Here is a 72089-nt window from a genome sequence, read left to right as displayed (position 1 = left end):
CTGATGTCCAGCTCTTTGAGACTTTTCCTGTCCTCCATGGCTAGTTTATTTTCCTCCAGGGCTCTCTGGGCTACGGGGGCCTCCATCTTGAGTTTGGCCAGCTGCAGTCTAAGCTCTCTCTCAGCCTTCCTATCCTCCAATTCCTCAGGGGACAGGCCTTGGGAAGGCATAGTCCTCTCTGGGTTGACAGGGAGCAACCAACTGGTCTATCCATTGTCCTGCACATTTGAAGGCTGTTGCAGCTCAGGCCCTCCTACTCCTCCAAATCCAGCTTCCAATCCTTCTCTGGGGCTGTGTCTAGCAACTGCAGGGTCTCCTCATACTCACTGAGGGCCTTCTGGAGCTCCTCCTTTTTGGAGCTTCTTTGTGGTGGAAGCCCCCTCTCCTTGCAGAATCCTCACAGCTCAGATGCAGTGCAGCTCTCAAGGTTGATGAGCCCACACTCCATGATTTCAGACAGTCACAGGCACAGACAGACAGATAGAATGGGAGTGAGTTTGGGAAAAAGAAAAATAGCCAATCAAGCACATTTTAAAAGGGGTTGAACCTCCTATTTTTCTTTGGGATTTTAATGGAACACTAATCATGTGATGGTACTGCAAACCTATAAACACTGGATTCTATCACTGATCACCAATGTGAGGAATTGGGATGTGAGCCTTCCTTAAACAACAACCACAATCGCTGTCAGTATGGTACACCAAAAGTCACTAAATTAACCTGTGCTTAACCCTCTGGTAGCTTGGCACAAAAGCAGTCAGGCTTAACTTAGGGGCAAGGTGTAAAGAATATAAGAAGCACTTAAACAGTAATAAAGTGCAACCAAAGTATAAGAAAAAGCCCACATCAATTTACAAAAATAGAGTACATGTTTATAAATTATTTGACACTAAGACAACACAAATCCAATCAGTAGAACCAGAGTTAGGAATTTGTAAAGTTAAAAGAGTACAATATCACCTAAAAGATCAATGTGCCAACTGTGGACATCTAGTCATGTGAAAACAGGGCAAAGTCCAAAGTTATGGCTGTCTACAATAAAGTGCAGGTTGGATACACCATTGGACCCTGACTCCACTTACCTTCAAAATTAGAAGAAATGTTGGTGACAAATGTCTGAGAAGTTAAGACTTAAGTGGAGCAAAACAGCCAGCAGTGTTCAAGGAGGAGGCATCCTCATTATAGAGTTACTGGATGAAGTCAAAGTGAAGAGTTCGACATTTGGGTTTACTACCTTTTTTATCGGAAGTGGAAAGTTTCCCCATGGACAAACCTTCAGGCTGCTCCATTGTTGTGCAGGGCCTTGTTGGAGTGGGTTAGCAGTTTAAATTGGCACCTTTTTTGGACAGGGAGCCAGTGGAGTGCTCTGAGGTGGGGAGTGATGTGGACTCTTCTGTGAAGGTCGAGGATGAGCCTGGCTGCAGTGTCTTGGTTGTTTTGCAGTCTGCCCAGTGTTTACGAGGTGATGCCCACATAGAGGGAGTTTTCGTAGTCCAGGTGGCTGCTGATGAGGGATTGGGTGATGGTGCATCTGGCATTGATCAGGAGCCATTTAAATATTTTCAGGCGCATGCAGGGTGAGAAAGCAGGCTGAGGAGACAATGTTTATCTGCTTCTTCATGGTGATCTTTCTGGCATGGTGAGGTTTCTGGCATGGTTTGTGGGAGAGGGCGTGGGGCTCAGTTCTACTGGCCACCAGGAGTCGTCCCATGGAGACGTGTGGCTCTCAAAGATGAGTACCTTGTTTTTGTCCTTTTCGAGATTTAGGCATTTGTTTTGCATCCAGCTGGCTATACTAGTTATGCACCTGCGGTAATTGGTTTTAGAATTAGTGGGATTTGGGGATAAGGAGAGGATGAACTGAGTGTCCTCAGCATATGATAAGATTTTCCTACTATAGGATTTGACCAGAGTGGCTGGGGGGACATGTATGTGTTGAAAATGGTTGAACTCAGTGAGGTTCCTAGGGGAAAGCAGCAGATGATATTAATTGGGCCTGAGGTGTAAGGAGGGAGCTGGACACTGTGGGTTCTTCTGGTGAGGACAAACGCATTTAATTTACGGGCATTTCCTTGGATTCCCACCTGATGGAGTCCATGTAGGAGGGTGAAGTGTGACACGGTGTTGAAGGCAGCAAGAGTTCGAGGAGGCTCAGGGCTGCTGTCTCTCCCTGGTCTAAGAGATATTGCATGTCATTGGTGGCTTCAATTAAGGTGGTTTCTGTTCTGAGATTATTGCAGAATCCTGATTGGGACTTATCCAGGAGGTTTTTGATCTCTAGGTGGTTGAAGAGTTGCCTTTTTATGGCTTTCTCCAGGACCTTACTTGGGAGCGGGAGAAAGGTGATGGGCCCGTAGTTTTTGAGTTCTTCTAGGTGAGCAGTAGTTTTTTTTTTAGCAGAGGTTTTACTTCTGCATGTTTCGATCCTGCTGGAAAGGAGGCAGAGGTGAAGGATGAGTTGGGGATCGTGGTGAGTTCCTTACTGATGGAGTTGCCCCCCACGTGAACATGTGGTAGGGCAGGGGTCTCTGGGTACTCCCGAGTGGATGAAGCTTGTGATGGCAACAATAGTTTGCATTGTTAGTTGATCCCACAAAGTGAATATAGTGCTTGAGGTAGAGTCATTGCTGTTGAGGAGTTCATCAAAGTTGTCCCTGGTTGGTTGCCGGTCAAAGTGTTTGCAGATAATGGAAATTGTGTTGTGGAAGGAGTATGTGAGGGTTTGATGGACATGTTTGATGAACTGTCAACTATTCTTTTCATCATGGGATGCACAGTTCAAGTTTTATTTTTGCTGAGCCAATGAATGTTAATAATGATGGAAACACTGACAGAATATCAATGATGTGAAGCTCTTTCATTCTATCTTGGAGGAGAATTGTTTGTCAAACTTCAACATCCTCAAGTAAGACCTGCGTTTCAGTGCTTGAGCTGTTTATAATATCTCATCTTGAACATGCTCCCAGAACAAGAAGCTGTACTTCCTGTTAATTGCTGGATAGTAACTCTACTAATCAGAGAGCAGAGAGCATAATCAGTGCAATGCAGTTACCCATCATCAAAGCTGCTGTGTATGAGTCTTTATCTATGTCGACATGTACTGACAAGCATGGGACCAACAATGTCACAGTCTTGGACATCTTCTTTGAAAACTTCAGTGTTGTTTCAAGAAGTGCTTTACATGGTACTGCTGGTCCACCTCGATGCCATATTCACCTATGATTTAAACATTTTCAATCTTCCATTGCATTCTAGCTTCATCTCATCAACGGTTGACGACTACTTTTAACACTGCATTTAGCTTACATGTTTCTGAGTTTATGACTTTTCCTGTTTAAAAGAGGGACTTGGAAAACACTATTGTCTCTGTGTATTCCCTCTTCAATACTGCAAATTAAAACATTTCCATCTATTTTCATAATTATAAAACTCAGTAAAACAAGAGAAAAACAGTCAGAGGTTTCTGCTGTTTTTCGGTATAGCTGTCTGAAGCCTGCTTACTGCATATCCATGTTGTTAAAATAAATTCAACAAAAACAATGAACCATTTGGCAAAATATCCCAAATCAAACAATCAATCAGTATTCATTTTTATAGCACACCACTGTCACCCTAGGGATATGTGGGCGCTGTGGGTGTGATGTCTCAGTCGAAAAGCCAGATCTTGAAATTCTTTCTAAAGTCAGCCAGGAAGGGTGCTGTTTGGAGATGGAGGGGCTGGTCGTTCCAGGTCTTGGTGGTGATGTAGGAGAAGGAATGCCCCCCGCTGCGACGGATACGGGGAATGTGCGCTCGATGAGTGAGGTTGAGGGAAGTTCAATTGATGTAGTGGATGTAAGCCGGTACTTGCTCATGTAGAAATTTTCAGGTATGCGTGAGTATCTTGAACTGGCATCTCTTCTGGATGGGGATCTAAAGGAGGTTTCTGAAGTGGGGGCTGATGTGGGTCTGTTTGAAGAGTCCAGGATGAAATTGGCTACAGTATTGTGTATGGTTGGCGTGTTCTGAGGAGCTGGGGGGAGATGACTCGAAGAGAGCATTAGTGCAGTTGAGGCGGCTGGTGATGAGAGCCTAAGTGACGGTCTCTCTGGTGTTAAATGGGATCCATCTGGAGATTCTGTAGAGCATGCGAAGTGTAGGGAAGCAGGAGGAGGCAATTGCGTTGACATGTCTTTTCATGGTCCGTTTGCTGTAAATTTTGATGCCTAGCTTGCTTAAGTTGTGTGTGTGGTCTGTGGGTGTGGGTCAATATTTTTTGAGTTAGCTGGTGTCAGCGGACAGTTTGTTTAAGATGGGTCTGACCTCTTCATGTTTCTATATGCTCGTTAAAATGGCTGTGGAGATAGAGGTTTTGATGATGCTGATGAGTTCAGTGCTGAATGGGTTGGTTCTGAGTTTGTAGAAGTGGTGGTGGTAGGTGTTGGTGGGTGTCCCAGAGTGGATGGATGACATGATGGCCGTGGTGGTCTGAGTGAACCCAACAAACCAATCCAACATGATGAATAACCCTACCAGACAGAAACATAGAAGAAAAAACACCCCACGAAGTCTGAAAAATCTAAGGAAATTAAAAATAAAAGGAATGGATTAGTAGAAACCACAGAAATTTCCTTTAAAAAAACACACACTCTCCAGCGCTCCAATCAATACAATCAGTTCCATGAACCTGTAAAAAAATACAAAATCCACCCACAGAAAACACTACATTCAAACAAAATATTAATATATATTGCAATACAATTATGCACAATACAAAATGTAACACAACATCATATAAAATAGTCCTTAAATATTAATAAATAGTACCAAGGCCTAAAGCAAAACAGTATCTTTCAACGTAATAAAAAATAAACATAAAACACCCAAACACTTAAAAACTACATTTTAACTATTATTAACTAATCATATCTATAAATCTCTGTCGGACCTGGCCCTCTTTGTAGGGTCACTCCCAAACATTTTGTCTTTACCCTCTACGTTTTTGCTGAATTAGGTTTTTTTAGCCTTGAGATTTTACCATTCCTAAACTAGAGCTTGTGCTCTCTCATTTAAAAATACTAAGATTTCCTTACACTTTATTGGCATATTTAATTTACTTATATGCCCCTAGTAGAGTTGTATATCACTTTCCCAGGGCCTGTAAATAAAATGCTATTAGTGGGCCTGCGAAGCAAAACCAATGGGGACGATGAACGGAGTGTTGAACATTGCAAGCACTCACCCTAAGTCAACTGATCTGGGTTTAATCCATCATCATTCTTTAGCTCACTCCGCCACCCCAGTTCAGACATGGCCATATGCAAATCAGTCTGACCCTGTGTCTCATGGGAACAGTCCAGCCCGAACTGCCAAGCCATGTCTTCCCTGAACCATAAACAAGCATCCTAGGACTGCTTTCAGGCTAATCAGTCATCATCAGGCAGGCTAGCTTGAATCCAATGACAAAGTGAGCAAGGGATCCACATCTTGGCATACCCTGCCAACTTAGGGCGAACAAAGCGAAAACCAAAGGGGATGATGGACGGAGTGTTAAACATTGCAAGCACTCAGCCCCAATCAATTGATCTGGGTTTAATCCAGTATTATTCTTTAGCTCACTCCGCCACCCTAGTTCAGACATGGCCAGATGCAAATCAGTCTGACCCTGTGCCTCATTGGAACAGTCCAGTCCGAACTGCCAAGCCATGTCTTCCCTGGACCGGAAACAAGCATCCTATGACCGGTTTCTGGCTAATTACCCATCATAAGCCAGGCTAGCTTGAATCCAGTGGCAAAGTGAGTAAGGGACCCACGTCTGGTCATACCCTGCCAACTAGTAGGCCTGCAATACATCTTGTGCCACCCACTTAAGTAGCCCCATACAACATGTCCCAGGCCTGCCATTGCAGACTGAATGCAGTTTTAAACTGCCAATTCGACTTGGCAATGTAATCCCCTTGCCTTGCCCTAAACTTGTATTTTATTTCATACCAGTCACCCCTAAGGTATGCCCTAGGAACCCCATAGGGCAGGGTGCATTGTAATTGAAGGTTTGGACATGTACTTTTCAGTTTTACATCTTCTGGTAGTGAAAAGCACTTAAATTCTTTTTGCACTACTATGATGCCTACCTGCCCCTTAGGCTAACAGTAGGTTGCCTTATTACATTTAATAAGTGCTAACTTTTGATTTGTATCTATGAAATTGTAGTTAAAAATCCTCTTAAATGATAAAGTCGAATTTTAAGTTGCAATTTTGAAAATGCAGCTTTTAAAAATGTTGTATTTTAATACCCTCTTCTGCTTGGTGCCCTCAGCCTGTCCCAGGTCAATTGACGGTGTAGTTGGCAAATAGACTTTGTGATGTCCTCCTATACAGTCACACAATAGAGGGATTTGGTGTGCCTGAATTGGCCATCTGGTGGCAGGTTGGGGAGACATAGCTCGGCACACCCCCTCTTGTACTCGAAAAGGCTGTGCTCTGCATTCACATACAGCGTTTGGCACCACCGAATTATTTCTGCAGCCAGAATGAAGACAGGACAGTGGAGTCAGGAAATTCCAAGCACTTCAAAGGGAAACCTGTATCTACTTCTTGTACATCCAAGAAGGCACAAGGTATAAAATAGGACCCTCAGACCTATTCTTCAGTTCATTTTTTGGACCTACATAAGAACTCTCAGTGGACTGATTGCTTCGTTGGCTTGCTGGGTACTCCACAAGACGGCTTTGCCGCACCTGGAATCACTGCTTTCCTGCCTAGAGCCTGCCATGAACCCTCAGAGGCCTGCCCTACTGATTGAGCCCTGCTTCACCACCTGAATCCAGGACTATCAGAGTGACTCCAAGGGCTAGTTTGAATCGACCAGACTATTGGTGGTGGTGCTAAAAGTGACCATATAGCCAAAATCCCAAACTCTGCAAACCAAGAGAAGACCAGGAACGCCCTGCTCGTCAATCCGCCCGAGGTGCATTGTATGTCGGCACAACACATGGTAGCTCCTGCAATGTTCTTACCCACAGAGCAAATCCTGTGTAGCAGTGCTTCATCAATGGGTTATCCGGCCTCCTGGAACTACATCCTCTTGCCTTATTCTGCTAGAGATTTTTGACTTTCATAAAAGTGACTATGTCTGAATGTAAAATTCTTCACAGTGACTTTGTTCAGTGGCTCCCCAATGACACGGCTCCCTTCTCAGACACTACCTATATCCATGCCCTGCTGAACTTTACCTTCTCAGAACATTTTCTTCAAAATTTCTTTTGAGTTCAAAGTAAGCACTGACCTAGTAAAATCCAGTTTTTGTATCCGACCCACTCTCCATAACGGTTGGCGACATTTTTTTTTCTTTGACCCAGTCTCGCATGACTACATGTCCATGGTTGGTACTATGATCTTTTAGGTGCTCATTTTTTGTAAAAACTTGAAAAACTTCATAATTTTGGTTCTACAGATTAGATTTCTTTTGGTTTGGTGTCAAATAATGCATTATATATTACTTTGTTATTTTAAGTTGGAGTGAGATTTTCCTTGTGTTGGGTTGTCATTTTATTTCTGTTTGAGGCGCTGCATAAATACTTAACATATTGCCCCTAAGTTAAGCCTGACTGCTTTAATGCCATGCTACCTGAGGGTTAAGTACAAGTTAATTTGGGATTCGCTATTTACTTCACCCTGACGAGGATTATGATTGCTGTTTGAGTAAGTTCTCATCCCCTTCAACCAGTAACCCAATTTCCTGCAACTCCCTACCCCCGAAACCCTGCAGAAACATTTAAAATGTTACAGAATTGATATGAATGTTAAAATGTTTATATGCATATGTAATTAATAATTGTGTTAACAAAATAATAATTAATACTACCAAACTTTAAAACACCGTAAAAATAATGGAAAGTTGAAAATATTTAAATAAACATTGGAAAAAAGTATGACAATTTGTATTTAAATGTAATAATATACAAAATTATTAATGTGAAGTACAAAAAAGTTTGCTTTATGCATAATTGATACGTATAAATTCAATAAGTATGTTAGAAAATTGTAAATCTGTCTTATGTATTGTTTTTTTAATAAAAAAGAAATACATTGTTAATTTATATTAAAAAAATTGAAATAAAATATTAAAAACAAACTACAATGTAAACCACATTAAGGAAAGTATTGGGCACTAAATGGGTGACAGTAATTAATCCCACTCAATATAAATCACTTTAGGGAAAATGTTGGACACTAAAATGTATGATTTACCATTCCTACTCCAACCAAAACCACTTTCAGGGAACTTTTGTACACTAAATGCGTGACATTTAATATTCCTACTCCAATGTCAAGCACTATGAAGAAAATGTTCAACACTAAAGGGGTGACATTTACTATTCCCACTATAATATAATCTACTGTGGGAGAGTGTTTTACACTAAAAGGTATTATGTACCCTTCTCACCCCAATCCAACCCATTTTCAGTGACATTTTCTATACTAAATGGGTGACATTTACTAGTCTTACTCCAATGCCAAGCACTCTGAAGAATGCTTTGGACACTAAATTGTTAACATTATCTATTCCCCCTCCAATCTAAACTTGGCATTCTAGTTAAAGAACAAGTGCAACAAAAGTTTAATAACAAGTATATGAAATGAGAGGGGTACTATAATTACCAGTCTGTCATGAACCTGATATGTCCGACACTCCATGGACTGAAGCCGGCTCTATATTTCTTGCCCACCCCGGAAGTCAGGCCGAAGGGAGGAACCAAGGGCTGATGCACAAGGCTGCAAAATGAGAAGAGAGAGCGGCATTTTGGCTGGCAAACGCGAGGAGAAAGAGGCGAAGCGGACAAAGGAGCAGCAACAGGAAAACCAGAAGAAGCAACAACCAGCAAGTCGGCTCCAGAGAAATCTGAGGATGCAGGGAAGGTGCTGAATAAACCGTCAGCGTCTGAAGAAACTGTTAGGAGACAAGAAGGAGAAGCGAAGTCTCCTGTCTGCCAGCTGTCTCCAGAGCCCCACCACGTCTCCGGAGGGGCATGGCTTCACCAGGTGCGTGTGCTGCTCTTAGTTCAGAGCAAAGGTAAACCAAATAGTGGGAAGTAGGGAGGGCAGGGGGACAAGAAGACCTCAAAACAAAAGAAATAAACATGAGCAACCAAGAATGATAGAAGGGGGAATATTTGTTAAAAGGTGTGAAAAGGCATAATTGGACCCTAGATCCTGAAGGTTTTTTTTTCTTTTTTTCCTTCCTACACTTTCTTTTTATTTCTGATGAAACTACCATTTCCGCTAGGGGATAGGTGTAGCTTCTAAGAAAAAAATTATGGAAAATATTTCTACTTTCTTTTTTTTCTCTTCTCCCCCCCCACCCCAATAACAATCACCTTTCCCAAGAAAGTACACGAAGAGGACACCCCACTAATCCATAATATGACACTTAAACTGCAAGGGACAGATTCTTATCTGCGTCTTTTCTTTTGTCAAGGGTACCGGCGGGCAGGAACTCTGAAGGACCTACAAAGAAAGAAGACGTCATTAACCTCAAGCGTGGGATCTATTTTTCTTCATATACATTCTTATAATTTGCCACTTGAAAATAAAACATAGAGAAAACAATATATCCTCTGAGTATTTATTGGACCCTCAGTACTACTATCAGTGACACAGTCACTCGCCAATTCTTGCAGTCCTCCACCAATTTTATTCTAGCCTGTATAAGGAAAATTGTCAGGCAACCTTGGACCATTATCTTCAGGATATGAAGCTTAACCAATAAAGTAGCATACAGACAGTTAACCTGGATGTTCCAATAATGGGTGAAGAGTTTGCAACAGCTATCTACCGATTGGCTATAGATAAAGCGGCTGGTCCGGATGCCATTCCGATGGAATTTTACAAACAGTTTTAAAATATCAGTGGTCCCCTGTTTTTGGAACTTGTCAAATCCCCATCTTTTGTCGATTCTCTACCACCCACATGGGGTGAGACATATATTGCTATCTTTGTTACGAAGTGTAAAGATCCTTTGAACTATGGTTCATATTGTCCTATATCTTGAATTCACGAATACTGACCAACTGTCTAGACGTGATTATAAGATTACTAGTTGATTCCATCCAACATGGGTTTATTGCCTTGCGTGACTCCACCGCTCATTTTAACCTTGCCATACTCGCTCTTAATGTGATGGCTAAATTGCAAATGCCAGCTGGGATGATACTATTGGGCCATGAAAAAGCATTCAACAGGGACTCTTGGCAAAGTTTGTGGATAGCTATGTCTGGGATGATGTTTGGCCCAGGATTCATTTCACGAAGTCAGAGTGGTCTAAATAGTTGTGGTATAAGGCAAGGATGCCCTCTTTCCCCCCTTTTTTTGCTCTGTACTTGGATCCAGACATTCAAGCACTTAAAAAATCTGTCTCCATTTCACCCCTGAGATTGCATAACTGGGAGGGCAGACTTCTTACATACTCTGATGACATTGTGATTCTAACTTTGTCTCCCCAGAAAGCTCTCACAGCAATGGAGGAAGCAACAATACTGTCTGGCCAAAATTCAGGGTGAAGGTTAAATGCAGAAAAGACCGAAATTGTCACCAATAATATATCTCATGAGGGAAGATGCTTGATGCTTGACCTCAGCTAAATATCTAGACGTTCATATCTCTTTTTGTATAGAAGCTACCATTGTTCTTAATTATTAATCCCTATATCAGGATTCTTTGTCTATATTTAGGAAATGGGACAGATTACATCTCAGGCTAATTGGAAGATGCAACATTGTTAAAATGGTCATCCTTTTGCGCTATCTATACTTGTTCTGGTACATTCCCTTGAATTTGTTCAATCGTTTTTTTAAAAGGATTCAAAGCAGCTGGCAGCAATTCTTGTGGCAATATAAGAAGCCTCGCTGTGCCATAAGGTATTTACAACTTCCTTGCAGTGAGGATGATCTAGCACTTCCGAACATCTGGATTTATTTTTTAATCATCATTTATTTCAAGACTTTCCGTAGGTCAGGGCAAATCTATGAGACTTCCTGGCAGGTTTATTAACTGATTACCACAACTTTCCATAGATGGTTAAACTGAATAAGGGGTTGCTTGGCACAGCCTATTTTAAACATACTAGGTTCAAGACTCTTTCACTGTATCATATGATCTGACAGAATATGTGGTCTATCTGCCATATTGGGGTGTTACATCAATTTTACTTCTCTTGGCGATAATCCTAATCTCCTGAGGCCACGTCAGGACAACAAATAGTTCTATACTGCAACAGAGCATTCGGCATGGCCAGCAGACTTTTAAGTTTACACATCAGGTATGACCCCAGAATAATCTTAATGGACCATGGGCCTAATATACCATCAGAAAACGTTGGGTTTTTCTTTGCCATAACCATGACAAGACCGGCAAACGCTCATGCTTGGCTTTCAATTGAGGCTCTGGATATTATGTCCTGGTGGCAGGAGCTTGTGTTTCTCTGCAGACTAGAGCCCAGTATCTTTGAAATGCACCTAGGTGTAACAGGGTAACAACGATTTGGGAGTGAGTCAGACAGGGTTTCTTTAATATCACACCTGGTTATGCTTTGGGAGCATGATAGGGATATAATGGATCAGTTTTGCTAATGCTTTTTAGTTTCATATGCGTACGTTTAATTCTGGATGCAATGTATTTGCATGGTGATGAAATTGCAGAATTTAAATAATATGAGGACATTTTTCTATATTATACATGTTGATTATTGTATTTGCTATAAACTTTTCCAATTAATTAAAAAAAATACATTTTGTATTTAATATAAAAAAAAATCAAAAATATTAATGTAAAGTACAAAAAGGTTAGGTTTATGCATAATCGATACATATAAATTCAATAAGTATGTTAAAAAAATAAACATTGGAAAAAACAGTGTTATGTATGTTTTTCAAAATTTTTAAAAGAAAGATATTGGTAATGAATATAAAATATTAAAAGCAAACTAAAATGTAAACCACATTAAGGAACGTCTTGGACACTAAGGGGGTGGCATTTCCAATTCCCACTCCAATATAAACTACTCCAATCTAAACCACTTTCTGGGAACTTTTCTATACTACACTACATTTGATATTCCGACTCCAATTTTAAGCACTTTGAAGAAAGTGTTCAACATTAAAGGGGTACATTTACTATTCCTACTGCAATCTAAACTACACTGGGGAAATTGTTTTGACACTAAAAAGATATTATCTACCCTCCCACTCTAACCTAAACTACTTTCAGGGAAAGTTTCCGCACTAAGGGGGTATTTACAAGCCCAATGCGCCGCTGGTGCGTCACTTTTAATATGGGAAAAAGTGACGTACCAGAGGCGCGAGAGGCTTGTAAATAAGCCCTAAATCGGTGCCATTTACTGTTCTTACTCCAATGTCAAGCATTACGAAGAATACTTTGGACACCAAAGTGGTGACATTAACTATTGCCATTCCAATCTAAACCTACTTGAAGAATCTCTTTGACACTAAAGGAGTGTTATTTACTATTCCCACATCAAACAAAACCACTTTGATAGACGCTCTCATCACTAAATGGATGACATTTACTATACCCACTCCACTTTAAACCACTTTAAAGAAAGTGTTGGGCCCTAAAGAGGTAACGTTTACAATTCCTACTCCAATATAAACTACTTTGGGAAGAAAAAAGGTTGTCATGTACTATTCACACTCCAATCTAGACCACTTTTAGGAAAGCTTTAGACGCTAACATATTGACGTTTACTAATCCCACTCTAATCTAAACTTATTTGATAAAACTGATGGATACCAAAGGGGTGACATTTACTATTTTCACTTTGATTAATTTTTTCAACACTAAGAAGATTACATTAATTATGCCCACTTCAATTTAAACCACTTTGATATAAGTGTTGGGCCATAAAGGGGTAACATTTACTATTCCCATTCCAATGTAAACCAGTTTGGGAAAAATGTTAGACACTAACCAGGTATTCCGACCCCAATCTAAACTATATTCCCACCCCAATCTAAACTACTTCAGGGAACTTTTCCATACTAAATGAGTGACATTTCCTATTCCTACTCAAATGTCAAGGACGTTGGGGAAGTGTTGGACATTAAAAAGGTATTGTGTACCCTCTTCACTCCAACCTAAGTCACTTTCAGGGAACATTTCTACAGTAAATGGGTGACAGTCACAATTCTTACTCCAGTGTCAAGGATTTTGCAGAAACTCTGGACACTAAAGAAGTGACATTAACTATTCCCACTCCAATCAAAACCTATTTGATGAAACATTTAGACACTAAAGGGGTGTTATTTACAATCTTCAAATCAAACAAAACCATTCTGATAGTAGTTTCACCACTAAATAGGTGAATTTGCAATAACCAATGCACTTTAAATCCCTTTAAAGACACTCTTGGTCCCTAAAGGGATTACATTTACTATTCCCATTCCAATCTAAACCTCTTTAGGAAAAATGTTGGACATTAACAAGTTGTCATGTACTATTCCTACTTCAATCTAAACAATTTTAGGGCAGTCTGGGAGACTAAAGGGGTGACATTTGCTGTTTTCACTTCAATGTAAACCCGTTAGAAGAAAGTGTCAGACATTAAAAGGTTGACATTACCTTTTCCCACTCCAATCTAAACCTCTTTGAGGACCATGTAGGACACTAAAGGAGTGACATTTTCTATTCACACTCCAAACTAACCTACTTTGATAGACATTTTCAACACTAGGTAGATGATGTTTACTATACCCACCCCATTGAAACCACTTTAAAGACATTGTTGAATCCTAAAGGGGTGACATTTACTATTCTCACTCCAATCTAAACTTCTTTGGGGATAGTGTTGTACACTAAGAAGATATTCCCACTTCAATCTAAACCACTTTCTGGAAAGTTTTTTACTCTAAAGGGATGATATTTACTATTCCCCCCTGTAGTCTAATTCACTTTGAAGGAAGTTTTGTACACAAAAGGGGTACAATCTACCATTCCCCTTCCATTCAAAACCACGCAGGGGAAAATATTAGATACTAAAAGGTGTCATGTACTATTCTTACTCCAATCTAAACCACCCCAAAGATGTTTTAAACACTAAAAGGTACCATTTACTATTCCTGCTTTAATCTAAAAAACTTTGAAGAAACTGTTGGAGACAAAAGGGGTAACATATACTATTCCCACACCGATTGAAATCTCTTTGAGAGAAATGTTGGACACTAAAGATGTGTCATTTACTATTCCCACTTTAATCTAAACCACTTTAAGGGAAGTTTTTGACACTAAAGGGGTGACATTTTAAAGCACTAACCACCCTTTGGGAAGGCCACGATCCGGCACCTTGGATTGAGGCTGGCCTGATTGTTTTGCTTGGATGCCAAAGCTACTGAGTGCAGAGGCAGACAACAACCTTCTACAAACAAAACAACACACCTGTTGTTACACTAAAGAATGTGGGTGCTATGACTTCTAAGAAACTCGTAAAAGCTTTTTTGATGCTGAGCAGTTTATAAAGGAGGGTAGAAAAGAGCGATTTGAGAAAAGAGACTGACTTTGTCTTTACATGCAGGGAAAATCTGAAAAACTTACAATGTAGCAATTGTTTTCACTATTCTGTCTTTTAATCATTTTCATTACCACTGTGTTGTTCATTTGTATAGTTATAACTATACATATTTTATGCAGTAGGACATATTCCTAGTGTGTAATCTTGAGTGCGTTTAATCATGGTGAAAAGAGGTTTGGGTCTTACTAACAATAAATAATCCTGTGAATATCACAAGACTGATCGTTACCCAGAATGCACCATCCTCATCTAACACTCAGATGGGTTGTGGGCTATACTCCACCATGTTCACTGTCTTTAGTAAGTTGGCATTGAGTCTGCATTTTTTCCAGAGGTTTAGAAAATCTAATCTCAGCCCATATTTTGCTTAGAATAGCAAACAATATATCATGTCCACTAATATATGTGTACTAATATGTCTACTTTGGAGCTAGTGTGTTAATCTGTCCAGTTTTAATTTGTGTGCTAATCAACCAGTCCCTAGGCTTGAATGCTACCCAATCTACCACTGGGACTATGTCTAAAGCTTATCCTTTGTTGATCTCGTGCGGTACTGTCCATTTCTGAGTCCGATAGCTACAATGCCGACTTAGTTTGTAAATTAATTTGATTAGTGCCAAAATCATTAAATCTAAGTGTCAGATCCTTCCTCGTCCTGAGTGCTTTTGCCTACTTCCGTGATTGTGCCAGCTGCCTACCCAGAGCCTACTTGCCATGTGAGAAACAAAAGATGACCAATGACAGTGTGATTGTACTGCAGAATATCAACAACAGTAATATGGCAATACAAAAATATTGTTTCAAATATTGTCATTCTCAATATCAATGCTAAAACATATTGAAGAACAAAATATATATAAATGTAGGATCAACCTCCTATCCACCTTTTGGGAACACTCCAAAATATAGAAGTGTAACATATAGAGCACCTTAAATTTCACAAAATGTGTAAACATATATACATGTTTTGTATTAAATCAAAATTAAATTGATTGGAAACATATAAAAAATTATACAAAGGACAAAGACCACTTTTTTCACCTAAATTAGCTTTGTCCATATATGTAAACTGACAAAGAATGCATAAAAAACAGACATATGACAATCACATTCTCATGAAAACTGTTCTATCAGAGCAACCAACCAATCAATAAAGAATTATAGGTAGAAGAAGCAAAAGCCATTTCTTTTATTTGCACCCTGAGACGACAGATGCATGTCACACTGTCTGACAATGAAAGAACAATGACTTGAAAAGAGTTATTACAACTGTTATAAGACATTTTAAAATCATTGAAGTAAATGAATTACACACAAATTAAACAAAAAAAAATACATTGAATACATTTTCTTTCTCCTTTTCATTAGTCTACATTAGAAACAAGTGAATGTTTTCCAAAGAATAAAGAATAGGGGACCCCACCATTCAAAGCTCCATATCTAAGTAAGATAACTACTGGCAAATGGAACCAATTTATTATTTTGAAATCAATTTTAGATCCTAATATTTCTAGTGAGGTCACTTTGGTTGCCTCACAAAATCACAAACCCTTTTACCTGACTACACCTACAATAGAAAACATAATAGCAATAAATGTAGCCATTAGAAGGATACAAAATATTACTCAAATGGTTTCTACAGAAGGGCCACCACACTACATATTAAAGTGGAGAATGAAACTGAACACAATCATGTGCCAAATATAGCAGAGAGTCAGGCTAAAACATTATCCTATACTTGAAAGAGGCCTGTACAAGTTCTACTGCTACAAGTGGATTAAGTTTGAAAGACTATGCATATACAATTTCACCTCACATTAGAGCCCACACCCCCTCTTTGCCCAACATAAGAAATACAATTTGTAGTAAAAGAATAGAATTTCCAACCTCACTCTAAGACTTTTACCCAGAATAGACATCCCTAACCACCCAACAGTGGCCTAAACAAAAGAAGCTTTAATTCTATGTTAAACATAACATAACACTGAAAACAATTGTTATGTGTGCATACAACTGCACAAAATCTATTAATTCTAAATCAGTCACTCATCTGGCTCACATGGAGTACCTTTGAAAACTGCCTACTTCCATTTTTAGCAAATATGTACTATTCTCGAACAATAAAAAAATAACAACATAACCCTTATTTTTGCATTACCACCAGACAAGCAGCGCATCACTTACAATGAAATCCTAAACACAATTAAAGAGAAAACAGCTACTCCTCCAATAAAATAGTAATAGACGTTCATTATGCAAAATTGTGCACAATAGCAAACATGCTTCCAAATACCCACGCTCAAGGACATCCCTTTGACTCCAATATAGTAATTTGGCCCTACCTAAAAATCGATTCTGTGTGTAACTACTAAAAGATTAGCAGTTTAAGAATCAAAAATAATTTGTACTTTCCTTCAACCCACCACCCAATGTAAATAGCCACCAATAGACTCTACTTTTTATGAAGATAGTGAGAAGAAGCAAAACATACTCCTAGACTACTTTTAAGACATCCAGGTTGGTGGCCTGCACCCCTCACGACACAAACTCAAAGCCAGGTTTTGTACAGAGAAAAATGACATTTACCACAGTACTTTAAACAAAGGGGCAAAACTAATAATGCCACTGAAAGATTATACAACTCATTACAAGCTACTTTAGGTAGACACCTCCCTACATTCTACTAGTTTATTGAAAGTCTCCAAAAGTAACATTGATAACAATGAACATACGATAAAGCAAACCTTAGCCCAAACATTAAAATCTAATCAGTTTAACCCCTTCTATGCTAATGACAAGGTCAGCTCGTCATGCAGTACCACTGGAGCTGTGCTTATGACGAGCTGACCTTGTCATGAACAATGGGAAAAATCAAGGTGCAGCGCAGCAGAAAAATACCCTGTAACATTGAAGGTGTTAAACAAATAAAGCAGATACAAAATATACTAAGTAACAGAGCATGACTCTACGGTGAGCTCCAAGACCTAGGCTATCTTACTCTACAGGGAAGAGGTGTGACGCTGCGGCCAGGGTGACTGACACCCGACGCTGGTGCTCACGATTCAATCCCCTGCACTGGCGGCAGGTCAGCCCAGCACCATGTGACTCTGGGCAATGGGTCGCTTAATCTTCCCGACCGCCACAGCGCCGGAATGCCTCTGGGTAGCTGTGCGCTTTACAAATACTGGATTTACATTTATTTTTACATTTCATAGCATACACCCGACTCTGAAACCATAAATGTTTTATTTAAAAGGCTTCACTATAACAACATTGCCCAAATAGAACAGAGGCTCCAAAAAAAGTCTTTGCATGATCCAAATACAAATCATATTTTTTTATTACTTATTGAATATTTTGATATTCTGCTAAACTCAATTTGTAAATAAGAAAGTGAAATAAAAATATAATCCATCTAAAGAAAAACCTTGAAAATCTAAACCTAAGAAACACAAAAGCATGTTTTAATATTTTATAAAATGTACTTAAAAACTTTCAAATAATTCCACATACTAAAATCAGATGTTAGAAATGAATTAGTACACTTATCTTCAAAACATGTCACACATACTTTAAAAAACTATGCAGAGAATATAAAATATCTAGCGACACAAAAAGATGATGAATGGAATGCTGAACATGGTCATTCACTCACCCCAGTCACAGATCTGGGTTAAACCCATTGTTTTTTTGCTCACAATGCCACCCCACTTTGGACCCAGCCATATGCAAATCAGTCTTAACCCTGATCCCCATGGGTACAGTCCAGATCAAACTGCCAAGCCAGGCCTTCCCTGGACTGGAAACAAGAACACTTGGACCAGTTTTGGGGTATCACCCCTCATCAGCCACGCTAGCTTGGATCCACCCTTAGGGTGATTATAGCAACACAAAATATGATGGACGGAATGCTGAACATTGTCATACACTCACCCCCAGACACAGATCTGGGTTATATCCATCTTTTTTTAGTCACCATGACAGCCCAGTTTGGACCTAGCCATCTGCAAATTAGTCTTGACCTTGCTTCCCATGAGAACAGTCCAGCCAGAACTGCCAAGCCAGGTACTCCCTGGACCGTAAATAGGCATCCTGCGATTGGTTTTGGGGTATCACCCTTCAGCAGCAAGGCTAGCTTAAATTTAATGGCACAGTGGCATAGCAAGAAAAAAAACCTATGGATTTAGGCCCAGATCTGAGACTGGGGTGAATTTTTGACAGTGTTCAGCATTTTGTCTATCATCTGTTTGTGTTGCCATATAAAATATTTAACATAATGGAAATCCCTCTACAAGAACACCTAGAAATTAAAATATACTAACGGTTTTGTAGCAGTTTAGCATCTCCTTTCATCCTAATCCATAGCCACTAATCCAAATAAAAAAAAACAAAAAGTGCAAAAATTCGAAGTGTTCATAAAATGTACTGTGTACTAAAAACCAAAAAATTAAGGCATTGCATGAAAAGGTAGATATAATGTTGCACCTCACATCATTGCTTAAAAAATGGAGAAACAAAGTAAAAAGAAACAACCTGGATGGATGTCTTCAACTCTTTTAAAAAGAAACCAACGAAGGCACTCCAACCACAACCCAAAATAAGATACACTAACAAAACACTCTAAAGTCAATACAATAGGATAAATACATTACACATAGATTACAACAATTACAAATATTAAGAAAATATATCCCAAAAACAATACTTTACCTAACAGTAAACCCCCAGCCTTAAACCTTAACTAACCAAGTAGATGTAAGTTCTAATCAAGCCTAACTATTCTGATGAGCAGTGGTACAAACTCTGTTCCGTTATGCTGACTGCTGCAGACTGAAAATAAAAAGGGATGACCCCAAAAACTGCTTTACTGGTAAATAAAATGACACATTAATTAAAATAAAAAATACTTATTTTTCATCTATTTAACATGCAAAAATAATATTACATATTCAAAATGTTTAAACATATTGAAATAAAATATGAAATATTTGAATAATTATTAGATTATTTTAAAAGTTTTATTTCTTTATCGCACTTAACCTTCAAATGCATTTTTATTGATGTTAAAACTATAAATCGAAGCTGCATTTTCTGACCCAGCAAATACGAATCGTATCGACAACACTCCCTACGACTCTTTTTCTACGGGAGCTTAAAACGTCCGTAAAAGCAGATTTTGCCTCGAAATGTGTACAAAACGGACCCGCCCCCGGGTATGGTGCATATACCCCATTATTGCAGGGGTACGGTGCATCGGGGTACGGTGCGTACACCCCTGGATTTCAGGGGTACGGTGCGTATGTCCCTGTGCGTACACCCCATGATCGTAGGTGTACGGACCGTAGGGGTACGGTTCGTACACCCCAAGGTCATAGATGTACGGTGCGTACACCCCATGCATACACCCCTTAATTTTAGTGTGTGATAGTGTTGCCCTCCACACGAATTGCTCATACGCGACATTTACCGTATGAATCGCATACTCGTTCACCGGTCCGGATCGTACTTTGCGGGTTGTACGGCATTTTTACATATCGTACAGTTCACTGCGCGGGTCGATCTCGTACAGATTTACCATTCATTTCCGTATGGTTCGCAATGATTCAAATGTATTTTCTCCCAACGGATCATACTACGCGATTCGGACGGATTTGTACGATTCGTATGGAAATGAATACAAATCGTCGTACGGATTCATTTCCCGAATTGGAATCGACCCCTAAATATTTTAACTCAAAAACCAACAAACCTTAATATAGTGAAATATATTTATTTTACAGGGCATTTACTACTCTGACTGTACAACCTACAAAGAAAGAGATAACACGTTAAATTTGGTGGAATGCTCATTTACTATTCTAGTGCTAGGGCATGCAAATATTTGGTTATCATAATGAATTGGGGTGTGTTGATTTTCTAACTCTAAATCCTCTCAACACTGCATTAGCACTATAAATTAGGGGGAATACAGATTTACAATTCTAACTCAAACAGCTATAAACCCTGGGGTAAAGCAATACATTTGAAGGTGGCCAGATATAATATTGTAGCACCAACACCTAAAAAGATTGGGGAAAGCAAGCATGAGAAGATGTACTATTCTACTTCAAGGTGTGTAAACATTAGAGTAACACATTGTATTAGGGAGATGCAGATTTACTATCCTAACTCCAAAGCCTATAAACATTGGGGTAAAACTATACATTTAAAAGTGATCATATTTACTAATCTAACACCAACGCATACAATCATTGGGGTACCAAAGCATAATTGGAGGAGGGTAAATTTGCTATTGTAAATACAAGACATAGAAACACTGGTATAACAAAATAAATGAAATATGTTATGTTATTTTACATTACGTTACATTATGTGTACTTGTAAAGATCACTAAAAAAAACAAGATGATGGACGGAATGTTGCACAATGGCAAAACATTCACCCCCAGTCACAGATCTGGGTTTAATCCATCGTTATTTTGTTCACCAAGCCACCCCAGTTCAGACATGGCCATATGCAAATCAGTCTTGACCACGTGCCTCATGGGAACAGTTCAGCACGAACTGCCAAGTCATGTCTTCCCTGGACCGGAATCAAGCATCCTAGGACTGGTTTCTGGCTATTAGCCGTCTTCAGCCAGGATAGCTTGACTCCGGTGGTGTAGTGAGCAAGGGACCAACTTCTTGATTCTTAAGCAGGGGCATGATGGTGGTATGTTTCCAGGTGTCCCGGAATGTGGCTAAGCTACTATTGGGATTGAGGATGGGTGTCAGTGCTCAGCTGATCGATGGGAGCACTGTGGTTAAGGCATGTTGGGGCAAAGGTCCGATGATGCCCCCGAGTGGATGGTTTTTATGTTAGCAGCAATTTTGACAGTTGTGGCGGCTGGGCACCTGGTCAAGGTTCATTCTTTGACCATGTTTGGAAGTTGAGTTGTGATGGTGATGTGGTCTGGTTGAGGATCAAAGAAGTAGTATATGAAGGTGATCTTGTTACAGAAGAATTCCCAGAGCTTGTTGCAAAGGTCGTGAGAGGGGATAATATTGCTAGAGGCAGCAAGAGGTGTTGTGAAACCTATGGTGTTGGCGAAGATTTTGAATTGCTGCTGATAGTGCTGGCATGGATATGATTTTCTGCTGGTAGCATCTTAGGGCTGACTTGAAGATGTCATTATCTGTTGTGTATTGACTTCTTCTCCATTTGCACTCCATCAGTACCAAAAGGTGTTTGGCAGTGTGGGTGTGTTCTGTAACGTGCTGGGTGAGGCCAGAGTGTGTGAAGTTTTCTAGAAGGCCTGCAGAGTTTGGGTGAGTACAGACTTCTAGGTGAAAGTTAAGGTCTCTGAAGAGGATGAGGGTGCTGAGTTGATGATGAGGGATGTGTTGACGTATGTGATATCACTGGCAAAATTGGTGTGGGGTTCTAGATGTCTCTATATGAGTTCCACCCAGGGAGAAGTTGGCTGTGATGCATATCTTGAACGTGCGGTGTTCTATGTAGTTCGTGGGGGTGTCTATGTAGGTGGTGCAGCTGATTGTATCTTTGAATATGATGGCAATCCACATATGGGGTTGTGCTGATGGTCTTGCCTGGCAATCTTGTAGCTGGAGGTGATGTCTGTAGCGATTTCCAGTGCAGAGGTTGGGTTAATCTATGTTTCTGTGAGGTAGAGCAGGTCTGCATCACGGTCATGCAGTTGGTCCCATATCTCCATGGTGTATTGGGTGACTGAGCAGATATTGAGGAGCAGTCATGAGAGTGTGGTGTTTCACGTGGGTGGTTTGGTCTTTTGAAGTGTGAGTGGGGGGCTGGGTAGTGTGAGTATGTGATTGTGGGTTGCTGGGTCTTGTTGGCACAGTACTGGTGTGTCGGGGATTTGGGAGAGCACATGAGAACTTGCAGGAGGGAAATGTGAAGGCTGCTTTCATATTGTATGGTGCAGTGTTACAGCAGTGCAGCAAGCGAGGGCCATTGTTGAGAGCCTAGAGGAACACAGCAGGATAACAGTGGGTAGGGGGAGAACCAGAGTTCCTTTCACTGGGTGGGATCCAGGGGTGGATGGGTGCAGACGGCTTGCCAATGTGCACTTTCAGTGCACAAACATCACACCCCTGTGCACGTCTGTATTGCATCTGCCATTGATTAGGTCCGGGAAAGGGGAGGAGCACTTGGTGCTATTAGCAAGACACACGTGAGGTTACTTCCTATGTGGATGGATGATGGGAAATTCATTGATGGCTATTCCTGTGCTGATGGTTGATGGAATATGAAGTCCTCTTGCGTGGTTTCTTCTTTTAGAGACAGTTTTGGAGGGAAATGAGTTATGTCACTTCCTGTGCTGATGGGGTGTCGATTTTCTATTCTAAATCCAAGGCCTACTAATACTGGGGTAACACAAATCAAGGGGGTGTGATGCTCTAACTCCAAAGCCTATAAATATTTAGATAAAGCAATACATTTGAAGGAGACCAGAATTACTATTCTAATTATAAGACCTACAAGTGTTTGAGCGACAAAGCATAATAACGGAAACTCCAAGTTCAAACACACTTAGTTTGGAGTGGAGCAGATGTACTATTCTAACTCCAAGGCATGTAAACCTTACGGTTAAAAGCATGATTCAAGGAGAAGAGATGTACTAATCTTACTCCATGGCGTAGAAATATTGGGGTATCACACTTAACTGAGAGATACTTTTCTACCTCCAGTGCCTACAAACACTGAGGTTATATAGCCTAATTGGAGAAGAGTAGGTGTACTATTTCCACTCCAGGGTATACAAGATTTGTGGTAACACAACACATTAGTGGGATTGCAGATTTACTGTTCTAACTCCAAGACCTATAAACATTGGAGAAAACTAATACATTTACAGGAGAGCAGATATTCTCTTCTAACTCCAAGACCTACAGACACGGGGTAATAAAGCTAAAGTGTGGTGAGAGAGAGCGGATTTACATATTTACGATACTTACCCCAAGACCTGGAAATATATGGTATAGTACAATATAACGCAATACATTTGAAGGAATTCAGATTTACCATTCTAACTCCAAAATCTACAAACATTGATGTAGCCAGCCAAAACTGGGGAACAGCAGATTACATACTCGAAGTGCAAGTGCTACCCACATAGCAGTGACAGACATTTGGTAAAAATGTGATTTCCTGTTCTAACTCCTCTCACTAAATATACATTTAAATTAAATAGTTCAATTTTGTAAAAAGATTTAATTCTCACATCTGCCTATTACTTTTGTATTAGAAATAAAGAAATAGTATTTTTAAATAGTGTTTTATAACGTAATATAACATTAAAGAATAGTTATTGTTTAAATGTTCTACAAATGCAGTTTAGTTTACATTTTAAAACTTTATTCCATCATAAAAATACCCACAAACACATTAAAAACGTGTTTATTTAAAAAATCATTTACCTAGCATCATTATACTTCCCAACAATCTAAACATGCTTTAATAAATATTATTATAAATGTAACAATGCATTAAAAAAATTGCACTTGCGGATTTAAAAAAAAAACAATTAAGTGGTACAAAAATTTCAAAAAACTATATTTAGGTGGACAACATTTTTAAGATTGATATTACGCAATATAATTATATTTAACATCGATAATCCCATCTTCAATATTTTGGCAGTTGTATTATTTCCAAGTTAGTATTATGGACAGTCGACATTTGTGAGTCACTATTTAGGATCTGCACAAAGCAGTGTTAAATTTGTAGCAGTAAAATACTGCGCATTGAAAAGGGCGATCTCACATGTCCCAGTCCCTTAAAGTGTATAAGGCAGATTTACAAGCCTCTTGCACCACTTTGGCGTCACTTTTCCCATGTTAAAAGTGACGCAAAAGTGGCGCAAGGGGCTTGTAAATCTGCCCCTATATGTTCCCCACATGTGTGATGCAGTGCTGGATGTGCCTAAATCCGAAAATATTCAATGAACAATCTTGGAAATATTTTCCCCGCTGTATCTCTTTCTTTGTACAAAAGTATTTATCAATAGGAACAACTACGATTTACAGGGCTAACAAAGGAAGCGGTATGTTTTTTAGACAAGTTGCAATTTTTATTAAAATCCCATGAGATTTGTACGGACGCAGTTTAAATCGTAATTATAAATGTATCGTAAATTAGGATATTACAGATAGAAAGTATAAGGAGATCATTTTGATATCGTGTTGGTTAAAATTAATGTGATACAATAGATCTTTATCAATGGGTAACTAGAAATAATATGTTGTGAAAGGTTTAAAATAGAAGTCGACAAGCGTTGGTGCTGACAAGGTGGGTGAGCTAATAATAAAGTTGCCTTTACTACAGTGACGACAAAATAAGGAAAATGCTTTAAAAATCTAAAGGCTTTTATGTATAATTAATAAAGTATACTTGTGAATGGTGAAGTGCCATGGGGAAGCCTTTCCTGCAGAGTAACAAGATTAACATATCAGATTCACCAGTTTTCCACTGTAGTTACTCTATTTTTGTATATGTGATTTATCATTTTATTGCTTTTCTATTTATTTGATTTTACAACATATACACTGAAAGATGAGGTTAGCAATACCCTTCAAGAAATATTTTGGAAAATGTGAAAAAAAGACGGTATTGCACTAAGCATATAATTATTTGCACATAATCTGTATACATACCCCTTTGTAGATAAAACAAAGAATTGCTACACTTTACCACTAGAGGGAGGCACTCCCTTACGTAATATGCCTCCATGACAGAAACAATTGCGCCTAAGCGGCAGACTTTCTTACAAAAAGCTTCAGAGAAAAAGCAATTAGTGGAGTCAGGAAATGAACACGGGTTATCAGATGTGTTCCTTCCATTATGGATAAAAACGCAGTTTAAAATGTGTCTTGCTGTTATTGATCATGAAAGACCAAGCAAATTATATATTAAACTAATCATCAGCAGTGCTTACATGTCACGGTTTCTTCTCTCTCCCTTTTCCCTCCAAACCAAGTTTATTAATATGAGACTATACTTTCTGTATGGTTTGAACAAGCACAAATTGTGTTAGTAACTCCGCTACCATTTTATGTGACTACTTCTGGCTTCAGTAAAAAAAAAACGAAGACACATTTATCATGAGATGCAATTTACTTTGACTAAAATTAATGACTCAAATGTACTTCAGGACATGTGCAACCTGTGAGCTCTAGTTTACCTTTTATCGCAGGGCCTATTTTAGATAATGTGACTCACGAAGACTGATGCACCGGGGGTGCGCTGCGAAATGAGATAACTAAACTCACTTAAAGGTTATCATGGCTAGCAATGTAACAACAAGCTGGCTTGCATAAGTGACAAATTCTTAGCACATGTTTGTAAATTAGCGTTTTGCAGTTAAAATGTATACAGCCAGTAATTTTACATTCTCTGATGCTCAAAACCTCTGTGGTACAGGAGACACAAAATGGTATCAAAGGTGGGAAGAAAATGCAGTAAGCATCCATTTATTATGCTATATCTGTGAGATACGATGAGTCTCGGTCTTCTAAAAAAGAAGAAACAAGCAATTTGATACATATCCAGTTTTCAAGTGCTATTATAGATTCTAAAGACCATTATGAAATCCTATTCCCATTAAGTTAAATATGTATGCATGTTAGTCTTCTATAATATTTTTGTGCTCAAATGGTACAACCCAGCTTTTACTTGGTCTTATTCCGATAGCCAGAGATAAGTCATTCTAGATGTAGCTCATACACAAATCCATTTAATGATAAAGACTGCACGTGCTTGTTGCTCAATGCTTGACAATTCTTGACAACAGAAGATGAGCATTTTCAGACTGATGCATAGTATTTCCCTGCTCATAATATCATGTTCTTCAGGCACAAAGTTGACCCACTGATTTAAACTCTTATAGTTGACATCAATTATCAAATGTCGATCACAAGTTCAGATTATAAAAAGGCAAAAATAACTTTCAGTCTTTCTGAGGTAATTTAATTGATTACTTATTGTGGTGTGGCAGACAACTTGTTGTCCACCATGCATTTTCTCGAGCTCTTGTAGGTTGCACTGAATACCTCTAACATGTATGCCCTTGCAACTGGGCAAATACATACCAGAGATGGTGTGGCATCCACCTGCAAATAACTGATGTCCTCTGAGGTGTGACTGAGACACCAGCCTAATTTATCAAGAGTCTTTCCACCAGCAGTTTGGCAGTGCTGTCAAAGTGATGGGCAGGCCCCGCATAGAATGCAGTGAGTGAGTCTCGTTCCAACTCTCTGAGTGGGTGAACTGAAAATGTTTGAAGGTCCTCTAGAAGTCAGACCATGACAGACAGCAGCTTTTTCCATGTGGACAACACTGACCAATGCCAGCAGGAGGACACACCTGGAGGACTTCTCATGAATGAGACAGGCAACAGCAGCTGGGAAACCTGACCCCATACCAGGAAATCAACTGAACGTTAACCGGTAGGAAGGCCCACAATAAAGAAGCCTCATGTCCCAGGTGAAGGAGAGAAAAATCAATAAAGCACGCTGCCTTCCCACACAGACACGGCTGGACGAGGACAGGTAAATACTGTTCTAGGAGAAGCTATGTGAGACAGACGGGTAAAGGCTCAAAGCAGAGCGAGTAGGGAACGTAAAGCTACTGGTGGAGCATCCACAAAAGTTTGTCTATTGTGAAAATAAGCTCCTTTCTCATGGTCATCCATTTTTATGGTTAACTTTACTGCTGTTTTTTTGACTGGTGTTCAGTACCTAGTGTATGTCTTCTGACCCCAAAAACATGTTGAAAATGGCTAAATCCTAATCGGCATATTTCACTTTTCTATAAGGACATAGTATATGATGTTCCTAAATAAACCCTTGGCATGGGAAGTGAAATTTAACCTGTGGACTACATCACTACTGTGCCAACCACTAGTTTGACATGACTAACATGCTCTAGGCCCACCACTGTAGCCTGGCTGTTACAGTTTTAAAACTGTAGCCCGGCCTGTCAAAATTACGATTTTTTGACAGGGATAAAATCTCTCTCGTAAATATTGAAAAGTCATCCCTATGTAGTAAGCTTTGTACCCAAATAAGTTGGGTGCATGGTATTTAAACGGAGGACATGTAGAAATGTAAGATTACATGTCCTTACAGTGACTAGTATCTAAAAGCTACTTTCAATATAGGTTAGGGTATCTGGCACATAGGGAAATACTGGAAATCAATATTAAATATTAATGATGCTCTCTCAGGCTAGGAACCAGCTTGAAAAATATTTTATGAATTGTTTTTAGCATTCATTTAATGAGCATCTCAATTGTGAAGTCAGATTTAAATAAATAGTAAGGAAAATTGATTTTAAGAAAGTTACCTTTTCCTTGCCTGAAGCTCCCCGAGGTTAATTTGTATTATGTTCCAACTGTCACCCAGCTAGTAAATAGCGATGGTGAAGTATGAAAACTGATCCTAGAAAAGAAACAATGGCCTTGGTGCAGGGAGGTGTTTGGTTATTGGCAGGAAGACAAGTTGGGCATTTCCCAGAAATTTAATTTACTTCAACATGGCCTCCCCTGTCGCAAACAGATGCTAGGTGACACCTGCACAGGCCCTTCAGTTGTCATATCAGTTAAGCAGGCTCTAACACATTGGGGGAAAGCTTTCCAAGAACTGGTTTGGATTGAACAAGGTGGAGAGGGCTGCTTATTACCTTTACCGCATCTCTGGGTGGGCACACATGCTCTGCACAAGGAGAGAATAATTTATCTAGCTTGGTTTTAGTGAGTAACAGGCCTTGTGGTATTGTTGGCAGAAAGGGCAAACAGGAACTGCTGCGAAGGTGGGTAGGATTACCTCTGGAAACATTTTCCCTATTGCTAGGGGAGGGGCTAGCCATCACTCTCACTCACATGCTAGCGTGAGGTATAAATGTGATATCCCTTGGTGTCCTCCTGAGAAGACTGCTGGACCTGTGGAAGAACAAATGAAGAGCTGCACCTGCTGTTTGAGACTTGTCAGGAGACTTGAAGGGCTGGACCTGCTGCACCCCTACGCAGGACAAAGAAGAGGACTCCAGGTGGCAGTTTACTGACCTCATGTGTAAGCTAAAGGGCTACATCAAGCTGAAGTGCACAGCTGGCCAATAATAACTGGACATGACTTGAAGTGCCCAGAAGTCCAGTGCCAACTGGACCTGACCTGTACCCAGCTGGATTGAGTCTTGACCACAAGTGCTGTTACTGAGGTCCTGGGACACTTGGCTGTGTGTAGCTGGACTTTTGTTAACACCTCTAAAAACCAGGACTTCAAGACCTATAGAGGACTAGGACAAACCTGCCAAGTTGGTCTACGTATACTCTTTATGTATGACATGAAACAGGAGGGCCTCTTCATCAGGTTTATTGCAGTTATACAACACAGTGCTAACAGCTACTACATCCTTGCTTAACTGACTCCCTTACATTCTTCACACCCCAACCTTATATTCTTGAAGTTCTAGTTTCATAACATTACATCATTACATTTCTCCCCCCTCCATGGGGTGATCACAGCTACCACATTATTTCTTAACTGACACTCTTACATTCGACAATCCCCAACCTTCTATTCTTGAAGTTCTAGTTCGAAAACATTAGATCATTATATTCTCCCCCTCCCCCTTTTTTTAGATGGAGAAAGAGAGAGTAAAAGAAAAAGTAAAGAAGAAGTAGAAATAAACAAGACATCACTACATTTCATAAATCAATATTTAGCAAAGTTCTATTAATTGATTTGGTTTCCTTGAAACTCTCTCAGATCTTCTATTTAATTGCTCCAAACATTGACCATCTAGTTGTGCATTTCCTTGTTCTTCAGTGCTTGAATTAACATCTTTGAAAAATGTTTTGTTCCTTGTCATCACCTTGCTGTCACTTTCCGCTGTTGAAAGTTACTTTGTGAATTTTTTTTTATTTGTTGTTGTGTCACTAATACTTAGGGCCCGATGTAGGTAATCTCGATTTACCTACTCTTAAATACCGATTCGGTATTTAAGAGTAGGTAAATGGGATGTAGGTAATTTCTATTTTTAAATTAATGTATCGAATCTGTATTTACCGATTCGGTAATTGCCATTGATTCCTATGGGCCTTGAGGCCCATAGGAATCAATGCCAATTACCGAATCGGTAAATACCGATTCGGTAAAATTACCGAATTTGCAAAGGGGACAGGGTGTCACTTTGACACCTTGTTGCACCCCTCAATTGTGCATGGGTGCACATGTTGCTGACATACATGCCCTTAGGGCATGTATGTCTGCAACATGGCACATTTTTAAAGCAAAAAAAATGCTTATTGAAGTGTTTTCATTATTTACCACCAACTTCTAGTTGGTAGTAAATAACAAATTCTTAAACCCTTGTAGCACTGATTACAGTGCTACCTACATGTTAAATTACAGAATCGGTAATTTTACTGATTCAGTATTTTACAGAATCTGAAAAATGACAGATTTGGTAAAATTACCGATTCTGTAATTTGACATGCCCCTACATCTCAATATACAAATACCGGTCGGAAACAGCCGAAAATCTGTATTTTCGGCCGTTTCTGACCGGTATTTGCCTACCTACATCGGGCCCCAAGTCTCCTATGTCATAGTACTCAGTTGGAGAATTGGTTTTGCTTTCAGTAAAATATTTCCTTTTCCTTTTTGATTCTGCATCATTTTTCATTATTTCAGCATGGTCATTTGATGAAGCAGGTGGAAGATGTGACAAATGTGTTTGTCTTGAATGATCAAACACTAACTCAGAAGGACATCTACCCACTGAACCACGACAAGTATTTCGGTAATCTCGTAAAACTTGACATAACGCCTGGTTTAGTGAAATCTGAGACAGTCTAGCTCTTCGTATAGCTTTTTTAAAAGTGGCCATCAGTCTTTCCACCATACCATTTGCTTGTGGCCACATTTGTAAAAAATTTCTGTGAATTATTCCTAAATACCGCATGAATTCTTTTAATTTCTTTGCATTAAATGGTGGTCCATTGTCTGTTTTAAACATATCTGGTATTCCCCCGGTTGAGAAAATGTCATCAAGAACAGGAAGCACAGTTGTTGCAGATGTTGACAATACTACTTTCACCATCGGGAATCAAGAGTACTCACCAATAATTACTAGTAGATAATGCCCTGAATCAATCGGTCCATAAAAATCTGCTGCTACACTAGACCATACAGCATCAGGAAACTTGGACATATGCAACTCTTCCATTACTCTTTCCTTTGTAGTGCATTGACATAAATGGCATGCTGTTACCACTTCCTCTACTTGACTATCTATATGCAGAAACCACATTTTTTCTCTTAGTAAGTTCTTAGTTGCCGAAATGACTCTGTGACTTTCATGAGCCAAATCAATTACACGTCTTTGTAAACCTTCTGGAATCATCAATTTATTTCCTCTTAAAAGTACTGCAGAAGATGGGATCGCTAACTCTGAATGTATATTCTTAAATGCTAGGATAGCATTTATTTTTACATTTGCTTGAAATTGTGTTACAGTTTTAACTAGCCTCCACTTGTTTTCAATTATAATTCTCTTCATTTCATTCAGTGTTTCATCTTTCTTAGTCATCTCAATTAACTCCTTTTCTGAAATGATTCCCAGTACAGTAGACCTAATAATGAAACACATATATTCTTCTGCTTCCAAATGTTCTTTTATCTGTGTTTCAGTGGGGTTCTGAGGCAAATAATCTTTTGGGTTAAATTATTTTCCTGGCTTGTGAATCATCTTAAAGTCATAATCCATTAAGCGCATTCACCATCTCCCAATACGTGGTAGCATTTTAGCTTTTGGATTCCCATAAATTACAATTAATGGTTGATGTATGTTATTATAACACATGGTTTGCCACATATAAAATCATGATAATACTCACAGGCCCATGCAACTGCCAGACTTACTTTTTCCGGTTATGAATTCTCCACTCTGCATCAGTTAATCTTTTACTACCATGCAAAATCACATATCGAGGAGTCTCCCTCCCAGGCTGATGCTGCACCAATATTGCACCAAGTCCCACAGGACCAGCATTTATCACTAGTTCTGTACACAATGTGGACCAAAATATTTCGAATTAGCTGCAGACAATATATCTTATTTTATTAGTTTGAATGCTTGTTCACAGTTCAGATCCCAATTGAATGTTTTACCTTTCTTTGTTAGTTCTCTAAGCGGTGCACTTATGTTAGCATAATCTTTTATATATCGCAAACAATAGCTGGCCATCCCCAGGAATGAATGTAGTTCTGATATGTCTTAAAGAATAGCTATGAAATTGAAAGATTATATTTTTCTAGGATCAGGTCTCATACTTTGTGAGAAAATATGTGACCATAAAACAATAATTCAGATTTATTTATGTCACATTTTCCAAGATTGAGTGTTAAATCATGTTACTAGTTGTTGACAAACCTCATGTAAAGCTTGATCATGCTACTCTTGATTTTTTCCAAATATCAAGATATTCTCACTATAATTCATAGCATTCTCTACTGGTCTTATTATATTTTTTATGGTTTCCTAAAACATTTCAGCAGCTGAGAATATGCCAATATTCAATCTGTTGTATCTAAAAGGACCTAGATGCATTGAGAATGTTGTTATGTAATGAGACTGATCATCTATTTCTAACTGATGGTACCCTTTAAACAATGCACGATATGGAATCAGCACCCATCCAAAATATGTTCTGAAATTATTTCCAAAGGTCCATCAAATAAATCAAAAAGTCTAGTTTCGTAAGAATAAGTCCGGATTGCAGTGAAGTTTTGCTTTTTCAAAGTTCTTTATTTTGGCAATACAGGGTCAGGAAAAATCCTAAAATCACAAATGGATTTTCTTCTTAGCCTAAGAAGAAAATCCATTTGTGATCTTAGGATTTTTCCTGACCCTGTATTGAAAAAGCAAAACTTCTCTGCAATCCGGACTTATTCTTACGAAACTAGACTTTTTGATTTATTTGATGGACCTTTGGAAATAATTTCAGAACATATTTTGGATGGGTGCTGATTCCATATCGTGCATTGCAATTTTGGGGGTTTTGCCCCTGAAGGAATAGAAAGGGTTGTGTTCCTTGGATTCCTAAGCACCATCCCCACAACTTCCAAGCCACAGGTGAAAGCAGGTGCATTTCTCTTGCCCCAACCCTTTTCTTCTGTGTAAAATTTACCCTTTAAACAAGTCCAACTTAGAGAAGACAGTTGCATCACTGATACTACTTATCATGTCATTAAAATATGGACCCGGATGCCTCTCTCTTTCAATTGCTGTGTTGGCCACTCTCATATCCACACAAATACTCATACCCTCTGTATCTTTTTTTGGGACCACTACAGTTGGAGATATCCATGGCGATGACACAAATACTGGTTCAATATTATCTTGTTGAAGAAGCGACTTTGTTTCCTTCTCTACTTTTGTCTGTAAATGCATCAGAACTCTCCTTCGAGTTTGTGCAACATGTTTTATAGTCTCATTATTATGCAAAGTTATTTTCTTGTCTTTCAGTTTTCCTAAACCTGTGAATAACTGTGTGTACTGTTTTAAAATAGGATGCTCCATTGTAACGTTGCAAGTCATTGCTAGCAGATCGATAACCTGGGACGTGACATTGCTCAACAGACATCATCCAGGAACCTCATCTTCTCTGCTAAATTTCTATCCATACTTTCTTCACATTTTCCTAAGCATAGAACAGGGTGTTTTGCTCCACGGTGAAAAACACTTACACGGGTTGGGGTTAGAAATTACTGTTTTTCCATGTTTTGATACACCGTAACACACATTATATTAAATGTTGCACCATTATCCAACACAAAAGGAACTTTTTTAGATCCAACTGTTATATTCACAAAAGTTTTTTTTTATTTCCTCTCTTCTGATCATGTTAATTTGCTTGAATCCACTTTCTTCAGACATCATATATTATTTTTCTGAATGTTCAGGTTCTTCATCCTCATAAATAGTTCAATACTTTGTATTTGTCTTAATTGTTTAACATTGCTTTCTTTCCTTTTATTTTCAGGGTACATTTGATTGTTCCAATTTTCTTTTTTATTCCACACTTCTTTTTAATCTTTTTTAAATCTGCAGACACTTGTAATCATGACACTACACAAGACATGTTGTCACTGGGCTGATGAAACAGGTCAAGAAGATGTCCAATCTTGTGGAGCCCTCTTTAGAAGCAATCTCCAGCATTGTCATACTGAAGAATGTCAGTCCAAAGGTGTAAATCTGGACAGGGCAAAATTGGCAAAAGTATCCATCCAGTGAGAGGACTTCATTCAGAACAAAATTTGAAATTCTCCCAATACGAGCTTTTCCTACCAAAACCATCTTTGTCACTGGAACCTCATCGGGCATGCTGTGGAGTCTTCCTTGCATACAGTTTGTTGTCTTGCCCTGCTGAAATATTTTGACTTCCAGAAAAAAGACTACATCCCAAGGTGAAAACCATTGGCCAGGCAGAGCCTGGCTAGTGTATCCAACCTGGACTCCATTGTAGTTAGTCTGAAATTGTTCCTAGGTTTTTGTTTATGGCGACCAATGCATACCATTCGTGCTCTGCTCTTTACACTATTTCTACCTAAAACTCTAGAAATTCACGACTCCAGCTCCCCGTATTGGATTTTTGTCATTTTGATGTCATTCAGTTCACAGACATTTACCCTATTTTTTAAAATCAAAGAGAGATTTTAACTGGATTTTGTCCTTGACTTTTTACCTATTTTGGTACTTCTAAATGCTTTATACATTTTCTCAAGTTAGGCATGTCTCGCTGTGCCATAGCTACCTGGGGTTATGCTCAGGTTTAAATGACTCAAACCGTTTACTGGACCTTTTCCTAGAGAAGGTGGGTAGGATGAGTAAGCAGATGTCAAAAGCGGATGCTGTATTTCTTCAGACATCTCCTTCTGTAACTATTTTTAGCCCCTTTACAAGTACATTATGCCATAAATCACTAAAAACCCATATCTTCCCTCACATTTTTAACCATCTGGTTTCATACCTGTATTAATAACTTAGTTTTCATTTTCTTCAGCTTGCTCCTCAGGAAAGTTGGTTTTCGGGAATGCCTCATTATTGTCTTGGGATCACTGACATAATATCGACGTCACAAATATCGAGATACACAAATATCGAGTGAAAAATATCGAGTGACAAAATATCGACTCCCTATCTACAAACAGGTAAGTACCAAAATATCGACTCCAAAATATCGACTTACAAAAATATAGACTGTCAAAATATCGATTTAAAATTAAGTTAAAACTAATATAGTAATATATATATTTAATATAAACTTAGAAATAATTATTTTAAAAATCTAATTTTAATAAATAATTTCTATAATTAAAAAAATGATATCACCAAAAATAATACATATATATATATTCACTGAAAAAACCATAGGTTATAGACCATATATAGTTAGGAATTAGCATTTAGAAAACCTTATTTTACTCACACAAAACCATTGAAATTCCATATATAGTTAGTTGCACTAACTATATATCGCGCACCCGCAATCCACTGCTGATGATGTCACATATTACATCATTCATGACATGGTCAGTGACATCACTGATGACATCACTGATGACATCATCTAGTGTCTGTGTGTTTTTGTAAAGTTTAAATACGTTTTACATATTGAAGAATGACTGGATGGATGGAAGACTGAGTGTGTGTGCGGCTGGCTGGGAGGTGTGTGACGCTGTGCATATCAATGTGTACTTGTATCAGTGATTGTATAAGAGAGTAAGTATGTGTTAGTATATGTGTGAAAAGTATGGTGTTCTGTGTTTAACTATAGATGAGGAAATCGAAGTGTGATTGATTCTTCACAGGACAGACTAGGTGTATGAGTGCATATGATAGTGTTCTAATAATAACTGACTGTATGTATGAGTAATTGTATGGGTGAATGAGTGAATGTGTGTGTAGACGTACGAATCAGTGAGTGCGTATGTAGTAACTGGTATTGGTGTGTCATGATGTCATCAGTGATGTCATTTGAGATGTCATCAGTGATGTCATTTCAGATGTCATTAGTGATGTCATCAGTGATGTCACTGAAGTATGGTGTTCTGTGTTTAACTGTATAGATGAAGAAATGGAAGTGTGATTGATTCTTTACAGGACTGACTTGGTGTGTGAGTAACTCCATGGATGAGTGGCAGTGTGTGACTGTCTGCATAGGTGTATGAGTGCATATGATAGTGTTGTAATAATGAGTGACTGTATGTATGAGTGATTGTATGGGTGAATGAGTGAATGTGTGTGTAGACGTAGGAATCAGTGAGTGCGTATGTAGTAACTGGTATTGGTGTGTCATGATGTCATCAGTGATGTCATTTGAGATGTCATCAGTGATGTCATCAGTGATGTCATTTGAGATGTCATCAGTGATGTCATCAGTGATGTCACTGACCATGTCATGAATGATGTAATATGTGACATCATCAGCAGTGGATTGCGGGTGCGCGATATATAGTTAGTGCAACTAACTATATATGGAATTTCAATGGTTTTGTGTGAGTAAAATAAGGTTTTCTAAATGCTAATTCCTAACTATATATGGTCTATAACCTATGGTTTTTTCAGTGAATTTTCAAGGTTTTGTAAATGCTAATTCCTAACTATATATGGTCTATAACCTATGGTTTTTTCTGTGAATTTCATTGGTTTTTTAACAGCTAATATCTGTAGCTGTAAAATGTATTCTTCTTTAAATCCAAAAATATATTTTATATGTTTATGAATAATTTTTTTTTTCAATATTTTTTTTTCTTCGTTCCCGCTTCGCGAATCGGGGAGCTTCCCGTTAGCTGACCTTGATGCCGCGAAATAGACCGCGAGCCGGTAAACGTTTCTTTACCGCAAGTGCCGCGTTATAAAACAACATCGTGACGCCTCCCGTCCGCATGACGTTTCACGTTGTCGCGTGATACGTCATATGACGTGCTACGTTAGCGAACTGGTACGCGAAGCGAGTCGCAAAGCGCAGGTTTCTGGAAGCAAACCGGGAGGCCCTGCAAAGCGCTTAACGTAAACACAGCAAGTCATGTGACTTGGTAATAACACTTTTCATTGGTTCATTTCACTTTTGGTTTCCTAATGATGTAAGACTAGGTCATATAATCTAAAATGAACACTTTTGATTGGTTGAGAACTCTTGTTTTTCCCAAATGATGAAAATCCCTCCTTCTTTCCTCACTCTGACTTTCATCATTGTGAGAGAAAGACCCTTTGTGATCACTGAGCAATGGCTTCTTTAGTAGCTTCAGCTGGTGCTTCCCCACCACCTCCACCACATCCAAGAAAGAGTGGACCACCTGCTCAAGTTATAATTCAACAAGAAGAGGAAGAAGAGGAAGAGGAAGAAGAGCAAGAAGAGAGGCAGTTTTTGCCTGAGCAGCCCAGGACGTCTCACCGGAAAGAAAACTTCATTTGGCAATTTTTTAAAATTCCCAAAGGTCAGAAAAAAGTAAATGCAAGATACGTAACTTGCCTTATATGTCAAGATAGACTGTCCAGAGGGACCGACAAAAAATACAGTTTCGGAAACTACACAATGCATCGCCATATGACTAGGTGGCATCCTAACAACTACAGTGCTGCACAGTTTCGGAACGACCTAGATAATCTCCCTATTATGGCCAGAAGATCTGTTGTACCGGAAGTAACGGGACCAGAGGGCAGGGAGATGGTGCCAAATATACAAATGAGATTTGGTGAAGTAAAACACATCTGCGTATATTGCGATGGATTCATTTGCTACGGAGAAAGAAGCATCACTCTGATCAACAGAGCTATTGACTATCATATGCAAGTTTGTACGAAACGCCCAAAATAATAAATACTTTTTTTTTGTTTTGTTGCTCCTGTTGAGCCCTTTACAATGAATCGTTTTCATTGCCCCCTCCAAGAAAAACCCAAAAAAATATAAAACTGTTCAGAAAAATTAAAAAAAGTAAAAAAATGTTCCGAAAAATAATAAAAAAAATATAAAACAACAAAAACAATAAAAAAAAAAGTTCTTTTCAGAACTACCTCCCCGTTATTAAAAAATTGGTACAACATTTGGAACTGTGCCAACCTCTATTTCTCTTAGTTCGCTTCCCAGTTCGCTCGCCGGTATGCGAACCGGAAGCGAACCAAAAACAGTAAGTATAAGGGAAGGAAACAGACACTTATGTTAAAAGAAAGACAGCTATAGGGGAGTAAACTAGAGATACTATTACCCGTAATCCACTGCTGATGATGTCACATATTACATCATTCATGACATGCTCAGTGACATCATCAGCAGAGGATTGCGGGTTTTTTGGCAACGTGCCTTATCCACGGTTTAATAAGGCTGCCTTTTGCTTTATATAAGTATTCAAATTGTATGAAATATATACCAATAGGTCGTTATGAACCTTTAGGTAGTGCTTTTCTTCATGAGGTCTGGTCGCTTCCATACACATACAGATGTTTCAAAGATGATCAAGAAGTTTATCTGAATGGAGAGGAATGCACTGAGACGCCAGATCATTCACTAATGTGTAGGCACATACAGTTACACGGTTCATGCAACAAACACCGACCAAATATGGCTTGCGTGTTGCAAGGCACGCCAGTTCCTGCTATCATCCCCACGTTCAAGTTGTTGGAAAATGGTAGTTATTTGATGCTCAATAATGAAGATTGTTCTGAGTTAATTAAAAGTATTCCTTTTATCGTAACAGTAAGTGAACGGGTTATTTGCTGCAGAAATGTTCTATTTCCTCCCACACATGAACATAGGGAGTTTTCAATCTGGCCACAAATACCAACCTTGGGACAGATTTCAACGGCATGGCAAGAATAAGAGCTCTTTTGTCTCAGAGAGAGGTGGCCTTGAGTTCGGCCCGTGAAACTTTCGTGCTTCACATAGCGAACACCCGTACAGAGGTGCAGACCTTTTCAATTCAGATTTGCCTTTCAATTTCAGCAAGATGGTTCCGACTATCTTTAACGCATCCTCCACAAAGGCCCTGGCGCACTTTTTTAAAGTTGTTACCAGTGGTCTCGTGACTTCATTTGAGAAAATCTTTGGAGTCATCCCTGCTTCCTTTCATTCTATTTTCTCCACTCTGGTTCGTGGATTGGCATTTTTACTTGCATTACCAGCGGACGCTCTTGTGCTTTTTTACATTTTTAAATATGGATGTCCCTCCTATGCAACCTCCCACCCTGCAGCTGCTGACACTGTTCCGCAATCGCATGCTAGAATATTATGGCACAATGCCGTTGGCGATATTAAGCACGGCATATGGATTATCTTTTCGATTCTCCTACTTCACCTGTGTCCAGCCTGTATTTCACTGCCTGACCTGTGATTTCGATTGGGCCATTGATTTGTGTCTCTGCGGACCGGTTTCTCCTGACGTCGACTTTAATCAGCTGATGACTCCTATCATTACTCACGAGTTGGTTTGTCCTGGCGAAAGGATTATGGCTGTGGCATTGATGCATGGACTACTTGGTCCCTGGAATTTACTGGCGGCAGCACAGTCTTTCTTGGAACAGAGCTTTCTTGAAAACCCACCGAGCTGTCCTCTGATGGTGATAGAGGATCCGGTGCTGGGAGAGCACGTATGTTCTTTTCCGCTTTTAAATTGGATGGCTGAACTGTTTTCGGATGAAGACGGTGACTTCCTATTGGAGGCTGTTGCAGCTTATTTTGCATACACAGTTATGTCATAGACCTTTTTCATGTTTGATATGCTGAGTACTAGCATTTCATTGACAATTCATTGACTTATTTGTCAAGTTTTTATTATTTACCTTGCCTATTGGCTTAAGACTCGATAAAGTACTTGGCTGTTTTATTTTTCATTAGCATTAAATTTTCCTAGTTTTTAATGCTTTACCTTGCGGACCGTCCACATATAAACTTGCAATCTGCTCTCATGAGATGGCACTTCTATTATCTTATTCAGTTCATTTCCGGATCATGGGGAGGTGTCATCTAGGTCCTGGATATCTTTACACCGTGTTAAGTTACCATGGGCTCATTACCGGTTTAAACGCCATTTTTCCTTTTTTGCAACTTCTGCACACGACACTTAGTTGTTGCTTTAGCTTTCCACCTAGTAGTTCATCGTGGTTTACATGAGAATAATATGTTATTGCTCTACTATCTGCTTTGCTTGTTAAACTATATCTGTACAGCGAGTGCTAAAGTTTCAAGAACAACACGATACAGAATTGTTATGAGGTCTGATCTCCACGACTTCATACTCATAACATAAGTGCAACTTCTGCCAATTCTGGGCATGAGGCGGGTTTTATATTGCTTTGCCGAACACACATACACAACAGTTGATGCGGTTCACATGAAGAGAGAGCTGGTGTATGCTGATGTGATTCCTTCAAATGTAAGACACTAAAGTATGGGCACGCCCTAAACCAACACAAAGAGACCTTCTTAGCAAATAATATAATATGTGTATTAGGGAGGGTGAGATATAAGCAGCCGCGGGCCGTGGAGGGAGTTACGGTGAGGCAGGGAGGCGGGGAGGGGGAGAAGCAGGGTGGAGTCCTCACTACCTTGCCCCTCCCCCTCCCCGCCTCCCTGCCCCACCGTAACTCCCTCCACGGCCCGCGGCTGCTTATAAGTGTTGCTAACTCTTATTCATTTACAGCATGTTAACATACTATCACCATTCGCTTTTTATGTACTAGTAACTATGCTGGTAATTTTGCTACTGATAATATGTGTACTTGTATTATCTAAGATACTACGCCTGAGAAGACGGCATTAGTAAATAAACATTTCAAATACACATGTGTTCTTCTTAACTCCATGTTCTGGTTTCTAAGAAATATATAACGACCGACTGTTCATGAGTTCCACGTATCCTGAGGTACTATAAGTTCATATTCTGGATTGTCTAAACATTGAGAGTTTGTTATATCCAATGTGACACTGTACCTAGCTTGCTAAGGAGTTTTTGATTACTAACGTGAGTTTTGGGACACCCTAATTCGCCGAGGTTCCAATCCTCTGTCCACAGTTCTGTGTGAGAACAGAAACCCTGCGACAGGGGCACCCCCGACCCTTGCTGGAGCTTCATCACACTTGCGATACAACTCCAGCAATGCGCCACCTTTACGGCACAGATACATCACGCATCTGTGCTGTTTTTGCCCCATGATGCGCCGCATTGTAAATGCAGCACACCATAGGTGACGGAACAGCGGCACAGAATGACTAACACATCCCTGGTGATGCGCCAGTCATCATAAATGTATCCCTATGCTTCTTATCTTGTTAGAGATGAACCGCCATATGTATCATCAAAGTTTTTTGCATTTCCTAAATAGCGAACTTTAAGGAATAAATAGCGATTCTTTACCATTCCTAGTTTGCGATTAGCTATTTGCTAATTACAAATTACCCATTCATTTCCTTCATTTCCATAGGGCGGTTGGACTCACTTTTAGCTCGAACGGCTGAATGGATTTCCACGAAACTTGGCAAAATTGTAGGGACTGGTAGCCCGATGTGCCTTTGCTATGTCTCAAGATATATGCTCCAGTGGTTTTTACGAAAATTAACTTTGAAAAATATATATTGGGCTACATTGGCCTATATATATGTTGGAGCCCAAATGTAGCCCAATGTAGCCCAATGAAGCCCAATGTAGCCCAATGTAGCCCAAAGATGGCCGCCAGACACACAAAAAAACAAATGTAGCCCAAATATCAGCCAGATGTAGCCCAACTATAGCCCAGTGACAGAATGACCAATCAGCTTCGCAAACCTCCGTTACGCGAAGCGGAGCGCTGTTACAGATATATATCTTTTTTTGAACGTTAATTTCTCAAAATCCACTGGAGCACATATATTGAGACCTAGCAAAGGCACATCGGGCTACCAGTCCCTAATATTTTGCCAAGTTTCGTGCAAATCCATTCAGCCGTTCGATTATTATTATTATTTTTTTTTTTTGCCCCGCGGGGCCCTTTTAAAACCTCCACATCAAACCTAGGGGGTCAGCGAGGATCTACTATGCCCCCTTATAGTTATTTCCCCCTTTGTTTTGACCTCCTCTTGTCTCTCGATCCTACCGAGAGACAAGATGGCGGCCGCTACGGACTGTTTGGAATGTTGACAGACGCCGGAGAACCAATCAGCTTCGCTTCACAAAGCTCCGTTGCGCGAAAAGTACGCGTCCTGGGCCGCTGCCCAGTCCGCTGTTACAGATATATATCTTTTTTTAAACGTTAATTTCTCAAAATCCACTGGAGCACATATATTGAGACCTACAAAAGGCACATCGGGCTACCAGTCCCTACAATTTTGCCAAGTTTCGTGCAAATCCATTCAGCCGTTCGGGCTAAAAGTGAGGCCAACCGCCCTATGGAAATTAACATGGGGAAAACGCGTTTTGGGACCCCCCTTTTTTCTCGGCCCCCCCTTGACGAACCCCCCCCCCAAATTTTCAGGGGCTGCTCAGAAACAAAATGTGCCATTTTCCTGAAAATTTCAGCCAATTCCGTCCACAAACGCCAAAGTTATTAGACATAGAATTTTCAAAAATCCCATAGGGAAAAAATCCTAACTATATATACCTACTGGCGACCGCCAGTAGGTAATATATATATATATATATATATATATATATATATATATATATATAAAAACATATTATTAAATAAACATATATAACATTTTTAGCGTAGCATAGAAAATGGTTAACATTTATTGTAACAACTATAGTGAGTTCAACATTAGCAAAAGTGTTGGATAGCGTAGAGGTAAAATTTACTATTCCCACTCCAGTGGGTGCAACAGTAGGGAAAGCGCTGGATAGCGTAGGGGTTAAAATTACTATTCCCACTCCAGGGATGTATGACGTTACAACGCATACTTTTACAACACCTACCATTACATCAAAACTTTTACAACACAAAAACTTTTACAACTCATACATTTACAACGCAAGATTTTACAACGCATATACCTTTACAACGCATACCATTACACCATAAGTATTGGTAAGTATATAATATTATTTTTAATATAAATTAATTAAAAAAATTATAATATAATTTAATTTTATTTAATTGTATTTAATTAATGTAATTTAAATGTAATTTGACTTTATTTTTACAAAGTACCCCTGTACCCCAAAACCCCTAAACTGACCCTGAACCCTAAAAATACCCCTTTACCCAAAAACTATAAACTGACCCTGAACCCTAAAAATACCCCTTTACCCAAAAACTGAAAACTGACCCTGAACCCTAAAAATACCCCTTTACCTCAGAAACTGAAAACTGACCCTGAACCCTAAAAATACCCCTTTACCCCAGAAACTGAAAACTGACCCTGAACCCTAAAAATACCCCTTTACCCAAAAACTGAAAACTGACCCTGAACCCTAAATATACCCCTTTACCCCAGAAACTGAAAACTGACCCTGAACCCTAAAAATACCCCTTTACCCAAAAACTGAAAACTGACCCTGAACCCTAAATATACCCCTTTACCCAAAAACTGAAAACTGACCCAGAACCCTAAAAATACCCCTTTACCCAAAAACTGAAAACTGACCCTGAACCCTAAAAATACCCCTTTACCCAAAAACTGAAAACTGACCCTGAACCCTAAAAATACCCCTTTACCCAAAAACTGAAAACTGACCCTGAACCCTAAAAATACCCCTTTACCCAAAAACCCAAACATATAACATTTAAAAAATAATTATATACTTAGCAATACTTACGTTGTAATGGTATGCGTTGTAAAGGTATCTGCGTTGTAAAAACATGCTTTGTAAATGTATGCATTGTAAAAGTTTTTGCGTTGTAAAAGTTTCGTTGTAATGGTAGTGCATAGTAAAAGTTGCGTTGTAAACGTTGCATACCCACTCCAGTGGGTGCAACAGTAGGGAAAGTGTTGTATAGCGTAGGGGTTAAAATTACTATTCCAACTTCAGAGAGTGCAATAATAGGGAAAGTAAATACTTCACAAATAGATATAAATAACATAAATAGTAATACCAATTACAAATAAATAAAATATTTTACTTGTGTATAAAAAATATTAAATATTTATTTATAAATACAAAATAAAATTATTCAATTATAAAAATTGCCTACTCATACTAATTAATTACCTATTAACAATAAATTAATTTACAATTTCAAAAATAATAAATTTATTTTAATTACCAATTATATTTTAATTAATTACCTATTAAAAATTAATTAACAATTAATTCTAAATAAATACCAATAATTTAAATGACATATTTAATTAATTATAATTAAATTACTTCCCACCCTATTCCCCTATAAACCCACAACCCGCTACAGAAAATAAATTTCTTAAATTAAAATATTTATCAATTAATCAAATATAATTATTTACCAAATATATTTTAATTAATTACCAATTAATAATTAATTAACAATTAATTCGAAATAAATATCAATAAATAAATTAACATATTTAATTAATTATAATTAAATTACTTCCCACCCTATTCCCCTATAAACCCACAACCCGCTACAGAAAATAAATTACTAAAATTAAAATATTTATCAATTAATCAATTATAATTAATTACCAATTATATTTTAATTAATTACCAATTAATAATTAATTAACAATTTATTCTAAATAAATATCAATAAATAAATTAACATATTTAATTAATTATAATTAAATTACTTCCCACCCTATTCCCCTATAAACCCACAACCCGCTACAGAAAATAAATTACTAAAATTAAAATATTTATCAATTAATCAATTATAATTAATTACCAATTATATTTTAATTAATTACCAATTAATAAGTAATTAACAATTAATTCTAAATAAATCTCAATAAATAAATTAACATATTTAATTAATTATAATTAAATTACTTCCCACCCTATTCCCCTATAAACCCACAACCCGCTACAGACTTATATTACACAAAAAATAAAATTATTATTAACTTACCTTAAATTCGATATTTTTGTTGGCTATATTATGTCTAGTCGATATTATGTCCATTCTATATTTTTGATTCGATATTATGTCCATTCTATTCGATATTAATTTTCTCTAGTCGATATTTTTGTTGTCTATATTATGTCTAGTCGATATTATGTCCATTCTATATTTTTTACTCGATATTCTGTCCAGTCGAAATAAAAGACTCGATATTATGACTCTTTACCATTGTCTTGAATACAAAATGTAAGCTGTCCTACTCTTCATTAGAACTTTAATGAAACTGCAGTTAATCACAAGGGAGTTAATTAACAGAATGCTGCTCGCATAGGAAGTACATGTTCGGCTCTGTATGACAGAATGTTTTACTGAAATTGTATGATGAAAGAATGCAAACTCATAGAAAATATGTTCTGAGTTTAGCTTTCTTGGGCACTCACTATAATTTCAGACAAAAAGAAACCATTCTTTCTTAACTTTACTGCAGAACGTTCTGAAGGAAATTATTTCAGTCTTATAGCATGGATTCCATCAAAATAGCAATTCAGGTGTGCCACACTTTTGTCATTAATGAGTAATGTTCATTGGAGCACTATGGTGAAGCTACAGTAGAACACTGGGTAATCAACTGACTGTGTTGGAAGTACGCGTTTCAATCAGCATATCAGACCTTTTGTCCAACATTGATGAATTACATGAAAAACAGGCTTTCACTGTCATCCATTTCAAAGTGGACCATGTCCCTCAGTCCTGTAATGGCTGTTTTCTATGTTGTGGCCAGCCAATAAAGGTGGGGTGTCTTTGGTAGCACCTCAAATGTTTTTCAGGACTTAGACGCCATACCCGTGAGTCCTGTAATGGCTGCGACAGCATATTGTTCATATTGGGGCCAGCCAGCCAGGATTGACCAATTCTCTTTAAATAGGCCAATGAGAGCATAATGGACACCAATTTTCTAGTTGCCACTAACTTTTCTGGTAGTTGACCTAGTCATGTCAACTTCAAGTACCTTTTTAATCTATCGTTTCTCAATAACTACTAACTGCATTTTCACAAATAACAAATGGCTACCTAGGTGATGGGGTTCCCTTCCCTTTTCATTCAGTAACAGCCCTCGGGGGTGGTGTCCTTAGGGCATTTTAAAGGCTCAGAGAGGGGGTCCATGTGGCCCCTGTCCCCTTAAAATATACTTTTGGGCCCCCGGCAATGGAGTATCCGTGGCTGAAAAAAGCAAGGCCCCGGGGGATGGGGTCCATGGGACTGAAAGTGGCTAGGGTAGAGGGCTGCATGCTCCTCTCCCCTTAAAGAAAATAGTTTGTGCCACAGTAGGTAGGGTCCTTGGCGTAAAACAGCATGCAGAGTGGGGCCACATGCCCCCTCCCCTCAAAAGATACTTTGAGCCCTGGGGGATGGGAAACAGCTATGGGAGCCCCGCCCCCAAAATAAAATAGGTGTTGACCCTCACCACTACTAGGCCTAGGGGGTCAGGGTATACATTCCGTACTCCCTTATGCCTTTTTGTTATTTTTTTTTAAGAACTCTTGACTGAGACTGAGTCTTGAGTCCTACGGTGACTGACACTACTTTCTAGTTGAGGTGGCGGCAAACAATCAGATCTCAGCTTGAGATTTGTTGGTTCCGCTGATCTTACGTGGAGTGATATATAATTTTCCTTTTCAACCTTAATTGCTCCCAAATCACTAAATGGATTTGCAAAAAAACACAAAAAACTATCTTTCTGGACCAAGATCTAGCTTTCTGCCAAATTTGGTGTAAATTCGGTTTTGGCTGTAGCTGTGGAAAAATGAATGGGAAAATGTGAAGTTGGGTCTCCTCCTTTACTCAGCCCCTGCTGGATGGATCACCTCAATCGGTCTGCGAATTCACGCAAAATTGCAAAAAAATCCGCGAACTCGCCGATTTGCACAAACGTGTGTCTGTAACTTTGCCACCATGCCGAAAGGTGCCAAGGTCCCTCGAGTGAGCTGTCCATCATAGTGAGGAAAGGGCGGGAAGACGTTGCATACCCTAGTGTGTGAGTGGCGGGGCCAGACGGGTAGGGCTTCTATGCGAGTTAACATGCCTCTTGTTTATAAAGGGTCAGAGACCGATCAGAGCAGCAGATGAGAAGAAAGCAGCCTCCTGGTCACAGCAAGTACACTGGGATTGCGCTCGAGAAACTCGTGGATGTATAGACCTCCATCAAGGATTACATCCAATTGTAGGCGGTAGATATGGGGAGGAAGCACACCTGGACCGTGCTCACTAGTTGTTTGGGCTGATTATAATGGGCGACTGAATTTGAGCTTCAACTCGGGCACCTGCTTATATCTGTAAGTGCTTCCTGTTGAGGTTTAATTTTTGTGACAGGAGCATCGTGCCAGAATGAATCCTGCCTGCATATTTTTCCACGAAGATGCCACCGTGTTGTGCCATACCTCTACTCAACAGGACCCCATTATAGAAGAGGGCAAAACAGAGGGCAGTAAAACAAGCAGAAAAGGAAAAACAGAGCAGAAGAAGGCAAAATAGAGGTGAGAAAAGGCAAAACGGAGGGCAGAAAAATGAGCAAAAAGGCATAACAGAGTTTTAAAACTTATATTTCCTAATTTTAAGTACCTGAAACGTTTGTTTTTTTTAAGTAGATTTCAAAGGTTTTTTAAATGCTAATTCCTCAATCGATCAATCCATCAATCAACCAATCAGGTTACTTGAAAAGCATGACTAGTCACCCCTAAGGGTCTGAAGGTGCTAGGGGAAACGGTTGGTCCGCTGGAGACGCTGCTGGTCAGTCGAAGAGCTAGGTCTTAAGGTCCTTCCTGAATTGAGGCCATGAAGATGATTTCCTGAGGTGGAGATGCATGGTGTTTCATGGTCTTCAAGGTAAGAGAAGGATGTTTCTCAGGTTGTGATCTTGCAGGTCTGTGGGAAGGTAGCCACGGCCAGTTGGGCAGGGGGGAGTCTCTGATAGTTCATGGAATGTGAGGTTGTGGTTAAGTTATACAGGTCCCGTGTTGTGTAGAGTTTTGTAGGCATGCCTGAGGAGCTTGAGTTTCTAACTATAATGTCCCTGAAACCTTTGTTTTTTTCAATAAATTTCAAACATAATTTTTTCTATATCATAACTATAATGTCCCTGTATTTCTCTTGCTATAATTAGATATTGAACATTACATCTGCATGGTTCACCACTTAATGTTGCATTTGTCATTTATTTATTTAAAAAGTACATTAATCATCTTATTTCAAGATTTTTTGATTTTAATGATGATGTGATTTACATATACTTGAAACCAGGGGGGGGGGCTAGGCCCAATTAAACAGAACGCAGGTAGGGCCTTATTATATTTTAGCAAAAAAAGAAAACCTGGTGTCCTAATTATTTATAAATTATTTTTACGACAATCACACTATTTTCATTTAGTGATTGGGTTATATTATTCACCCTTTTAATTTTAATGGCTCCTTTCTCTTTGAAGGACCTTTACATCTAAAACATGAAACACCACAATATCATATACATATTTACATACATCACAATTTTTACAATACTTACATCAATATACAAAACCAACATTTTCATGACAAAAACAATACTTTACACACAACTTTAGACAACCATAGATACATCAAAAACAGACCAATGTGCTACACAAACTGAGGTGATGGCTCAATTAAATCTCATTCTGATAAACGAATCTGAACTTTAGCCTGAATCAATTGCTACACAAACTGCGGCAATGGCTCAATTAAATCTCATAAAGCATTCTGATAAACGAATCTGAACTTTAGCCTGAATCATTGATTTACATATAGGCATATTTTACATAAAGTTTCAATGTGGCTTTTAGTAAGATACTAATTTAACGTTACCCTTTGTATTGATTTGTCGAAAAACGACATCAAAAAAGCATTTTCGTTCTTCATAGTAACACTGGGTCTCAATGACATAAGTAGTCATGAATACAAATATCAAAGTGTAAAACAGATATATAGACATATTTTACACAGAGTTTGAGTCTAGCTGTTTAGTAACATATTGGCTTAACTTTATTTTAACAACGCAGTTGTCAAAAACAACAGGTTAAAAAAATAACTTTCAACATCGGAACTCGCGAATAGAACTTGAGTACCAAACAAAGAATCTTCATTGGTTTGCACAGTTTCCTTTATGAATGAAAGTACACACCCATTTCTCCCTTCTTGAACTTTCCAGGTACTGGTAGTTTCTCATAGGAGCTGTCCCAAAGGTGTCTAAAGAATGGTGCTGGTTTATTAACAATTGTTTGGCTGTATGTACAAAAATAAACTGGCAACAGTATAACCAGAGGAAGACCTACAACTGGATGAAGTTGTTGAAGACATGAACAGTCTCCTGATGAAGAACCACCAAAGAAAGCACCAAAGCATAGCTTGGGATTTTTTCACTATTACATCTGGTGAATCAAAGATCACAACTAAATTAGTGAGGTTCAGCATACATGAGAAGACATTATCTCTGGGCACAGCAAAAAAAACTATTCATTAGAACATACCACAAAAAGCAACTTAAAATTGCATAGCAAGAGAGAGAAGAAGAGGGATAATCAGACTCCAGACCTCCAGTCCTTGCTCCTGGTGACAAAGTTCCAGCTGAAGTGGAGAGAAGATACAGTGAAATGTCACCAGAATGAAAATGTTTTGATAACTTCTGATTGGACTGTAACACCATCGTAACAGCCGAGGAGCAATCCGTAGATGTAATTTTGAAGAATGTCAGAAATCCGCACTTGTTAATTATTTTTCCTTTTATATTGCAGCAGTTCAACCACTGTGAAAAATATAAACCAAGAAAATGTAGCACAATTTGATTTTGAATATTAGGCAACAAAAACAAGATACAATAGTGAAGGAGTGTAGATACTTCTTAGATGCAACATAAGGCTGCTGGCATTATAGTACCTCCATTTAGTTTTTATCTATAGTAATAGTCCTGTCATTTTTTATAAATTCCTTTCCTGCAGTTAGAGTCTTTCATTTTTAACAGCTTGCTGTACACAATAGAATAGGCCAAATAATGTCTCATAAACACATAATTCATATACATGTTAACACAATACCTCATTTTGTTATCCTAAATTGTCCTTAGTACATCGGCTCTACACAGAGAAGAAATGAGTTTGGTAACTTTTTAGGTACTCTTGGTTCCAATGTCATTTCTATGTCATTACACTCTGTCTACCCTCTTTGACATCATAAATATATTGTGTAGTTTGTAGAGGTTATATTAACTCCTTCATGAAATATGATTGCTATAGTTACGAAATATATTTTTTAAATGGAAATTTGTCCAGCTGCAAAGTTTGTAATTTCACTTTCTAATTTAATTTAGTACCATCCTCTCTGCATCGCTGTAGCATGTCTATGACATTTTCCATACCTTTGTAGTAACAATGTAACCCTAAGTTCTGAACTGCAATTTGAACAGGTCATATATTGATGGGTGTTTTTTGCTAACATTTGGAAAGGCAACAGCTTTACAATCTGGTAACATTAAATAGATGAATCGTTCCAAAATGATTTCAGTACTAGAGGTGAATTCACAATGTTCACAGTTATGTATCGATTTATAAGTCAAACCAAATAATTCACTGATATTCACATCCTCTTCCTCTAATAGTCCTAGCATTACCATTAAATATTCATGAACATCCTGCTGAACATTTTTAGAATAAACAAAAAGAGGGGCATGTGCCGCTACTACGTTAACCTGGAGTGTTTTCTCAATACATCCGAATGAAACGCTATGTTTTGTATTTTTATTTTCAATTATTTTATTAACTTCAATGTTTGATTTAATACTCTTCTATTTCGTATTTCAATTTTTTCAAATTTGTATTTTTTAAGACCTTCTGTACACAACAAAAGCTAATCAAAACATTCCTATTTACAATAACAATAATACATTTCAAAAAATCATCATTCAAAGTTTCAATCATACATCTCTCATACCATTACAAACAACAAAAAATATGAAATTTAAATGAGTGCTGGAATAAAAATATTCACAACAAAGCCATAAACAATTGTTATTTTCAAGAAAAGCCTATTTTGTTCCAATTTCTGTAACTTTCTCTATTTGGGCACAGTCTACGTGTTTCGAACTCGCGTTAATTGGGAGTTCTCATCAGGACCATAGTCTGTAATAAAAGAAAGAAAGAAACCTTTCTTTAGAATATTAGTAACTACTGCATAGTTGCTGCCTTAACCATTACTTCAAGCCTCCTTATCTAACCTCTCTCTCATCAGAGTACAGAGGATGGTGAATTGTCCCCGACGTATACACAAATCTGGCGTGAGAGAAATTCACACAGTCACATATCCCTTCAGACTCTGTCAAAAACACTTATAAGACCGCCATGTTTACTTCACTTACTTCGTTACATTTGCCAGTGTCCTGCTGTCTTTTTCCTTTTTTCCACAGCCTGGCTATCCCACCACTAAAGAAAGGGAGAGACCCATAAGTGTCAGCTTACTATTTGGCTATGTTAAATCTCCCAGCATGAGGTTCTTACCTTGAAGGGGGGGCTCAGGCATCTGTATAAGGACCTCGTGTACCTCCGCCTGCAAATGGCCAACAAAAAAATGAATATTAGGCCACTCTCTAGATATTAGCAGCAGAAAAGGATGGCTTGCCTAATGATTCTTGCTGCTCTTTTGGAGGTTCATACCTTGTAGGGTCGGGGCACGGTGCTTCCGAAGGTCTCTTTGTAGAACAAACACACCGCGTCTGGATCGCGCTGACTTCTGGGTCCAAAAAGGATCACGGGAGATGAAGTTCAGTGGGCGTGACATGCTCTAAAACGCTCCACGGATACCCGTGTTATTTATGTGATGAGTTACAAAACATTTATGCATTTATTTTCTTTATGATTTATCTGATACGCTCTTTTTCACAAAATATTGCAATACACTAAACGAGGGCGAGAATTATATTTGTGCTCGCCATCAGTGTCATCTCCCGATGTATGCCCTGGAGCGTTATCACAAACTGCGGATTGGTCATGGCCAGTTATGTGTCGCTCACTAATTAGGGAGACCTGGGAATTGTAGTTTTTTGGAAAATCGTCAGGGGTTTATCTGTGGTATCGTTCATGATACATTTATTGCTTTGTGCAGATCCGGGTGCAGTCATCTGTAGCAATTTATGCAATAAATGGATGCTTCTTCCGTGTGCCATAGTATGTGTTGCCTAATTCAGCATTGGGCGTTGGGAGACCAAATGCATTGGAATTGTCCGTATAGGTGCTTTGCCGATCTTACTACAAACCCACAGTCAGACTAATGTAGATGAGATTGCTTCATGGTGCAGATGCTTACCCACGCTATCTCCTCCTTGGCTTGGGAATGAGCATTCTGGTTTAGTGGTGGGGTTTTGTGGTTGTGGGCGGGTTGTGTTACTTCTAAATGGTTGTCGGGCAGGCTTATATGTGACCGTCTTTCCGGGAATCCAATTCTATGAGACGTCACTCTTCCTAGACATTAAGTATCATAATTTGAACATTTCTGTCAACTCATTCAATCCATGTATTGCTGTATTGAATTTAACTATTAACATGGCTTCCCTTCTTGTGAGTTTTACTTCCAAATCCCCACCTCTGGCATCATTTTCCACTTTTGAAATTACTGTCCTTACTAGGTCAGTATCTTTGTGCTTTTTTTCTCGCCAATGGCTGACAAGGGGTGCTGTCAATACATTGTTTTTTATTCTGGATTTATGTTGTTGTATCCGTAAGCGCACTTCTTGATTCGTTTTGCCGATATACACTAAGTTACATGGACATATAATTCCATAGACTACGTACCGGGATTTACAGTTAGAGAATGTCTCATGTTTCCAACTTGTCTGTTTGTATGTGAATACTGTTCCTTCTTTTGTTATATCACAACATGAACAGGTCCCACATCTATGGTGTCCTTGAATCGGCGGTAGACCTAGCATGGTACGTAGGTTCGGGTTTTTTTCTTGTGGCAAGGCAGCCCTCACCAATTGATTGGCTATGCTGCAGTTCTTTTTAAATGCGAAGAGTGGTTCATTTGTGAAGGCTTCATCCAAATTCTTCAATAGGTGCCAGTTTTGTTCGACCACCTTTTTCAATGCATTGGAGTTGGGGCAGAATGTGGAGACAAAGACCATTCTGTCTGTTTATTTTTCTGTTCTTCTTTCCAATAAACTTTCGCGTGGTGTCCACCACGCCCTCTTTAGAGATTTTTAAAAAAAGATTTTTGGGGTATCCACGTTGTTGTAAATTGATTGTTAGGTTTTTTCTGCATGTCTTAGATATTCGTCCTTGTACTGACAGTTGCGTCGAATTCTTAAATATTGCCCATATGGAAGATTGTCTTTGAGGCTACGAGGATGATTGCTTTTAAAATGTAGGGCCTTATTGCGGTCTGTTGGTTTTTTGTAGAGTGTTGTTACAAGACCTCCTACATCTAGAAACGGCATTTTTGCTTTAGAATGATCCAGGTGGAGAAGCGTGGCTCAGTGGTTAGAGGCGGCAGACCTGGAAGCTGAGATCGGCTGTGGACCAGGGTTCGATTCCCCGCCTCGGCGGGTCTCGGGCTCAAAAAATTCCATGGACTCGACAATTCTCGCTCCGGTGCCTACTCGACTCACGGGGTCACACTCTGCGACTCTGGGCAATAGCTTGCTTAATCTCCACTACGGCCCCTCGCGGCGGGATGCCTGGCTTTCACCTTGTGGATACCCTGCCGGGGTATCTCACAGGGGAATACCAGGACGGGTTCCCTAAGCAAGCGCCTTGATGCCTTCGGGTGATACGTGCGCTATATAAGTCGCAATACATTACATACATTACAAACTAAACTTAATTGTTGGAACTCTATTGTTAATCCAATCTTGGAATTTCTTTAGGTTCTCCTCTGAGCCTGTCCAGACGAAAAACATATCGTCTATATATCGATACCAATGTTGTATCCACTGAGCAAAGGGGTTGTTCTGATAAACAAGCGACTAGAGCTTTACCATCTGCGTTTTATCTAAGCCCATAAACAGGGCGTTGCAGTAATCTAATTTGGAGAGAAAAAGACTCACCATCACCGTCTTCTGGAGGTCACGTGAGATGAATGGGAAAATCTTTCTTAAGGTTTTTAGGAGAAAGAAACAGGACAATGTCAAACTATGGACCTGAGAAATGTAACTTATCATCGAAGATGACCCCCAGGTTCCTAACCTTAGAGACAGGAACCGGACATTTCCCAGCCTCGACTGGCCACCATGAGTCGTTCCATATGGGGACCCCCCTCCAAATTCTATCACCTCTGTTTTGTCTGTATTAATCTTCAGAAAATTGTGGTTCATTCAGATAATGATCTCAGATAGGCAGGCGTGGAATTCAGCAGCTGTGACCTCAGGCTGCTTGCAGATGGAAATAACAAGCTGTGAGTCATCAGCATAAGATACCAAACCGAAATTATGTCTTCTAATGAGCCTCGCTAACGGGGTGACGTAGATAGTAAACAATGTATCCCAGGGCAAACTTTGTTCCCTATCATCCAAAAAGGAGGTGAGCAAGGCAAGGGCGGTATCCGCAACCCCCAGGTCCTTCAGCCGCCGCACTAATACCGTGTGATTCACGGTGTCAAATGCTGCCGATAGGTCTAGGAGTATGAGGACCACCCTGCCCCCCTCGTCAACCACCCTCCGAATTTCCTCAGTTGCAACAATCAAAGCCGATTCGGTGGAATGACAGGCACGAAAGACATGTTGGGTTGAGTCTAGCAACTTGTAAGAATAGTCACTCAGCACTTTGTTCAGTGATTTCTCGATGACCTTCGCCACCATGGGTAATACTGCAATCGGACGGTAGTTCTTTAATACCTCCGGATTCAGGTTGGGTTTTTTAAACAAAGGCCTAATGGCCACTTGTTTCCACCAAGCCGGATATGATCTTGTTGTCAGTACTTGATTAATGAGGGGCGTCAACTTTTCACAAATCTTCTTAGGGGCTAGATGCATAATAGTAGGGGGGCAAGGGTCTCTAGGAGAGCCTGATTTTATAGAGTGGAGCAGCTTTTGCACCTCCTCCTTTGCCATTTCTGGGAAACAGGATAGCTTGCACTGCATCGGCGGCCGATCATCCTCTTCATTATGTCTATAGACATCCTGGGATCCCTGTGCATTTAAAAGGTCCTCATATATCACTTGCACCTTGTTTTGAAAGAAAAGGGCAAAATTGTTACACATCTCCTTAAAAGCATTTTTCTGCTGAGGTTTTGCCAAATAATTGACCACTCTAAAAAGTTCTTTATTAGAGTTGGCCGCATCTCTGAGTTTGGTAGTAAAGTAATGCTCCTTAGCGACAATTATCTCATTCTTATATTTCTGTAATGCATGGTTATAAATTATTTTACTGCTTTCACTATAATCTTGTCTCCACCGACTTTCCGCTCTCCAGCATTCTGCCTTTAGAGCTTTGAGCTGAGGACTGTACCAAGGAGGATGCTTGGGACAAGAGTGTGAAGCTGCTGGCGTGGTTGGAACAATGGGATTGGTAGCGATCCTGGGTCGCGGAGGTACACGATGAGGCGGGAACCCTGGTATTGGCGGGGGTGGACATAGCGGAGGCCTTCGCCTCATACTATGAGGCGGTGTACACCCCGGTAGGCACCAGAACTGAATCTAATTGCGTGGAGTTCTTGCGGGACTTTGCTCTTCCCACGCTCATGGGGGAGCAGACTGACAGCCTGGAGAAGGACCTCACAGTCCTGGAATTAGGTGAAGCCCATAACGCGCTTAAGACTGGGAAGGCTCAGGGGCCGAACGGGCTCCCATTGGAAATTAACAAATGACAGGCCGGTATAGTGACTGAACCCATGAGGTGCATGTTCCTTGAGGCACAGCAGGTTGGGGTGCTGCCGCCAGACCAGCGGGAGGCCGCGATAGTGGTAATCCACAAGCTGGGGAAACAGGCGGACTGTTGCTCCTCATACTGCCCGATATCGCTCATCAACGTGGAGGCCAAGGTCTTGGCTAAAGCTTTAGCGACGCGCCTGCCCACTGTCTTGCCGGACCTGGTACATGTTGACCAGTCGGGATTTATGCCTCATAAGAGTTTGGTCTGCCCTGTTCCCATGATGCACTGGGCCAGGGACAGACTAATTTGCATATAGCCAGGTTCTGAACTGGGATGGTGCAGTGAGCTAAAAAACGGTGATGGATCAAGCCCTGATCTGTTGACTGGGTAGGAGTGTTCTGATTAACTCAGATACTCTGTCCATCACCACCCCCTTTTTGAAATATTTTGGCCACCACAAGTGTGGAAGGGTATGCTCAGACATGAGTCCCTTGCTCACTGCACCATCAGGATTCAAGCAAGCCGGGCCGAAGACGGCTGTAATGCCAGAAACCGGTCCCCGGAAGCTTGTTTCCTTTCCAGTGAAGAATTGGCTTGGTAGTTTGGTCTGCCTTGTTCCCATGATGCACTGGGCCAGGGACAGACTAATTTGCAAATAGCCAGGTTCTGAACTGGGATGGTGCAGTGAGCTAAAAAACGGTGATGGATCAAGCCCTGATCTGTTGACTGGGTAGGAGTGTTCTGATTAACTCAGATACTCTGTCCATCAGCACCCCCTTTTTGAAATATTTTGGCCAACACAAGTGTGGAAGGGTATGCTCAGACATGAGTCCCTTGCTCACTGCACCATCAGGATTCAAGCAAGCCGGGCCGAAGACGGCTGTAATGCCAGAAACCGGTCCCCGGAAGCTTGTTTCCTTTCCAGTGAAGAATTGGCTTGGTAGTTTGGTCTGCCCTGTTCCCATGATGCACTGGGCCAGGGACAGACTAATTTGCATATAGCCAGGTTCTGAACTGGGATGGTGCAGTGAGCTAAAAAACGGTGATGGATCAAGCCCTGATCTGTTGACTGGGTAGGAGTGTTCTGATTAACTTAGATACTCTGTCCATCACCACCCCCCTTTTTGAAATATTTTGGCCACCACAAGTGTGGAAGGGTATGCTCAGACATGAGTCCCTTGCTCACTGCACCATCAGGATTCAAGCAAGCCGGGCCGAAGACGGCTGTAATGCCAGAAACCGGTCCCCGGAAGCTTGTTTCCTTTCCAGTGAAGAAATGGCTTGGTAGTTTGGTCTGCCCTGTTCCCATGATGCACTGGGCCAGGGACAGACTAATTTGCATATAGCCAGGTTCTGAACTGGGATGGTGCAGTGAGCTAAAAAACGGTGATGGATCAAGCCCTGATCTGTTGACTGGGTAGGAGTGTTCTGATTAACTCAGATACTCTGTCCATCACCATCCCCTTTTTGAAATATTTTGGCCACCACAAGTGTGGAAGGGTATGCTCAGACATGAGTCCCTTGCTCACTGCACCATCAGGATTCAAGCAAGCCGGGCCGAAGACGGCTGTAATGCCAGAAACCGGTCCCCGGAAGCTTGTTTCCTTTCCAGTGAAGAATTGGCTTGGTAGTTTGGTCTGCCTTGTTCCCATGATGCACTGGGCCAGGGACAGACTAATTTGCATATAGCCAGGTTCTGAACTGGGATGGTGCAGTGAGCTGAAAAACGGTGATGGATCAAGCCCTGATATGTTGACTGGGTAGGAGTGTTCTGATTAACTCAGATACTCTGTCCATCACCACCCCCTTTTTGAAATATCATAAGAGTACAAGGCACAATTTGCGTAGGCTTTATGGAGTAATGTACATGACGGGGGACGAGGGAGATACTCTAACGGCATGGATGGCACTGGACGCCTCAATGGCCTTTGACAGTATCGAATGGACCTATTTATTTATGGTCCTGCAGCGTCTAGGGTTTGAGCCGGTCTTCTGTGGCTGGGTGCGCCTGTTGTATGAAAAGGCCGGTGGCAAGGGTGAGGGTCAACGGAGTACTGTCCCGGTTGTTCCCCCTAAGGCGTGGTACAAGGCAGGGGTGCCCACTCTCCCCTCTCCTGCTCGCCCTGGTGCTAGAGCCATTGGCCCACTGGATTAGCAGAGAACGGTCTTTCTGGGGCTTGTCACTTACCGATGACTGGGAAGAGCGTATATCTTCATACGCCGACAATATAGTCCTCTATATGGCTAGGCCCTACCACTCCATGGCGCAGGTGCTCCACCTTTTTGAATTATTTGGAAGCTACTCCGGCTACAGGATCAATTGGTCCAAGTCATTGATTTACCCCCTCTCTGGGGCCCCCTTGGGTCCCGTCACGATGTCCGGCTGTGGTTGTCACTGAGGGCTTTAATATCTCGCCGTGTACGTTACTAGGGACAGGGCGGAGATCTTCGCCAGGAACCTGTAGCCGCTTCTGGTGAGATTGGCGTCTGATGTCGTTCACTGGCGTGCCCTGCCCCTCACTCTGATGGGGCGCGCCGCGCTTTTTAACATGTTGGTGTTGCCGCGTCTCCTGTATATCCTACAAAATTCGCCTTATCCGGTGCTAGACGGAGTGTTCCAGCGCATATCCCAGGCCATGAGGACGTTGCTATGGGATGAGGACAACCCAAGAATCGTGCTGACAAAGCTTACTAGAGGGTGTATGATGGGGGGCTGGCCCTTCCGGACGTTCGGCTGTACTATTGGGCGTCTCAGCTTCAGGACCTTAATGACTGAGTCTATGCGGCGGATTCAGAACCGGCTTACAGGGTGGATAGACACGTCATGCCAGAGGGTGGTTGTGAGCCTCTTCTCTATTCAAAGAAGCTCTGGAGGCATTTGCCCTAGCAAACAGGGGTAGTACTGCGGTGCTGGAAGTAGGCTAACAAGTTCCTTGGTTGGGCTAACGCCGTAACCGGTAGGACCCCGCTTTGGTGTGGTGACCAGTTACCGGAGGTGAGGAGGCTTGCCGGATTTAAGGGTTGGAAAATTATTGGCATTGAATACCTTGGGCACGTCTAGAAGGGGGACGCTCCTAGGTCTTTTGAATACCTGGGGAAGGAATACTGAATGCATGCCTCACAGCACTATCACTACTTGCGTATTACACATGCTCTGCACACTCACATACCGGTGGGGACCTCAGTCCCGGAGTACTCGCCAATGGAGGACAGGCTCTTACTGGACCCCATTTTAGAAAAGCCAACGCCCACTATTTATCACAAACTGATCAATAACATGCCTGATCCACTGTTGTCACTGCGGGTGAGGGTGGAGGAGGACATTGGTACCCTAGAGGATGATGATTGGCAGGACGCCCTGCAGAGCCCACGTGAGATAGCGATATGAGTCCGGTTTCGCTTGGTCCAGCTAAAAACTCTGCACCGGGTCTACTACCCGCGCACTCACTTATTCTCATGGGGCAGGACTCGATCTCCTTTGTGCGCAAGAGGTTGCCACGATGAGGGTACGTTTTTCCATATACTTTGGGACTGTCCGAGCGTGGCACCATTTTGGTCTAAGGTGGCTCGCACTATGGAGATAATAGTGGGGCCGCCAGTTCCGGTGGAGTCAAGGTGGATTTTAATAATGATTAAAGGGCCGACTGACTGGACAAGTTACAAGGAGATCTGGCTGGCCTTGGCAGCAGGGGTGGCGAAAAGGAATATTGCCCAGAGCTGGGGGGCGCAGGAGGCCCCACAATGGGACCAGTGGCGGCGAGATTTGGATTGGTGCCAGAGGACAGAGGAGATGATTTACAAGGCTAGGGGGTGTGTGAAGAAGTGGAGGAAGGTCTGGGGCCCCTGGCGGAAATACCGAGGATCTGGGGGGAGGCCGGTGGGGTGTGAAGCAAGTGGTGGTCTTTGGGAATGTTTTGACCTGCCAAATGTATTTACCAGAGATCGCTGACTATCTCCTGCAAATTATGCGCTGCTATGTTTTTTATGTACCTGTGAGCAAAGTTAATAAAAAGAATTAAAAAAAAAAAAAACTTTCCACTCTATGATCATGAGAAAGACATCAATGGAAATCATGTGTTTCATTTTAGACAACTCAATCTCCACTTGTGAATGAGAAGCATTTGTTAACCCTTTCCTCTCTTTCAAAAAGAGATTCCTGTCTATGCATGTTCACTAATGTTCACTATGTTTCCGCAATGATTGTGGAGTTTTTGCAAAACAATACGTTTTTTATTTTTTATTTTTTTATTTTAATACTGCACAACAGTTTAATACATAGTCCTAAGTTGGAAATTAATGTTTATTGTTACTTAAATTGTGTCATAACTCCTCAACTTTAAAAAAAACGTTATGTCTCTTTAACACCCTTCCCCCAATACAATCTTAGCTCAGTGTATCTAGCAACCCAGTGGAACCAGTAGGTCACAAGCTCACACCACTGTAGTGTAGCTCCTATTTTCCCAATAGGCTCTGCGCATTGGAATAGTACCTACAGCAGTAAAGGCCTAGGCCAGACGTTAACTAGGTCTACTACTGTCGATGCTAGACTTAATTTTTGGGTTTGCCAGCTAAGCTCAGAGTTCGCTAGAAACTTTCTCGAATGTTCAAGGAAGGATTAACTCCCCTGATTAGACAAGAAGGGATTTAGTTTCTGACAACCATAGTACATGACAACTTTGCTCTCCCCTAATCAAGAGTCAATCTCAAGAGTCGTGTGAGCACAAGGCAATTATTTTACTCAGTCAGTACGTGCATTCTTAGTCTCATCAGAATGTAGAGAAAAGGAAGAGACGGGCGTGTTCAATAAAAGGTGTTATTTATTGATCAGTCTCTTTTCTCGTACAAGAGAAATGGATCGATATTATTGCAATACTTATAGTTAAGTAAAGTGCATACATTAAAAGCAATAGTATAAAATAATACTGTAAAAACATTGATATGGTTTCTGAGCCATATGATGTTTTAAAATGATTAAAATATATTTACATACACATATACATTTGACTAAACGTGCTCAACTGGTGTTTCTAAATACGCCTACCCCGTGTACCTGACCTAAGTCTAATACGTGGGCGGGAATAGAAAGTTACAGTTTAAGTTAAGTTTGTTTTTGCCAAGTGAATAACTAAAGAATTCTCTAGGAGGGGTTATTCAGTTCTGTACCTGGAATTTAGGATGGATGAGGAATGGTATCTCTTTCTCTGCTCTCGATATTCCAGGCTGCCTGCGAGGGCTGCCCAGAAGCGCCGGTGCTGGGTCTCTCGGCTTGAGATAGCAGCGCGTCTCTCAGCGCGTCAGGAAGGCGGGGCTGCTGCCTGCGGGGTCTGCTTCTGCTCTCGGCTTCGGCAAGTATGGCTGCTCCGTCTTGTCACCACGCGTGTGTTTGCATAGGGCAAGGTCGGCAATATTTATACCTTAAAGGTGCCGGGATTGACGTAAGGATGGACATAGGTACGTCAATAAAGATGTCATACGACTTGCTCGTTAGCACATTCTTTACTAAAGTTCTCTGTGAAATCAAAACAATGGCCGCACGGATTATCCAGGTTGTCATAGGTTTGATTTGTTATGAGAACGTCGTATGCCTTATCAGGGGCTGGAGGAATGTCGCTTGTCTAATTAGATCTCAAGCGTTATGACCTAATCAGATAACACGTTCCTGTGCCGTAGTGTGACTGCGTCAGATAACGGTATCTGCATCATGGGGGATTTCTTGCCTCATGGGCTGACTGTTAGTTAACTAGCTAGGTAGTTTAACCAGAATAGGGTCAGGAATAGGGGGATCGATTCAGAACCTATAGAAATACACGACACCACATTCTGGAAGAAACATGCTACTTCCAAATTAGATACAGGATGTGTGGTTTACTCAACATATTCAAAAGCATAGTCATTTCTGTATTACAGTTCTTTTTTTAAACTACAGCCTAATGCTATTGCATCCAAACCACTACCTAATTTTATTCACTTACATGCTGACAGCTTCCAATCAAATATATCTTTTAAAAAAATAGAAAACACCTCCATTTTAACTACTTTTCATTTGAAAAACTACCTCATTCATCTCCAGCCTTCTCCTGACTGCTATTGCTCCTTTACTTCAAAATAATAAGGGCATCATTAGGATGGCGGGCGGACACCTGTGGGAAATGGAACCGCCCGCTAAGGGTGCGGCAGTCCCGTACATCCCATTAGGATGCGCCCGCCACAGTGGCGGGCGCATCCTGCATTCCCAACATTGTGGCACCTGCATCTTAATATGGATGGCGGTATCTACCAGACACCGCCACCATATAAACAGGTTTACAACCCGGTGGGCAATCGGGCGGATTGCCTACCGGCGGAAACCCGGCGGCCGGTCTTCCCATCCACCGGGGTCCCCCAAGCCATGGTAATGTGGCGGGGGGAAATGCAGAGCAGGTGGAGGATGTTGGCTGGCGGATCCCCACCCCCCTAGGGGCAGTGGCGATCTGCCCGTTATCCTAATGGGCCCTTAGAGTGTGGATTGTTGGACAGAGCTATATCTTTTGGGCAAAAGAGGCTGCAATAAAAGAGAGGTATCAGGAATAGGGGGATCGATTCAGAACCTATAGAAATACACGACACCCACTCCACGCTAACTATGGTCATATCTACTAATCTATGCATAGTATAACATAGTACAACATACTATAGAGTATAGTGTATACCTTACCACCCCAAAATACATAAATGCATTTTGAAATTTTCAAATATACTGAAAAATTGCAGTCATATATATTGTATGCACTTAAGCTATGAATTAAATGCAAAAGTAAACACGCATTGTTATGCATTATTGCTTGTTGGTATATGAGAAATACACATGAAATGGCTCTTAATATGGCTATACAGAAAAAAATTTGAAACCATTTCATCACATAAAATATATTGTGAACATACCAGCGGGCAGCTAAAGTCTATATAAAGTCTATAAAGTATCTAAAAAAATAGAAATCTTAGTTCTCTAGGAATAGTTTCTTACTTTAAGCAGAAGGTCAGTGTCCCGGGGAAAAAATATATAGAAAAATATTTTAAGGGCTTGCTGAAAAAAGTTGCTGTCCGTGAACTGGATTGTAATTGTTCATGTGACTTTATTTTTTAAGTTGAAGGCCGGATTCAGGGAACGCCGTGTGCGAGTTTACTCAAAAGTCTATATTTCTGTTCCGGAGAGAACATCATATCATTCAGGCTTTCGAAAAAACTGTCAACAGCTTCATGGGAAAGTTCCACTAAGTCGGAAATAGGGGTAACCATGCATTCATGCGCATGATTGTCTCCATTGACATTCTGATTTGCATTGCTGACAGAAGGTCGTACCTGTTCGATGCTGCTTTCATCTTGAACTTCACTACTCTTCAATCGTAATGGTGAAGATTCCAGGAATGCCGTCATCAGAATTGGCAGCCTTTGAGGGCAGCACAAAGCGTGAACCTTGGTAGGAACCAGCAGTGTATCTGCATCCACCGGCGCATCCGATTGTAGTGTCAGACAGGTGTCTAACACGCATTCTTCTCCGCATAGCAGACACCTTAGTACAGGTAAAACACACCTTTGCCACAATGGTCGAAATGATAGAAACCAAGTCATGTTCAGGTCTCTAAGCCGGGAGAGTCCCAGGATTTTCGATATCCGGTCCCGGTATCCAATGGCTAGGATCGTATCTTCCATTGTCGCGAGAGTTTGATCTGTGACATGGGTTGCCATATCGAAAAATAAGGACTAGGAATAGGATTCCTGCAATTAGTCCTAGGATCAGGGGAAGTCCGCCAAAAATCGAATGGACGAAATCTGGAAAAATACCCAGAATGGCTTTGAATGGTGTTAATGCCATCGAAAATACTGTCTTAAATACCTTTGAGACCCCTGTGGTATCAGAAATATTTAAGATTTCGCTCAGGATTTCCGCGAAATGTACGGGGGAATTGGTTGATAATAATGTATGTATCTCTGCAGTCATCCTTGCGACTTGTAGATCATACGTTTCTTTTGATGACGTGAGCCTTGTAGGCGTCTGAAGAAGCACTGTTTTCATTCTGCTTAAAGTGTCTATTCGAATAGAAGTAATTTTCAAACCGGGCCATGCCCTTGCCTCCCTGTCTGGAAAGGAGCTGGGGAACAAAGAACGTCCACAGCACTTGACCTTCGCCGTCGTAGTGACGAGATAAGGAGTCCCGGGCATAAGACTACAACATCTGCGGTCTACAATAAGAATGTAACTCCCATTATAGAGTCTTTGAAAGAATGGTTCTATTTCAGTTGCAGGTGCGCCTTGCTGGTGACATGAAAGGTTGTATGAATTCCCTTCACAGGCTCCGTGCAAACTAATACCGTTACACAGAAGCGTGCCGCTTAGTGACATAGCACAATTGTTGCCACTAAGAAACACTTTCTGTCCTTTATTACTGACACATGCATGTGAATAGGGCAGGTTCCAAGTTGTTTTAAGGTACCCCTTCCCCAATTTCTCGTACATGCCAGCCTGTATATATTTTTTGGCAGTATTGAAACCTGAAGGTTGAGATTGGAATATTTATGATTCCGTGGATTATCCATTCACTGACAGGTCGTTCTGACATTGTCAACGGTAATCTTTCTAGTTTTTCAATGCTCAAGATTGTATAATCAGCACCCTTCTGCGCCATACCGATTTGTCTATCAGTAAGGTTAAAGATTTGGAATAGTGACGTAGTGTTGATTAAACGCCAAGGCACATAGCCTGAACGCAGATTTTGTAACGTCCAGCCAAGCTGTACAATAGAACGCAATTGTGACTGACCATGTTGTAATAACAGTAAGTCTTGCGATAATATATCGATTGCTGAAGACACAATGCTGTCCAATGAAAAAATTCTGGAGGACAGAGTCATTAACCCATTGTCCACTACAGAAAGTGATTTTTCCAAATTAATACGATCAATTTCACGTATTCTCTCTGCTGTTTCAATTTGAGTAACCTTCCAGGCCTCATTGTATGCTGCATATACAGAGGCTGCTATGAAACGCTTTTGACGCTGTTTGCGTGGTCCCATTATGAAATCACGCAAGTCAGCACCATCAGTAAGTAAAGTTAGGTGTTGCTTAATTTCAGGCAGTGTGGAAGACTGTAGCCATTGAAGGCATAATTTGCCCACACTGTAGGTTGTTATTATCCCTGGGTGATGTCTTTGGGGATATCTAGGGTCTGGCCTGGTCATTTTGAAACCCTGTGTTTTATTCAGAAATCTATCTTGACAGTTATTTGTATCTGTGGGCCAGATCAACCATTGTTTCCAATCAGGATGTGTTCTGTTTTGGTTAAGTATATGGTTTATGTCTATTTCTTCATCTGTATCAGAGTTATTGCTAAACATTGTTGGCTTTGGAATAGACGGGTTATTTAAATCTTTGATTTTGGCTAAGCCAAGACAGGTGGTTTGTTGAACAGTGTAATTTAAAAATATCATTTGTTCTGGGATCATGCAGGCTCTAAACAAAGCTTCTATACCCTGTACTTGCCATTCTTTTGTACCCCAAACACTTTTCAAATCAACATTTTTGTCCCAATAATCGAATCCAAAAGTATTCATTTTTTCAAAGAATGAATCAGAATAAATCAATTTTGTGTTGGTTATCATGGTTTTGGTCCCTGTCTTGTTTGACAATTTGTAATAAAATGTTTCAGCATTACTAGTGTTAAAACCTTGAAAGTATGAATATTTGTCATAAACGGTTCTAGAGCTCCCTTTCGGAGGTGTAGCACAATGTTCCCATTGATTAAAATTTTAAAACATTTCTAGGTTGTGCAGATTTATGCAAGAAATGGTTACCATAGTGGTTATAGCAATACATACTATCATAATTTGTAGAACCTTGCAAATAATCATGTTTTGTAAATTTAGCAGACATTACTAAGTCAGACATCATATTGTTTATACTTTCAAAGTCCCAATCATCAGCAAATGAGTTTGGTTTTGCAAAGTCACTCAAAGAGATCTTAATTTGGTGTGGATATTTCAGGATCTCGACCGGACCATAAATTTCATAGTCAGTGTTGTCCCAGGCTACCCCACCAGGTATTGGAATTGCTGTGAAGTTGGCTGAAGAAAGTTCTGAAGAAAGTTCTCGTTTCTCGACGTGTGAAGATGTGTGTGGTTTGAGGACCAAGTTGATGTTCTGACTTGCTGTGTCCATTTTAGCATATTTTCCCTCAATGAAGCGTCCCAAAGTAAATACCATGATGAGCCAAAGTATGAGGATAAATGCACCAAAACCCACCCAAAATTCAATCCATGGAGAAATCAGATATGTTTCTTTTAGTTGTTTCAAAAGTTCCTTCGCTTTGTCTTTAAAGGATTTTGATGATGGCTGTGTCTTTTGTTCGCTGAAGCCTTCAGAGGAATCATCGAAGTTGATGAAGTAACCGGATGCAGTTCTGTCAATTGTTCCAATTGGTTCAGGATTTTAGTTTTTTGCATTTTCACTTGGTACTTCAGTATAGATTGGTGTGTCTCTGCTAAATGTCTTTATTTGGGTTTTCAGAGGTCTAAGTTCTATTGCATTGTTGCATAGTCCTTGTTGTTCTTCTGTAGGCGTTTCGAATGTGATGAGCCTCTTTGTTAGGACCTCTGTACTGGTAGCAAACCTTGGTGTTCTGCTACTTATTGGGAGTCCACTTGGCCTACTGTTTGTTATCGGCCACATGTTGTGGTTTTACCAGGTCGATGGATACAACTCGGTTCTCCTTTTTTCCAGCAAGTGGCGGTAGTACAACTGATCTTGTCCCGTTGACAGACAAGACAGGAACTGCTTTTCTGTAAGAAGGCCCAAATTCCTTCTTTACCGCGATCTTCTCCCTGACTAGATCCCCGACTTTTGGAATCCAGACAGGTCTTGCTGGGACAGGTGGTGATTCTTCAGTGGTTGTTGGCTGTTGTTTCAACTGTATGTTGCTCAGGTCTTTTCTTGTTTTGTTTAAGTCCTGCAAAATAGCCAAACGGTCTTTGACATCAAAGCTTTTTTCTGTTACCACTGAAGTCTGACTATCAAGGTCAGAGATCAACATCCTAGTTCCGAATAATAATTCGTACGGACTGAATCCCTTCAGAGAATTTCTTGGCAAGTTATTTAGACTACGTTGGACACTTATTAGATGTTTGACCCACCCAGCTCCCGAACCTAATACCTTTGCCGTTATAGATTGCTTTATGTCACGGTTTTTTCTTTCAACAATTCCGTTCCCCTCAGGGTGAAATGGACAAGAGTACCGCAATTGCACGCCCATGCTGACCATGGCCTCCTTATAAGCCCGAGAGCTAAAAGCAGGACCATTGTCCGAATGCAGAATGCCAATTGCGTATGTGCCGATAAAGACCCGCAAATCTTTTATAACAGTTCTGGCGTCAGCCGTTCGCTGGGGCCACATCCATATGAATCTCGTGCATGAGTCCACTGCGACCAAGATATATTTATAGTTACCATCCCTTTGTAAGGGACCGCAGTGGTCTAGATAAACACAGGCTAATGGTTTATCCGAGATTAGAAGGGGCGTCTGTGCTGGACGTCTCACAGTTGATACTTTCATTTTTTGACATATTTCACATGCTAGAACATAGTTCCTTGTTTGTCTTCTCATTTGTGGCCACCAGTATCGCTGTTTTAATAATGATACTGTGGCTGAGACGCCAGCATGGGTAGAAGCAAGCCCTTCGTGTGCCGCTATTATTAGTCCTAACCTATGTTCCATGTTTGGAATTGCCCTATCCCCCACTCCAGGGATTTGAGCAAAAGGAACATTGTTTGCATCAGTTATGTATGAGTATTTTACTGGAAAGCCTTTAGGGAGTGGTTCTATCGAATCCTTTTCTGAAGCGCTGACAGCTTGTAATATTTCACTGTCTATTTTTGTTTTTGACCGGGTGACGGCAGCTACGGAAGCCGTTTGCACAGCTGCCTTCGCGGCCTCATCAGCCAATGAATTCCCTGCAACGTGAACGCCATCACGTTGATGACTCAGTGTATGTATCACGTGAGTCTTTGGTAGTTCTTTTTGTAAAAGAGCTACTTGTTCCCAGAGCATTTTGTGCTTGATTGTGCCACCTTTCGCATCCTTGAAACCATTTTGAAGCCAGATCTGCAAGTATTCATTGTAAGATTGAACGCAATAATACGAATCGCACACTATGAGTGTGGGGAATTCTCGATCCGTATTTTCAAGCGCCATCTTGAATGCTAGTAGTTCAGCTCGCTGAGCTGTACAATCTCCTAGGGATTGTGTTTTAGTGAGGGTTGGTTTAAATTTCCCTTCGTGCCAACGACCTTTAACAATCGCGCACGCAGCACTGTAAGCTTGTTTACCCCCTACTGCGGGTTGTGCTGATCCGTCTGTATATATTATACAGCCGTATTGGTCTAGAGGCAGAATTTCGGTTGGCAGAGGACATTCGAATTCATATTGTAGAAATTCTTGTGTTTTTAAGTAAGGATCAAATTCGTACACCACGTCTGTTGCAGCAAGAGAGTTAGCCCATTGTATCCATCTCGGATGGAGTGCTTTCGCATTTGGAATGCTTGCCTTTGTTACCGCCTCTAAGGCTGGTATTGGTGTCACGATTATTATTCGTTTACCTTGTGCCAGGGCTCGTTCTTTTGCTATAGCTGTCTGTGTTGCTGTAAGAATTTTTTCCGTTGGGCTAAATTTCATTTCAGCCTTAGTATACAAGTGTGATTTGAATGCAATTGGTACCTTTTCTCCCTCATTAGAGGTCAGGTATGTGAATCCGCATCTCCCTGGGATGACTCGGATCACAAGGTTGCGTGTATTATCACGTGTTTCTAATTTTGTCTTAATTAGCATGTCTGTTTGTAAGGATCTCAAAATGTCTGTGTGTGTTTGAGTCCAACTTGATCTTTTAAAATCTGGTTTAATTAGATCGTAAAGGGGTTTGACCCTTTCTGCGTAATTTGCAATGTAAGTTCTTCCGAAATTTAGGAAGCCTAGAATTGACTGTAGGTTTTTTAGTGTTTTAGGAGCTTGGATTACGGCACATTTCTCTAGGAAATTGTCTGCCAGGCTTTTGCCTTCACTTGATAACTCATATCCTAAGAATAGGACCGTCAGATGGGCAATTCTGGACTTTTTGAAGTTGAATTTGTAACCCTCTGCAGCGAAACCAAGTATTATGGTGTTCACTCTTTTCAAGTGAGTTTCCAAGTCATCATCTGTTAAGTAAATGTCATCGACATAAGATAATGCTTCATCATCATATTGTTGTAGTAATTCTGTTACTCTCGCTGAGAATACCCCCGGGCTGTTCTTGTACCCCTGGGCTAACCGACAGAATTGTTTTTGAGTGCCATTTACTGAGAAAGCTGTTAAATATCTGCTCTCTGGTGCTATGTTTTGACAAAAGAATCCGTTGGAGATGTCCAAGGTAGTTTTGTATTTTTTGCGCACTATGTTATTCATTAGTGCAGCACTGTGTGAGTTTTGCACTGCAAAAGTTTTGCAACATGTGTTAAGGTGTCGGTAATCCAAAACTAGACGGTATGAATTGTCTGGTTTGGAGACCGGAAACAAAGGATTGTTCATTTGTGAGGTGCAAGTTTCAATCACCCCCTGGTATTCTAGCTGATCTAGTATTTCATTTACTTGTTTTTTAGCCTCTTGCTTAATTGGGTACTGCCTTTGTGCAGTTGGTTGTGATTTTAACTGGACTTTGTGAGGAGGAGAATCCTCATCCCATCCTACATGATTTTTATATAAAGCAGGTGCTAAGGCCACTGCCCACTTTCTAGCAAGTGTGTATTTTTTATGAATCGGGATTTGATTCGAGAAGGCAGGCATAATTACTTCTTCGCCATGAGGGCACTCCCTGACAAACTCTGGTGGCCAGTCTTTTTCAGCTAAAAGTATGTCATAACCCTTTGAGAGGTTATCCCAAAATAGTCCCCTTATTTTCCTAGTCTTATCTCCCTCTATACGTAATGTTATCTCGTATATTTTGTGGGGCTTGCTAACTCTGGTATCTGCAGTTTCCACTTGAAGGTATTCATTCGTGTCCACTGTCTCCAGATGATTCATAAGGACTTTGCGAGCTATGCTCACCTCTGCTGCGCTGTCTAGCATTGTCTGAGCCCACTCTCCGTTTTTCAGTTGTGTCCTCAGTATTCTCGGCATTGTTAACTACCTTGATACTGGCTACCTTCTTTTTTGGAAATTGTGATTTCTTTTTCAGTTGAGCAGGTTCCTTGTCTTTGGACTTGGCGTGCTCTTCTGACCGTCCTCTTCTTTCCGATTTCTGCGAGGAATTCTGAAAAGATTGAGAGGGACGTGTATCAATGTCTTGATATCTATCAGGTTTTTTAATATTATCCCTATTTCTAAGGTTATATCTATTCCCAGAGGGTTCACTCTGGGGTGACCTTTGTCTCGGGTTTGGAGATTTCTCTCTTCGCCTAGGAGACCTTCCTCTGGACTGGAATTTCTTTTCTTTGGGATTGGATTGTTTGTTCCCATCCCAGTTCTTTTTTGGTGAATTATTATTATTATTAAAAAAAAAAATTTCTGGACTTGTAGTCAGTTGCGGTTTTACTGGTATTCCACCTAGACTATCTCTGCCTAGTTCTTCATAGGATTTTTCTATGATTCTGGCAATTTCAGCTGGTTGGTCTGCTATATCTGTCTCTTTTAACCTCTGGCGGATCGCCACGTTTGCTGCTTCACCCTTTATGTTGGCTAGTAATATAGCCGAGACCTGCTTGAAGTCTTTCAGTAATTTCATACCAAGAGTTAAGGCAGGTTCTGGACCGTATTCATCTTGAATTTGTTTTAGCACATCTGGTATTACCGAAATGGATGGAACACCGTGCGTTTTTGTGTAGATGGAAGCAAAGACTGTACCCCAAGTGTCACAGTCCTCAATGTGTGGTGCGATTCCCATTGGGAGACATATAGTCAGAATCCTGTGTTTTTCTAATGGGGTGGTGTCAGGAAACACCGCCTCTATTTGGGTAATTTTCTGTGCCAACCAGAATGGTATTTGTTCCCGTTTAGCTGGAACTTTACCTAGGCAGGATTGGATGTTCTGTGGTGTAATTTTATTTGTGTTCCCCTGGTGAGGGGTCAGCTGTGGAAGTTTAATCGCTGGCTGAATTGTTGAAGTCCGCATTACATACTGAACTAATTGTCTGTGAATTTTTAGTAGTTGTTTTAGCTGTATTAATAGCTCTGCTGCAGGCATTCTTTCGATGTCTGCATGTGGTGTGTATCCGGCTAAGACCGGCCACGTTGCTCCTGGTCTTCCTAAAGGACCGAGCCTTGTAATGTGATTATTATGTTTTAGGGCGCCATCAAATAAGAGCAAATGCTCTTGGAATTTGAGTGGTACTTCCACCTCCTCGAAAGGAGTGTACTCATTAGGAGGCTCCTCTACTTTGTAATAGTGGAAGTACTTTGTTATAGTATTAGCTGCTGGAAAATGTATCCATGTATAGTATACCTCTGTCTGCCGATATTCGTGTGCCTCGATTACGAATATGACTGTGCCACCTCTAGGTGTCAGTCCATTTTCTATAAGTTTTAAGGTTATAGATCTCCTTTTGGCGACCGGAATGAGTATTATATCCGCGTCTGCTGCTTGCATGGTAGCATAAGCATCTGCTATTTCAGTAGCTAATCTAGTAACCTCTCGTTCTTCATCGCTGTCCATTTTGCTGACAGGATGGTATTATGTTTATTTGCAGATCAGGTTTCTTTATGGAAACAGAGATTAGATGCACAATATTTTGGAACACTGTTTATCCTTCAACGTTGACTAGACCAAGAACCATACATAGGAGTTCCCTCCTGCGAGGTTTTGGAGGATATTATAACCTTTCACCCACTCCAGACGTCTTTGGAGTATTTGGGAAAAGGGGTCTGAGTGAGAAAGCACGACTGAGTTACTCTAAATGTCTTACGTTAGTTTTATCGCCCTTTCCAAACGCGTTGGGCGCCATGTAGTGTAGCTCCTATTTTCCCAATAGGCTCTGCGCATTGGAATAGTACCTACAGCAGTAAAGGCCTAGGCCAGACGTTAACTAGGTCTACTACTGTCGATGCTAGACTTAATTTTTGGGTTTGCCAGCTAAGCTCAGAGTTCGCTAGAAACTTTCTCGAATGTTCAAGGAAGGATTAACTCCCCTGATTAGACAAGAAGGGATTTAGTTTCTGACAACCATAGAACATGACAACTTTGCTCTCCCCTAATCAAGAGTCAATCTCAAGAGTCGTGTGAGCACAAGGCAATTATTTTACTCAGTCAGTACGTGCATTCTTAGTCTCATCAGAATGTAGAGAAAAGGAAGAGACGGGCGTGTTCAATAAAAGGTGTTATTTATTGATCAGTCTCTTTTCTCGTACAAGAGAAATGGATCGATATTATTGCAATACTTATAGTTAAGTAAAGTGCATACATTAAAAGCAATAGTATAAAATAATACTGTAAAAACATTGATATGGTTTCTGAGCCATATGATGTTTTAAAATGATTAAAATATATTTACATACACATATACATTTGACTAAACGTGCTCAACTGGTGTTTCTAAATACGCCTACCCCGTGTACCTGACCTAAGTCTAATACGTGGGCGGGAATAGAA

The sequence above is a fragment of the Lissotriton helveticus genome, chromosome 10 (genome assembly GCF_964261635.1).
Source record: "Lissotriton helveticus chromosome 10, aLisHel1.1, whole genome shotgun sequence".
Lineage (NCBI taxonomy): Eukaryota > Metazoa > Chordata > Amphibia > Caudata > Salamandridae > Lissotriton > Lissotriton helveticus.
The sequence above is the reverse complement of the archived record's forward strand: the minus strand, read 5'-3'. Positions refer to the sequence as shown.